Below are 72089 nucleotides of genomic sequence, written 5' to 3'. Positions count from 1 at the left end.
AAGTTTCTTCTTTTTCATAAATGCAATAATTTGTTTATGAAGAAGGCGCTCACCTATCTTAGATAAAGTAATTTTAACCAAATTTGGGCAGTAAATAATTGCCACTATTGGATCTTCTTTAATGTAAATTGTAACTATGTATGGTTTGTTCAAAAAGTCGGGGGAAAAAGTTTTTATTGTACTGAGTTTTATTGTACAACTAAAAAAAGTAGTTGTTCAGTAATGGCAATTTTTTCCATTTTATTTGCCCAGGCAGGCCATTTCATTGAATTGGCCGATTCGTTTTTTGTTTTGATCATTATCTGTTTGATTGTACAATACTTCTTTGTGACTGACAAGAAGTCATTTCTTTCAGAGCCATGGGTCAAGATTTTTTTCCTTTATGTGCAAAAACAAAGTTGAGTCTATCCGTGATTTTTTTCTATCTGTTTCTGTCCATTCTTCTTTTCCAATTTTTTAGTGTTTACAAAATTGTGAGTGCTCTTAACAAATTTATTTTTTCAGTTTTGTTTTTTTCCACTCATTAAATCTTTCATGCTAACACAACGTATTTTTTAGTTTAAAGGTCGGCAAAAACCGGAAAGTTTTTTTCAGCCCGTGTTTGCAGGTTTATACTAGGGCAGTCAAAACAAGATATGTCCTAGCAAAAAATTTTATTCGAAAATACGTTTTGTGCAACAATAGGTCAATGTATCCTTTTTGATAATTTGAAGATTTGATAAATATGTTACGTCAATTGGTCTGTGTCAAAATTTGGGAACGAAGATTTACTGTGAGCGGTTTGATAATGAGATTTAATATAATGACCAATTTGAAAGATATTCCGCCAAATATGATTGTCATTCACATTGAAAAAAGTGAGATTGTGGGAAAAGCAATTTCAGCTAATGGCCGGATAGTACGCTAAATGATAAACTTGTAAAACCATTGATTAAAAGATTAATTTTTGTTACTTGGATGCTTTTCTTCCAGAAAAACAAATCAGTCTAAAACGAATTTTTTTAATTGAAACCAATTTTAACTTGAAATGCAATTACTTGTCACCTTTATACTCCACACATTTAATTTAGCAAAAATGTTCTGAATCAAAAAGCCGCCTGCAAATGTGCAGACATGACTAAAAATTTAAAGCAAAATGAACCTGGGATACACATACATATTCTGACCAGTTAGACGACTTACAATCTCATGATATAACCACGGAAATCCGTTTAGTCAATCTTGAATTTTTTATTTCCACCATTGAAAATGGGCAGAATCTTTATACTCGGTTGTGCTTTTAATTTTTTTTGCTTACCACGCAAAATCAGGCACTACAAAAAATCATCGGACTAAGTTGAGTTATATATCAAATAAAAGCCCATTCGGTCGTGATTCGATTGATTTTTAAGAATGTCGAAAAAGTTTCGAGGTCGAGAAAACTTTGAAAACTTTGATTTTTGTTCTAATTTGGAGCGAGTAACGCAATTGAGTAACGTTCGTTATATGTAACACTTGATAGAAATTGGTCAATTGAGCTGAAACCACTCGATTTTCCTGGAAAAAAAACTAGTTATGGAAGCTTCCTCTAGCGTTTTCTTGGCAATTAAAGTTTTATAGAAAAAAAAATTGAACATTTTGAGCAAATAAAATTAAATTTTTTGATTGTTTTTTAATTTTTTTTGTTTGTTATTCTTGTTTTAAAGACAACTTTTATTGATTATGTCTAATTCATTCATTTTTTACTTGCATCTTTCATCACTCATCTTTTAATTTTAGAATTTATGAAAATGGTTGGAACATTTTGTGCTACTTGCACAGCAACCGGCTATCCTTCTTTTATGCTGCATGATTACATCATGTATGATATGATGATATGATTAAAATTAATCAGTGCAAAAAAGGCAGAGTAGGCCGAAGCTTAGCTATTTTATTGGGAACATTACTTAGTGGCACAATTTTATCAAAATAATCTATAGACAAAAAAACACTACAAAAGTTTGATCTGTTTTTTTATTAATTTATTATCATTTTCTGATACTTAAACTACCAACAAACACTAAACACGGAACGCAGCTACATTGAAACTAACCCCTCTCTTTAATTCTGGTTGCCAACTTTTTCCAAAGGTTACCCATTTGGTATAACTTATGACACCTATTTTTCGCTGAACAACCTCAATTTTTTTCTAAAGGCACCTTTGTCGCGAATAAGACTAAACTTGAGGGGGGAGAGCGCCAAAAAAGCGTAATTTTTTGGCCAATATTTTCCAAAAAGTGCCTAAAACGCCTTTTTTGGCCTGTTTTTTTAGAAAAATTGCCAGCGGAGCAGAAACTTTTTCAGAAGAATAGGGTATGTATTTTATTTTGGGAGAGCTCGGAAAATCAATTTGGTCAAACTAAAAAAAAAATCGGCAAAACTTTCAAAATTTTTCGAAAAGCCGGCTCCCCTAGAAAAATTTCTGCGCACGCGCCTTTCTATCGCATACGTCTAATTTCTCTTTAAAACCTGATTTTTTGTCATTGAACAAAATTTACAAACAACAACTAACAATATGAAATTTTCAAAGAATTCAAAAAAGTTAGGCATACAGCAGAAACAAACTTTTTTAATGCAAATGATTGCCGAAAAAAAAAGCAAAAAAGTATGTATACGAGGCGAAAGCAAGCTGTTTGATTATTCAGTTTATGATGTAAATAAACACAAAGTTACAAAGTTTTTTCATAAAACACAAAAAAAAACAATAAAATTGTGTATAACTTCATTTTTTCTAAAAATTTAGCAAGCATCTTCTGTTTGTAATATAGATCAGAACATTACGTACAGGATCTGTATTGTGTAAGTTTACCAAAAAAATGATTGAGTAAGACTGTCAAAGGGCTTGATAATCTTGTACTTAAAACCAGAGGCGTATACTTGAGCGATTGTGAGCTGTGCGTAAATTTTCGATGAAAGTTTGATGACGTTCCTTTTTGATATTTTTGATTCCTTAATGAAATTTTGCTTATAATTTTCTACTCAAAATAACGTATTGGAGGCTCTTTTCTATTCCAACAGAAACAGTAAATTTGTTCTTAAGTTTGCACGCGCTTTGCGGTTGCCTTTTACAAGTTATTTTTAAAAATATCGCCAATTTTTTAAAAGTTGCAGACTGTTTTTCTATCAAATAATTTGAAAATGGCAACTACAAACAGACATTTAGCCTTACGTTGTTACAAAATAGAATAAATAGCGTGGATTTTTGAACAAAAATTATGACTTAATACTTTTTCTTTTGCAATTATTGCTGCGGTCGCAAGATTCTGTAAGTTTGACTGCACGCTGCTCCTTCAATTAAATTATCAATTTGTAAGTGTCGATGCACTGTGTTCGGTTCGTTTGGTGAAAACGCTCCTGTAGTTCTCACGTTCTGCTGAAATGAGTAGTGGTTCACGTTCTGCGATACTGTCACAGTAGTTGTCATGGAACTCTTCTGGGTTCCCAGCTGGGACCAACTTCTCCTTTTCCAAACTAGCCCACATTTCACAAATTCGAACGTAAAGCTTCAGAATATCATCAACGTTTCGAAGTCGGGAGACGTCATCCATGTATTTTTGTACGTTTGCGTTTGTGTCAACACTTAGAGGAACTGTCGACGTCTCAGGAACCCAGTCTGGGTTTTGAAGAAGTCTGAACACTGGAAACATATATAGTTGAGCTAATGCAATCCAGTTAAAAATTATAGTTTTTAGTGACAATCCAAAGGTTATATGGCCCAATTTCCCGCTATTCAGAAAAGCAGCGTTTATGAAAATCAGCGAATGAAGTGCGGTCAAAGTCACAATAAGGTGTCCAATTTTCTGACTGTCATTGAAAACATCAATTTTGACTTGTCGAGTTTTCCAGGAAAAGTACAGAGCTACTGCTAGCAAGCAATAGTCGAACGATACTTCAATCAAACTATAGGTTAATTGGTTGCCCATCTCACACAGATGCAAGTAATGGTTAGTTGTTGATGAAACTCTGATGATCTCCGAATTAGTTTCAACTAAAAACCATCCCAGTAGGCCGAAAAGTATTAACGATAGAAGTGAGATAAGCAGAACTGATGCAATTAACCATTTATCACTTAGATTTATAGGTGCAGATCTTATTTCAAGCGTACAATTGAACAGTTTATGAACCCTGAACTGTTTGGCAATTAGTGCTCCAGTTATTAAAACAAAGTTCAGTTTTAAAGCAAGAAAAAAAGACCAACATCCTAAAGTTTGATCTCGATGACCATCGGACAGATATGTTTCGTCCAATGTTCTGTTATAACCAAAAAGCACAATAATAGCCGAAAAACCTATAAAACTTCCAAATGCGCAGAGAATGTTCAAATTTGGGGAAAGTGACGTCACGCTCTGCTTTTTCCGATAATAGATCGTAACTGCAACAAAAAACAGGCAGACTAGTACTCCTAAAGATGCCGAAGATGTGGCAATGATTTCAAGGGGCTCAAATTTAATCTTAGTGTACTCATCCGAAACCGAAATGGGAACTTGATCGTCTATGAAGTGAATTTTGCTCGGATCAATTTGGTCACTTTGGGAGTTAAGCACTTGCTGTGTTCTGACCGAGCCATTTTCTAACTGCAAAATCTCAATATAAAAAGTAGAATTGGGGAGGGTATTATTGTCAATATGCATTTGTCCATAAACTTGACCATGGTCATCTTTTTTGACACTCTGCAGAAACGTCGCTATTTTAGACCTCAAGTCAATAATATCTAACTCGTTTTTCAAATCAAAGTTTCGGACAGCGCCAACTGCTGCGGCTTGAAGAGCCCATAAAGCTTCAAATACCAAACCGGAATTGCATATTGTATCATCTGAAATTTCTTGGATATCCCCCAAATAAAAATGTAAGAGTTCAAGAAAATCTTGTTTTGAGATGTTGAGTTTTGCAAAATCTGGCGATTCACAAGGAGAAATAAAGAATACATTGTTCTTACAACTCACATGAGACCAATTTTTTGAGGAAGCCAGAATTTGGTTTTGGTTTTTTATAGTTCCAAAAACTGCCCATGGTGTGTCAGTGGTATGTTTTTTGAACAGTTTCTCTATAAAGTTTCCATTTTCACTTGAGCTTGCTTCCAAGATAACAACAAATATCCTAAAATCGATATCTTTTTCCGCTAATATTAAACTCATACTCTCTGCTAAGTCTGTAGTCACATTTTCTGGCAACAATATTAGATCGGTCATATTTTTAGAATTAGGTCGATTGTTTGATGATGCGACAATTTGTTTTGCTAGCAACATTTCATCATTGGAGACACTTTCTTGAGCTATAACTGCTATTTTGCGCCAGTTGTACAGCTCAAAAAACTGTAAATAAATTCTTGCCATTGCTTCTGAGTTCTCATTACCATTATCGCAGTTTCGAAAATCGCAAAACCTATCAAACGAAATCACTGGTAGTTTTCGATCTAAGCAAGTTTGCACCAAATAATGGTGATTTTCGTCGAGAGGCCCACTTATAACGCCAACAAAATTATACGTGGGATCTTGTAAAACTCTAAGCAAAATCGTGGATGTTTTAGAGTTGGCAGTATCCAAAATGAATATTTCTGAAAACTTGGCGTTTTCAGAAGAATAGACGGTTTCAGCGAAGCGGTCAGCAATGCAGGCTCCAAGTTTTACTGGCAATTTTTTCTTTTCCGAGTTTGTGATAACAAGAACATCCATTTTTATACTAGGTTGTTCTATTTTTTCGGACTCTGGTCTGCTTTTGCATTTGATTTTCTCAAAGCCATTGATAGCAGTCGCAAATTTTGAAACTAACAAGAAGAAAATAGCTAATCTGAAAAATTTCGGAGTTTTGGGCATTGTATGGCAACTCAAAAATATATATGGTAGATATGCGCAGTTTGAACATAAAACCGACTTTGCAAAAATGTAAATTTTGAGGTTTGATATTATTCGTAGATAAATAAACAAACAGACAATGGCTCCTCGTGCCACAAAAGATGGATCGACATCGGTTGAATTGTTCAAAGTTGAAACCAAATGGTTTCCCATGGTGAACTTCAATCACGTATGAGGGTGCGGGCTACCATACTTTAGAACAGGTGATACTGGAGTCAATATTATCTTCAGAATACACTTCTCGATTAGTATAAGGGACTTCCTAGCCCCATTAGTGTAGGCAAACATCATTATCGAATGCCAAGTCTAAGTTCAGGAGGTCCAACAATTCTAATGATTAATTACAGTAATGATGGCATGAGTTGTCTAATTAAAGGGTATACAAGGTGTGCAACTCTGATACAAGAAAAAAGATTTTGTTTTCAGTATCCCGATCTAATCATTACTGGTTCATGCTCAGCTTAAACTCCATCATGAGGCCACTCGCCACGAGGTTCTATGGATAAGAATCGATTATCATGGATTTATATGGTCTTTCTCCATAAAGTTCTAAGAAAAGTTGATTATAATGGATTAATAATCGATTATTAATCAAACAAAGTTAACCAGTTTAATCAAATATAATCAATTATGATGGATTATAAAGGGTTGTATTAGATGATAATTTTTTAAAAGCAAGAGCTAGATTTTCCAAAACATTTCATTATATTTTCAAAACCTGAACTTTGAAATGGTTAAATTGATATTTACATTTGGCAGCGAAAAATCGTTGTATTGTTTTCGTATGTTTTTCAAATTGTGTTGTACCCCAACCCAAAGTTATGCCAAAATAGTGTCTTTATTATGATTTGAAAGAGCTCGTAAAATCAATTTGGTCGACTTAAAGTGTCTAGTGTCTAGGGAAGGGGTTAGGCGTGGGGAATGTAAGAGGGGAGGAGGAAATGAAGAGAATAGGACGGAATTGCTCATTTTGGGTAGTAAAAAGGAAAAGGAACGTGCTAAAAGTCATGGATATTGTTTTACAAAAATTGGTTCATTGTGAGTAGGTCTAGAAGTTTTGTAAGCGTTGAGTAATGCAGAAAAGCTATTTACACTGATTCAAATGGATTGAAGTAGATAACAAGGCTGCTCGTATATCAGAACAAGGCCAATCTGGCAAGTTTCAAACCCCCAGAGTTTTACAAAAAATAATCGGATTTAAAATATCTTTTTACATTTGAACTCAAGAAGTCGATATGGTATAGAAAAAAATTTGTTGAAAACTATGATTTCGATCGGAAAATAAAAGATTAAATTGAAATATAACCGATTGCTTCGTTCAAAAGCGTAACTAAAATAAATTGTAAAGGCACCATTTTCAAATACAAATATCGATTATTTTCATGGAGCATCAGTGCGGGAAAATACTTTTCTACGAGAAACCAATTGACTGTTTCCCTCAAATGTTAAGTTTTTATATAGCAAATACTACGATGACATTCAGCATAAACTATTTATAATAGGACTGGGATAAAGAAAAGGAACATTTTTTCTAGACCCAGAGTATTTGTTTCGCCAATGTCACGAAGTGACAGGAAGTAACTATGGTGTAGATTGGCATGCTTCATCTCACTAAATCACTTCCAGCAGTGACTGCATATTTAAAAAATTATTAAAATATTGTCTTAGTTGCGACAATAGTTGGTCGGATTTTCTTATGTGAGAAAGTTAGACCTATGTAACTGATGGCGCCAAATTAGTTCCAAATCAGTTTAATAGGGTTTTTTTAGCTATAATTACATCTCTTTTATACAATTTTTGCCTAATTTACAAGTTTTTGTACTGAAACACAGCAATGGTAAATATATTGAATGAAAAAATCCAAATTTTGAAAATCGAAGGCAAATTTTGTGCAGCCTGCTCAGCAACCGGCCATCAAATGCATTTTTGAGTATCCCATTGTTTCATACGCTTCAAGCTTTGTTTTTTCAGTCCTGAAGCTTAAATTATAACACATTTTTTCGTTTTTTGTCTAGCTTGATGGTTTTTCAATTGGCATGTTAACTTGTTTATCAAAACTCTATCAAGCTAATTCAAAAAACAAAACTTGTTAGGAATTTCATTTCAAGACCCAAAACACAAAGAAACATTAATAAACTATTCTAATTCTATGGTTCTATATGTACAATGTATGTACATAAGCTTAAAAGGATAAAACGGTAAAAAAGAAGAAGTTAAATTAAAAACATTAAAAGGACAACTGAACTTTCGTTCATATCGAGCAATGGTCGTAACTAAGATTTTTAACAGGTATTAATTAAAATACCGAAGGTCATTTTAAGATACAAAAAACAAATCACAACATTTCCCACTGGGAAAAGAAATGAAACTGCAAACTAACTACATAACTCTATATACACCCTTTTTCCCCCTCCGAAAATGGAAAAATTTTACAAACTGCACCCAGAAGGTAAATATACAGAAGCAAAATAGGATCCACAATTGAAAGAGAATGTACAAATGTATAGGGTGACTATACAGAATTACAAAGTTTACAGTATACAGTAACTAACTAAACAAAATTAATCCACAACATGTACATTAACATGTACAATTGTATCTACAGGTAAAATTAAAAAGTCCGGCGGTAAGATATGGATTAAAGAATTGTTTTGTTCAGTTTAAATTGATATGTAGATTAATTGAATTGATCGTCAAACTCATCCAATTTAGCCATCACTTCCGAATCTATAGTCAATGAGATCTCGCTATAGTTGTCCACCTCGAGCGTGGGGTCCTTCGTGATCGGGTAAGTTGTATTTGAGTCCGAAGAATTCTCGTGAAGATGAGTCTTCATAGTAGAGGGAGTTCCTTGAAGACCAGGACAACGTCGTTTCCGCAACGAGAATCTGTCTGGGAGGCGCCTCCGCTAGTGGAGTAAAAAAATCGGATGGAGAGGTGACCGTGAAAGTAGTCCTATGGGAGTCCGGTGCCGGAGAGAATACAGAAGGTGACACCCCTAGGTCGTCTTTCTCTAGCACCATGTCTATAAATCTGCGATTTCCGTAAGACTGTGGGGGGCCTACATTTCTGCGTGGTCTAGAATTTCGGGGCTTTAGGGTCGCGCTGTTCATCTGTTCCGGAATACTGTCTACCAGTATTGGGTTGTCTTGTGATCCTTCTGTCGTGGTCGCGTCGTGGATGACAACAATCTCCCGGGGGTCGTTTTTCGCTGGTCTTTCTGAGCTCTGTTGTGGGGATTCGACAGGACCTGTAATACTTAAGCCCTGATTAGACTCGGTATGAGGGTTTTGAGGTACGTTATTATTGGTCACATCGTCAAAATAATCCTCGATTATCCCGTCCCACGAATCTAGATTTAAGGAAGAAGATGAACCTGAAGAAAATCTTGGAGAGTCTTGAGTGGCTGTGCTCACGGTCGGTGCACTAGTCCCTACTCTGATGTTAGCCGTTCTTGAGGTGCCTTGACCCGAGTGTCCAGCGGGTGTCGATACAGCCTTCTTCGGTGGGGAGAGTTTCCTTCTCCCAGCTAAACTCGAATCAATGTGAAGATTATGCCCAATGGGTGTCTGATTCATTGTTATCTTTTTGGGCCCAGGGAGTATTTTTCCTTTTATAGCCAGATCCGATTTACGTAAAACGTGACCGTTGTCAAGAGTAACGGTGTGCCCTGTAGAATCGATAACATCCTTCTTAACCAGATCAAAATATGGGTCCCTATTTTTCCTGTTAGATACCTTTCTATATAAGTTACGTCCCATTACTGCTTTTCTTTTTGCCAGAGGTTCTGAAGTTTGAATAGTGACGTCCGGGGTTGTATGTAGGTTGAAAGTCTTAGATAATGGCATGTTTTCTTCTGGATCCGACGTGCTGTCCTTTTCCTCGTCCAGATAACCATCTTCTGCCCCGTCGTGGAGTTCCCAGTTCGTGGCCCGATCTTTGGACCTTATAGCCTTCCCCTTATCTGAATGGTCAATATTGGACATAAGATTTTTCCACCTAGTGTTCGCTACTCTATTAAAATGCTTTTCAAAAGGTGTACAGCCAATCGCAGATTGCTTTGAGATTCTCAAATTCCAGATGATTTTCTCGATCGATTCGTTTAGAGACGGCTTGGGTAATTCGAAGGACATTGCCAGTAATTTCGATTTAATTGTGTACACTAATCTTTCCACTAGCCCATTGGATCTGTGGTCTCCGACTGTGCAGTAAACAATTTCCATATTAAATTTATTAGAAATTGAAATCATGTGATAAGAAATTTATTGAAATCATGTGATAAGAAGCATGACCCATGGTCGACTCTAATTTTCCTTGGGAATCCGTGTAGGTGACAGTAATCGTTTAAAAACGAAATTATAATTCTTGTAGAGGTGTTGTTAACGATCTTGGCCGAAGGAAACTTTGTGTAACGGTCGATGCAAAGAAGGATGTATTTATTGTTACCCCAGCACGCGTCCAACGGTCCCGCAAAGTCCAAGTTAATTTCTTTGTTCGCGAATGTCAACGTCGGGAGTTTCGAAATATTCTTGGAGCCTAGTAACACTTTAATGTTCTTACCAGCTTTTAGACATTGGCTACATGTTCTCCCGTGATAGTAAATTTCCCGGTAGATGTGCGGCCACCACAAATATTCGGCGAGAGATTTCATCCCAAACTGTCCTGGATGAGTCTCATGTAGCATCGAATTAAAAGTTCCCCTGATGGTAGCTGGGATGACTAATTTATTCTCTAAGAAGAGTAGCTCATCCTTCACGTGAAGATCTTTGGCATAGTTCTTCATGTAAGTCCCGTGTATGCCCATAGGTCGATTCCTCTTTATCGTCTCTATAAAATCCCACAGCATCTTGTCTTCTCTGGTCATGACCTGACGCAATTTCTTCGAACAGTGGTTTTCCGGGCGAATTGGAGAATTTGGTAACTTCAAGTCGGCCTTGTATCTTCTTACGAGGTCTGCGTGGTCGGGTTGAAGTCGGTCGTCTCTGAATTTGAGGGCGATATTAGGTTCTTTCGGGATGATCAAGAGAGGTTCGTTCACTTTGTCCATTGGGAGATGTGATTGTTTCTTGCTAGATGGTATGAAGTGTCTGTTTAGTAATAAAAAATGTAGAAGGACTTTATCCGTAAAGGTAATACTTTTAAAATTAAATTTCGAATCATCGACAGGTTGCAATTTGTAGTGCAATTTTCTCTGCCCGAGAGTGTTGATTGTGGCAAATTTTTATCGACTGACCGATACAAGATATGATAGCAGCAATAATCTTGAGATTAAGTAAAGCGAAAGAGCTATTCAACCGATTCTGACCAATCACGTCGCTTGAATATTCGTTTCCCGACGGGATTGTGTTATCTCGCGTATTAGTATTTACAGCGACCGTTGGTCTATCTACAGAATTTACAGTAACTATTTTAGAATATTGTTTAGTTAATAAGATAATCTGAATTTTGTCGATTGAAGCGACTACAAATTCGTCGTCATAATGGGAAATTGGAAAGGCTTTGCCCGAAAGAAATCTAGATAAAAGGTCTGTAAAGCCCATGTCCTTTCCTGTTAAATGTGAAATTTTAAAATTGAATGGTAAAAGTCTGTTTACCCAACGGGTCAATCGACTATGCATCGTTTTGTTTCCATGATTTGCCGAAAGTGCTGATAGTAATGCTTTGTGGTCTGTTACTATTTGAAATTCCGTTCCGTACAGGTAGTTTCTGAAAATTTCTGTAGCCCATACGATTCCCAGCAACTATAATTAGTTGGTAGAATATTTCATTTCATGGTTAATTAAAAATCTGGATGCAAACGCGATTGTTTTCCACTGGTCGTCCTGTAATTGTTCTAGGGTTGCCCCTAGTCCGTTATGTGAAGCGTCCGTTTTCAGTCTTGTCCTCTATTTTATATCGAAATGGCTGTTTTCTGTAATATTTACAATTTCCGCTCTTAACTTCTCAAACACTATTAAATGGTTAGTATCCCATTTGTATACCGATTTTTGTTTAGTAGAGGTCGAATAGGGGAGCTTAAAGTCGATAAGTTAGGAACGAATTTTACGTATTGGTTTATCGAGCCGAAAAATGAACGTAGTTCAGAAATATTCTTCGGTGTTAGAAAATTTTTTATTGCGTCGGTTTTACCGACCAACGGTCGTACACCATCGCCTGAGATCTTGAAGCCAAGCCGTTCGATGCCAGATTTAAAAAATGCGCATTTCCCCCATTTAACTGCCATGTTGTTCTTATCTAATAATGATAAAATTTTATACACTATTGATTTGTGTTCTTCCAGGGATCCACGCGAGGCTACCAAAATATCGTCTATGTAACAATTCGTGAAAGGGATATTTTTCAACAGTGAGTCCATGATCCGTTGGAATTCATTGGACAATTCATTACCAATCCGTAAAATCCCGTAAAAATTGATACGTTCCGGTATTTTCACCGCTTACTATGCTAAAATTGCACTGTTTACTTGTTTGATCGCATAGTTTAAGTTGGCTATAGGCGTTTTTCAGGTCTAGATTACTAAACCAAACTCGCCCGTTGGATTTTTCTGAAATTTGGAGCGCCACGTTATCAATAAGTTCATGGATGTTCGGCGTTTGATACTTATTTTTAAAAATTTGATCATTTAATAGCTTAGAGTCTAGTGCCAGTTTTTTTGAAATATCCTTTTTCCGAGTGATTACAATTGGACTGATAAAACAATCTTCGTCGCATTTTTCTAATTTTATCATGTGGCCTTCTGTTTCCATTCTTTTTAATTCTTCGTTCACTCCCGCGAGTAAATGGAGTGGAACTCTTCTCCCTCTTCTCCCTTTGGGCTGTATTGGTTTAAACGGTGAGTGAAAATGAGTTACCTTTCGATCGTTAGGTATTTTCCCCACTCTAGTGAATAGATTTTTGAACTCGTTAAAAATTTTGTCAGATAAATAAGGTAAGTTTTTGTACTCACTCTCGAGTGTGGGTTGATTGACCATGCAGATTGGTTGGGGGCATTTCCTCTGTGTTATTTCTATCCCCAGTTTGGGTAAACTGTCGTTCCCCAAGATGTTTCGCTCGTGTCCGGCGGTTATGAAGAACGGGGTTTCTTCGCTGATCAACCCATTGGACTGTGTTCTGACAATTATTTTTCCCAAAATATTGATCGTACCGTTGGTGAATCCGCAGTATAGGTCTTTTAATCTTTTCTCTACTGGGTGTATCTTGAGGTTCGGGTATCTTAGTTTAATTTTGTGTAGTACATTCTGTTTTAAAAAACTTACAGGGCTTGCTGAATCTACAGATATGTTCATATTTACAATCATATACCAGCCGATGCCTAGGTTGAAGAGTTTGTTTGTTTCGAGACCGTTTTTGTCGTAAATAGTTCTGACGCTCAACACCAAGAAATCGTCATCGTCACTCTGTCCGTACTCGTTCCACGCATTTATAACGTCGCACGATTCTTTTTCTTCCATCCAGGAGTTTTCCGGAGGTGTGTATGTACAATTCTCGGTATTTACATAATTATCTGATACAGTATTTACAGTTGGTCTCTTATTGCGTGATTTACATAATTTGGCGAAGTGTCCCTTATAATTACAATTTTTACAGGTTATGTCCTTCGCTGGGCAAACGTTTGAGTGCCCTTTCGTAAATGTATTCCCGCATTTCATGCACGAGTTACTCCTTTCGATGTTTAAACTTGGTTCCTTTTTGATATGATTGTGGTTGCTAAAAGATTTAAAAGTTGTCCCGTTGGTTTGTTAAATGCTGCGTCTAGTAGAGTCCAGAACTCAGAGAACAATATTTTAGAATCTTGACTCTCGGGTTCTTTTGTGTAAAAACTCATTTTCCTTCGCTCCCTAGGGCTAGAAATAAAATTGATCGCAGTTTCTTGTCCGCCTCCGTTCGTCTCATTCCATTAAATTTCCTCTTTTCTTCGTTGATCCGCTTCTCTTCAGTGGATTCATACTGTTTCATTGCGTTTTTGTTCCTGCTCTCTCTGTTGGCTTTTTCCGCGTCCGACTCGCTGCCTGTTGCTAGTTCCAAGATTGGAATTTGCGTCTCCGGTATCTCTGGTCCATGTAGGCTCTCTAATTCCAGATTTTCTTTCGCAATGATCGCCAATTGGAATTGGTCGCTCCATTGGGTCCAGGCATGCGGTTGTTCTAGAGTATGGTTTGGCCAAAAGGGGGGAATTCCACGCACGTTCGAATAATTTGACTGTGCCATAATAAACTATTCTAATTCTATGGTTCTATATGTACAATGTATGTACATAAGTTTAAAAGGATAAAACGGTAAAAAAGAAGTAGTTGAATTAAGAACGTTAAAAGGACAACTGAACTTTCGTTCATATCGACCAATGGTCGTAACTAAGATCTTTAACAGGTATTAATTAAAATACCGAAGGTCATTTTAAGATACTAAAAACAAATCACAACAATTATTGTGCAGCAAAGTTTATTTCAAGACGCAAAACGCAAAAAAATAAAGCTTGAAAAATATGAAACAGCGGGATACTCAAAATGGCCTTTGATGTCCACAGACTCTTTTTTTCTTATTTCTGCAAAAAAAACTGTTGGAATGATATCTAAAGAAAGTTACGAAGTAAAAGTAGAAACAAAAAATCACATTTTTTATCTGCATTTTTGTGTTTATGCTGCGTTTATAATATAAAATTAAAAATAATAAAAGTGCGCTACAACTAAATGTGATGTTTTTTTGTAATTTTTCCTTTGTAACTACCATTTCATTTTACTTTAACAGATGCTCGTACAAATCCTAGCCATGTACTTCTTGCTTTCATTCAATGTTCTACTAAAAAATCATATACGAAATGTCGATAAACAGATAAGTAACTGAAACTTATTCATGTTCAAATACAAGTAGCAGCTCTTAGTCACAAACTGTAAAATCAAGGGAAAAAATGGAATTCGTAGAAGAAAATGACAAATTTGAACAAGAATACTGTGTAATCCAATGAAAACATGAGGATTCTCCAAAGATTATAAGCCCATTCGTATTCAAATTTTACAAACAATAAAATTTTTGTCTGATTACTATGTTGGCTAGTTGTTCCGACCATTTGAAAAATCTGGAGCAACTTTGTATTCGGGTGAGTCTTATCTTTTTTTTTGTTTTTGTTTTCGACGCAAAGTCAAGTATCACATTCAATCATTGGAGAGAGTGCAGTGATATATCATTTTAAAGCCCTTTCAGTCGTGATTCGATAAAAAAAAACAAAAAAATCTCAGGTCGAGAAAAACCGGTTTGAAATTGTCTAATTTGTCTAATTTCGAGTGAGCGAGCATGCTTTCATTACTTTTAGTCTTAATTGCTTAAACGCTTACAATTGCTTAGTCTAAGCGGTGAAAATTTGATTTCACTAAACTTAACTTAGTTTTTTTTGAGTATTTAAGCGCCTTTTAGGAAAGAAAAACCTCAACAATTCAAAAAACAGCAAAAAAACTGAAAGTGTTTTTTAAATATTTTTTTGTGTTTTTTTGTTTTTCTATTCATTTATCTGCTTAAATTGTTTCCCAAATTGCTTACTTCAATGTGACTGTCGAATAAACCTGAGATATAGTTTTTTGGTCAGATCCTTGTATGACACCACACAGAAAAAACTACCGTGTAGATTTCAGGGATTGCTTCTCTAGGTCCGTTCTTACACTCTAACTTAATGGCACCGCAAAGTGGTCCCTTTGGTAATGAGTTCAGCGGGGCGAGCGAGATTCACTACTATCCACAACCCCGAAAGGGTTAAGTTCGTGGCAACTATTCTGTATTGTACTCTGTTACTTGCCCCCTCTTTAAGCTGCTCTTGAGGCTGTCTCGCTTGCTCTCGCCGATCGCAAGAATTTCCAGTAGTATTTAAATTGAGAAAAATATTGGTCTAACAAGAGAAGGCTCTAGGCGGCCCGAATAAAATCTAGTAATCTAATCAAAAGGAAAGGGTCCGCGATCAATCAACACAACTGCAATTCTCTTTTCTCTAGAGAATCTTTATTAACGAATTACTCACAGTAATTCCGCTCAATCACTCAGTCCGACCTACTAAAATTAATAGTGTCCTTAAGGATCACTATTCCTTTGAGGCACTTTGACTGATCTCTTTACTTCGCAATTCTTGATTCTCTAACTATTGAGAACCCAACTAATCTCACGACTAGTTATCTCTGTTCTCTAACTAACTGAAAATCAACTACTCTTCTATTTAGAAACAACTGTTCTCTAACTAACTGAGAACGAACCTTTCGCTCTCACAACACAATTGTTCTGACTAAGGGTAGGCTACTTGCTATTCTCTATCATATTTGTCAATTTGAGTTTTAGTTATAGTTAGAGTTATGTCGTCCCTACAAGTCCTCACATTTACTTTGGTACCCATTTCGCAAAGTCTTAACTGAATTCTTCCTCTGACGACACTAGTCTTAAATTCCAAGTTAGTTATAGGCATCTCTAACTAAGTTGTGCAAATATCACGTCCAATTTCACCTCCAAACCGAGTTATGTTTAATTAACCAATATTCCCAAGTTTTTTATTTAATTATCCCATTAACGTTCCAACCTCCCAGGGGTAGGGGAAGACCCTTTTCGTGGGTCGCTAACTCATTCTTAGCATCTAAAATTCTGATCTATACTCTAATCCAATCCCGACCTTCTAGCTATAAGGGGAGCGTTATTCGCTTATTAGGGGTCAAACCGTGCCGAAAAAAAAACATCTCCAGAGAGCTAAAGAAATATCTCGTCCATTCATGCTATTAAGGAGACCTACCTCCCATGCTATGCTCCTATTACTCCCAATTCCCTCTGGGACTTCTTTTCTTTTACCCTGATTGATATTCTATTAATAGCTCATTCGCCAAGCTAACTTGAACTCAATTTTTGCCAAGTTTACTTTAATTGATTCCACTAATTCAATCACTCAATGTATCAGTGATAACTATTTCAGCTTTTCATTTATTTCCCAAAAAGTAGGTTCCCTCTCAAATATTAGTAAGGCGACCGAATCTGATTCCCAAGGGTTAGGAACGACTGAAGACGCCACTTTCCGATGTTAATCCCGAGGTTTTCTATACAAATTTGGTTCTAAACGCCCAAAGGTCAATTTGAGGTCACCCAGGGGTCACCCGGAGTCATTCTTCCACATTCAGGTTTAGAACCCCATAAGGGTCCTACCTACCAAGTTTTATCCATATTACTTCCAGAGTTATCTCATTTCGAGGGTCCATTATCACTTTTCCCGGGAAAAGGCTATTAACACCGGAAGGAGTTGCTGGAGGGGTTTTAATCACTGGGGGTCTTTTTTCGGGAATGAGTTGTAGTATCTGATGCCGCCATAAAATCGGTGTGCCCTCGCTCAATATTTTGCGTAAACTGCCTATTTCCGGTTTAAGAGGTGGTTTTCCAAAGTGCTAATAACTTTCGGTTCAGCCGCTGTATTTGGCTCAAATTATGATACATGATGTATCTGGTCACTACGTATAATGTCTCAAAGTTATAGCTCCCTGCGTTCAGTGGGGTCCGAGAAACGACTACCCGAATTCATAGGGCACAAGGCCTATTTGCATAGGGCACAAGCCGGATAAAGAGGTCCAGGGGGTCCGGGGTTCTAAACCTAAGCTTCCCTCAACTAGGTCTATAACATACGATATTTTTGTTCCATTCCAACCGCTACTTACAGTGTTTTGATAAGGCTATTTGCCTTCCGGGAACCGTTTTCACTTGGGGCTGGGGGGTCCGAGGGGTATCGATTTTTGCATGCCCGGGTCAAATAATCTCTAGTATCCGACCTATGAGTTTCATAAAGCTAGCCACTGTAGTTCCCATTGGGTGGGGGGTCCACCGATCTTACTCCACCTGCATTTTCCGTCTTAGGAGAGACTATATCTTTGGAGATTCGAATATTTTTGGACTTCACTGTTTGTTTACTTCTCTACTCATCTTATAGACTCGTCGATACCGAGCTACGTACTACTCATTAACCTTCACTACACAGCATGCATTTCTCAAGGTAAACTCCCAAGGGAAATATGAGTTTGTTGAAATGTGTTAGGATCACCGATCCTTCATACCATAATTTGAAAAAAAAACTTTTTGGTTCATTTTTTAAGACTACGGTCACGTGCACAAGGCTACGTGCACAGTAATCGGCTATCCTTGTTTTTTTTCCAATTTAATAGACAAGTGATGCTAAGATTTTATTTTAATTCTTAGTTACAAAAATCCTTTTTAAGGTCAAAGTGTACTGCTACGTTTCTTTATTATTGTTGCAAGCTGTTTGCTCGTTCTAAAAGAGACAGTAAATATGTGCCAAAACTATCATAGTTGTGTTTTTCTCTTGAATGTCTTTTTACCTAGACTTTGCGAACGAGCAATAACAAAGGTAGTTATGACATTTTTGTCTGTTATAGCTAAAAATAAAGTTCTTCAGTCAAAAACATGTGGATTTTTAAACATTGTTGCTAATGGGAAGTGGGGAGTGGCAGTGAACTGGCTTCCTTCCGCCTTTCAGTCAAAAGTTTTGCGGCTTGAGGACCAGTAGAAGCTGTGATTGTTGCTGAAGGTTAAATACCATAGCATGGCTCAGAAAAACAGCCAAAATACTACTTGCAGTTTATAACCAGAGGCCCAACAGCAAATCTCATTCAAAACTAAAAAGAAATGTTGCTCCCATCCCATGTAGATGAATGACCTTTTCCAAAAACGTAACAAAACTGATCAGGCTACTTTACAAAGTGGAAAAAGTTATCACTGTTCTAGATATCTTTACCCTTGTGACGAGCCACAGTATTGCAATCGGGTACTAGACTTTTTTCCCCCTAAACAACTTGGTTCATAATGAATTCAAATTTCTGACTACTGTCTCCTGCCCAATTAGCCTTGAGGTAAAAAATACGCCTGAGGCGGCAAATTTCCAGTGTTCAATTCTCACCAGGACCTGTTTTTTTTTCAAACGGCAAATACTCCGGTTCAAAAAAATACGGCCTAATATTTGTCTGCCTGTTTTGCCGACTTAGTTGCCAGATCTGAGACTAGTTTATTTTTGCTGTAAGAAAATTTTACTGTAGTTGCTTTAAGTGTTTTAGTTTCTTGCTACAAATCTGGCCAAATTGAAGTTTTTACATTGGTTGTAATGTTTGCCAACTCGTTTTGTTAAAATTTTGTTTTCTTAGAGTGTCTTGCTGTTTTAATCCTAGAATTGTTGTATCGCAAGTGGTGCGAAGCTCAGCTTCGCCTCTGTATAATAATTTGTTTCAGGTATCTTAATAATGGCTCGTCATAATCAAATGGATAAAAAACAAACTTCAGCTCCAACATGATTTTATAAATTTTTTCTAATATTAGAATTAAACAATTTCCAGATAATTCTAAATGATTTGCGAATGGTTACTGACTGTTAAACTGAACTAACAAAAATTAAATTGCCTTATATTGTTCTGGCAATCGGGGTTAATTATGTATTTTGTCTCAGCGGCCAAAACGATTGTCTGATGAACATACGATCCGAATTTCGAACCCCTCCACGTATTTAGAAATTTATGCTTTATTTCCTTTTTATTCAATGTTTCATTAAATTTTTTTGGCCAATTCGATTTTCGTACCGCTTCGTAAGATTTGTTCCCAGCGCTAAATTGCATTCTATCGTCTGGACATTTTTTTGCTCTTGCGATTAGCAAGCGTTATCAGATCGGAATGTAGACTTTTTATTTTCGGGTGAACAACTAGTTTAACAAAATCAATTGTCTGCTTAACAATTGTCGGCCTTGTTTCCGCTTCATAAGTTTTGTTCAGTTGCTAAATTGAAATCCAAATGTCATGGTTGGCATGTTTGCTGAAAAATTCTCTTAAATAAAACAAGTATTATGAAAGTGTATGATAGTGGGCTTAGTTTTTGAGACTCCTTGGTAAATAAATCAACTTTGTGCGAACATTTCAATATTTCTTGAAAACTGTTCTACCGATTTTTGAACAAAATATGTCAACTGAAAGGTTACCTACTCTCTTTGTATTTTTTACTCTAATCCTCTATTCCTCTGTCTACAGTCTTCAAAAAATGGGAAGAATATATGACTCATATACATATGGTCCTCGGAATAGTTAAATTATTGATTTTTTGACTGGTTGTAAATAATTGTTTTGATTTTTTATAATCATGATTTTGGAGTCAATCAAGTTTTGGAAAGCATCCGTGCATTAGCGGTCAGTCACTCTACTGCAAACTTTATTCTACACAAGGTTTTACCACCCTCGACACAGAAAGTTATCGATTCAACATCGATTGCAGGTTGCGTGAACATCTTCTGCATAAGCGGCTGTGCTTACGCTTTTTTTTAAAAAAAAAAACAATGATTCTCGGAATGTCAAAGTTTAGACTTGTTGGCCGTTTTTTGGAATTATCGCGATAATTATCCTGCCCAATCTGATATCATAGCTTAAATCGAAATAATAGGTTTTTGAAAACCTAGCTATGAAGTTTTTTAGTCGGCCGCACCCAAATTGTTCTGGAAAAAATATGGCTTCAAACGAATCACAGGTTTGAAACTTTGACTCGATTTTGAAAAACTTTTGATCTCACTCAAAAACTATTTTTCAATAATCAGGATAAGTGTTCAATCATAAACTCTAATTGGGAATATTTTCTACTTTTTTCATCACGACATGTTTTTTTGCAGAAAAAAGCGAAAGTTTTCGGAAAGTCAAAACTTTGAGTCTTTGATCGTTTTTCAGAAAAATTTTGTATATTTTTAAGAAACTATCTATCAATTTGAGGTTAAACGCTCAATTAAAAGAACCGTTTATGAGAATTTTTCCTGCAGAAGCGGTGAATAGTTGTTATTTTGAAAGAGATAATTTAGCTCTAATGGAAAATTTCAACATTTTAAATGTTAACACTTTTCTCGAGACACATTTAAAGTTATGGGCGTTGTTCAACTTTTAATGTTACGTATCCCCTCTCGTATTACAATAACAATTTCAAAAAAAAATTCGGTCCTTGGTTATATTTCATCGAAATTTACAAAGTTTTCGTTTCCTATAATGTTTTAGGAATTTTCTTTTAACTTATTTCTTAATTTATTTTTGTGTTGTATCGAAAAAATTGCGAAGCTCCGCTTCGCCTCTGTATTAATGTTGCAAGACAACAAGTTTCTTTTCGTCGGTCAAAAACAAATATCTCAAGTAGAAATCAAGTAGTTATTTACTTTCAATGCAAGAAAATTCAAATTTGCGCTCTCTGAGTTTTGACAAAATTCTCAACGTTTTTTTAAGAATCATCAGCAATACCATCAAAAATCAATTGCATTATATCCAAGAAGTACATGATGAAACGCGCTACCAGAGTAAAAAAAAAACAATGATGTTGAGCTTTATACCTCAAAAGATACTATTATGCTTCGGAATCTGCTGTTATCGTCGAATAAAAATTTTACTTCGGATTTTATCAATTTTCTGGGTGTACAAATTATGTCTGCTGAACTGGTTCTTTGTCCTGAGCTGAACCCTATCCACAAGCCTGATGAGTCGTCTCCAGTAACAGTTAATTTCATCCAGTTTCGTATAAGTTGCGAAATACTAGAAATGGAAAACTATTTTTTCTTGAAGATCGTCTTATTAATGTTGATAGGAAATTGATATTTTTAATAGCAATTAGAAATTAACTGAAACCGTTCACGTATAACATTCAGCCACATAATTTGATTAACGGACCCAATGGTGTTGTTACACATAGCATTAGTAATAAAAAGCTTTTGACGAATTGATAAAATGAAATAAAGCTGTTAGAACGAATGGCAAAAAAGACATCAATACTCAGCAATTATTCAATGCTCAATCTGCTGTTTTGCAGAACATGAGTGTCATGCTACTTCACGAGTTGCAGTGGTGGACACGTGATAAAGTATCGAAAACTCCTCCCAATGTGAACATTGATATAAATTTCTTGATCAGCTAGTTCCAATGGGTGACAATGAACGAGCTAATCTGAACTTTATTTGGGGTCTTGTTCAGGATGTGCTAGCAAAATCTGAATTGACCGAGATATCTGATAACTAGATGAAGCAAGCGTAAGTTAATTGTATCAAGCTTTTGATTTTTGTTCCTACATGCAGATAATTATTGGTCTCCCACAATGATAAGCCAACCATCTTGTTGCTTCACCAATTAAACTTTTGACATTCGGGAAACATGGCTCACTGATAACAATCCAATCGATATGTCTACTATTTCAGGTTATAAAAAAAATTGAAACATTCAATCGGCAGGGGCGAAAATGAGGGGTTTGATGATGTTATTGAATAGTTTATTTAGGAGAGTAATATTATACAGACAATTAAACAATAAACTGCATGTACAAATCAAACCCACCAAGGATCATGCAAAAAGCTATGCAGCTTATCGAGGCATGTCCCTGAAAAAACCTATGACAGAAGTTGCGAGATAATATCCGACTTGATGATTCAAAAAAATAAATCTAGAAGATCTCCATTATCTTTAAGAAACAATGAAAACAACTTTGAAATACCCATTTAGTTGATTCTCAGTTAATTGGTTAAGGTTATCTGGTATCAGTTCGTTTGATTTCAAAAAAATTATAACATTTAAGAGACACATTTTTCCATGAAAGTTGCATTATTTGTGTTCTAGTTTTCATGCTTGGTAAAGTTTTTGCCACAGAGGCACGAGTAACCCGACGATTATTCAGAGATTCCAAATTAAAAGTTTTAAGGGGAGTTTTACCTCTAAGTTGATTAAAAGTTTCTTTGAATATTTGTCTGAAATATAAGTCAAAAACGGTGTCAATCTCAAACGAATGTAGAATATATGAGGCATGCTCAAGTTTTCTCTTGAAACAAATAGTTTTAAAAGTACGTTTTTGCATCACAAATATTTTTTCTAATAGGCTTTTTGATGTTGCACCAAATGCAATTAAACCGTAGGAAATGAGTGGCTTTGCATAGCAGTTATAAATGATGTTGGTGCGGCAAGAGAAAAAATTTAAAACTCGAAATATTCAGATGGGCTGAAATATAGTAGCTGTATCACTGTTTGACGGAGATATGAATTTAACAAGGCCCATGCGTAAAATAAAGAACACCTGCTTTAAAAATCGATCAATTTCTTTAAAGTTTGGATAATATGCTCAGCTTTTTTAAACAATTAGGAGACAATTTTCAATTGGTTGGGGATTTTGATCATGATTGCTTTCTAGAAACCAATTGCAGAAAGTTTTATACGAGACTAGCTTTTTTTGGTCAGGAGTAGTGAAACAAAAGAGAAACTTAGCATAGTGTGTCCTGAAAAGACCATTATATCTCATCACAAGAATTGGTCAAGGTCGAAACCTTGAATTTTTCAATCAGTGATCATTACGCTTTGATGGCAGTTTGAAAACCCACTAGAGGAGAAAATTAGTTTTAGGATTTCAACCCCCCCCTAAAAAAGTTTGACTGTTTGCTGATTACTTTTTTTCTGGATTTAAAACAGCGGAATTTTTCCTCACAAAACAATTTTTCCTCACTGATACTTTTGATAAAAAAATTATTTTGTTGAAAGCAATTGTTAAAATGTTTGACCGATCCACCGAAATGAAACTCAGGAAAAAAGAACCAATTAAAAAAGATTTAGATTGATAAAAATATGAAAAACATGAGCAAAAACAGAAAAAAAAAACATTATAAACTGATTAAATTTCCTTCGGTTCAAGAAAACACAGCATTCGTGACAGCCAGAAACAATGTGAGGTGGGCAAAACTATTGCAAGATGTTTCACACTTTAAATAGTTTTTTTTGAAAAATCCTTAGAATCGGTTGCTGATGCAAGCCCAAATAAATCGGGCATTTTTTTCCACAAACCTGAGAAATCAATGGCTTCTAATTTCCGTAAAATTGAACAAAAATCGAAAAATGAAATTATTTTTTTGGGCTGTGCCGTCAATGGTGTGATTGAACAGGAAGTTTAAAAAACTACTAAATTGTTGGACAGTTTGAAGTCATGTTGAGGTGATGGTTTGAGCAATGAATTGAGAAAACTTTGTAGGCCATTCATCCAATTCTACTAGATATCAGTTTTTATTCCGTCGGCTTGTAAAATTGCTTAATTGATTGATCTTCTTAAATCTGGTAATAGGGACGAGCCGGATACTTACCTCGATTAGTTTATGAATCCGCGTCAGTAATTTTTTGAAAAGTTCATTAGCAATTGAATTATCAATTTCATGACTCATCATAACTTTTTATTACCGGAACAATTTTTCAAGGTTTTTGCTGAAATCATACATCACCAGTGCATTGTTTGAATATCAGAATTTTTAAGAGAGAAATTGAATGGGAAAAGAAAGGCATGTCTATTTTTAATGATTTAAAAAAAGCCTTCGATACTGTCGATCATTCTTTTTTATGCAAATAACTTGAACACGTGGAGATCTAGTAACATTATATTTGCTGAGGAGCTATCTCTCCAATCGATTGCAAAAAGTTGAAATGATTGACGGCAAGTGCGAGACTAAATGAACTAACTAGCGTGTGAACAGGGATCAGTTGTAGGACCAATTTTTGTTATTCACACTAATGACATAACGAAATTTGTTATGCAAAAATCGACGTTCAGAAAAAGCTTAGGCGATATTAAAGCTGTGGGTAAAAGGTATGCGCAAAATAAACTAATGATGAGCTCAACGTCATCAAAGCTGATTCAGTTTGGTAAAAAGACCTAAATAAAAATTCTGTTGCACTTAGTGGTGATGTTCTAGATTAAAATATCTCTTCAATTTTTTCAATAATTGTTTGAATATCTACAAGACCAAAGTTCGAGACCAAAATAACTGACTAGGGTGTGAACAGGGATCAGTTGTAGGGCAAATTTTCGTGATTTACACTAATGGCATGACATAAATTTTTACGCAAAACTCGACGTCCAGAGAAAATTTAGGGCATTTTACAGCTATGGATAAAAGATATGCGCAAAATAAACTAATGATCGGCTCAACGTAATCAAAACTGATGCAGTTTGGTAAAAAGACCTAAGGGAAGCTCTATTGCTTTTGAAGGTGATGTTCTAGAATAAACTATCTCTTTAATTATTTAAATAAATCTGTAAACATCTCCGTTTTTGATAGACAAAGACTTCGATGTTAGGACATTTTGCCCTAGATGTTAGGACAATGTGCAAAAAGTAGGAAAAATCAATGGAATAAGGTACCAGGCCCGATGTGTTTTTTAAAGGAAAAATAGTGTAAAGTTATATAAAACCTTATGCATCGCCATTTCTCTCAAACGGTCTGATTGCATATGGTGTCATATCAAAAAAAATAGAATTTTTTTGGCTAAAAAAATGTTACGAACCTTTTTTTTCAGAAAACTGATCATAATATTAACGTTTTTTATGAACACAAAATGATACTCTTTTTCAAACTTTCCTTTGTCAGAAATTTGAAGAAATGTTTCACCAACTGCGAAAAAATTCTCAGAATTATTTCTTAGATCTGAATTCATTAGCTTGTCGTTGCTCAACAAAGTCAAAGATCGAACTCTTTTTCCCGGTAAAACTAGCATGTTCGCAAATATGGCTAACGCTGTTTTTGTTACGCTAACTAAATGTTATAGTACTGCGCAGAAAAACAGTTTTATCCCAAATAAACTTAAGGAAAATCTCCGATATTGAGTTTCGGAAATTTTAAAGTGGTACATTTAAGAGACTTTTGAAACTCTTTGAGCTGTTGTTTTCTTAATAATCAAAGGTGTTTCACAAATCCTTCCTCATTTAAAGGGAACCAGTGTGGGGTGCTACTAGATAGGCAAGTCTGCCTGTACAGTGTCCGTGGCGCAGTAAATTTATTACTTATTTGTAATTTGTAGCTCCAATTTTTCTCTAAACGTCGAAAAAAGAACAAGTTTGAAGTTTTCGCTCTTTGAAAAAAAAATGTTTCACTCTTCATACTGATGTTTTTGAGATATCTTTTTTATCGCTCGTCCTTCTTACAAAAGATGGAAATTTTTGGGTCTTTTGCACTAAACTGCCCAAAATTAGTGTTTCATCTTAAGTTGAACTGATATTAAAATAATTGAATCGAATTTGCTAACTAACAGCTCAAGATTGAAAAAAAATTGAATTATTGCCTTTTAGTGCAAAGACCCAAATTCGTCACTAGGTAAGAGTTGGCATATTCCTAACTGTTAAATTATTTTGTAATAGGGGTGGCAACTAGTTACATACTTAAGGGGAAAGTATTTGAAGAGATCACTTTGAGATGCTAAAACTTTTGTATTATTTATTAATAAGGCAGCTGATGTTTTTTGTTTTTGCAAAATCAAACCCACAGGAACTTACTGTGCTTCTTGCACAGCAATCGGTCATCTCAAATTGGGAGATTCGCATAAGTAATTTGTAGTTTATTACTAGTGTTTTCAAGTTAACAGACATTTCGGACAGCCACTTCATATAGATTTTATTAGATTCACTTGAATGAATTGTCTTAAGCTTAGCATGTAGGATTTATGTATTGACTTATGCAAAATTTCTGTGCCAAAATTACTGACCTACAATTTTCTACTGTAGCACAAATTTTGTCAGATAATGAATAGAAACTTTTTATATGAAGCTTAAGCTTTTAGACAAACTAACTCTTATTTGCAAAACATATAAGCCCTGAAACGAGCGTTTATTAAACATCAAACTCAGTAGTTGGTATTTTTAACTCATTTGTTTTTTTTTTATTTCAGACTATTTAGTAGAATCATGCGAAAAATGGTCGTGATGATTAGGATAATTTCTTAAACAATTTATCTGCGGTAAACGCTATCAAACTGCTAAAATATGCAAACGCGCTGCTGTTACTTACAACTGTTTATCTAAAAAGCCTATTTAGACAAGGTAAACAGGGTGATAACGAGAAAAGAACGCATATGATAGTTTTTTTGCTCTTTAATTGGTTGATTGACTTTGAGCCAGTGGCGGATTTACGAGAGGCGCGAGCGAAAAAAGATTCGACCCCCGATCATCCTAAGGGTCGCATAATTTAATTTTTAATGCGCTAAACTTGCTTGAAATCATGTTTTCCTCTTTTTCAGCCATGAGACTTGAAAATTCTTCTCAAATCAATTGAATCTCAAATCAATTGGAAAATGAATTAGCTGTTAGCTTCGTTTTTGCTTTTAGCTTTGCTATGTTAGCTTTGCTCAAACTAGAACTTTAATCAAAACTTTATGAAACTTGGAATTATCTGCTCTAACCATGATAAAAGAGCGACTTTAACTGGAGAAAATTCAGAGAAAAAAAGGTTACCAATGCATCTGTGGCAGCTGTTCTTATCGTTTCGACCACTGAAAATGGGTAGAAACATTGCTTTCCCGGGTGTACCAAAAATGCAATGCTAATCAGGTAATTTTCGTACATGGAAAAACGCTAATCATAGACTTTTCCTGAAAGTACAAAAAATTGAATGAAAGTTCTGTGCTTAGCGGTTTTTCAAACGTGGCGATTGTATGACTAGCATTTTTCCATGAACTAAAAAGTGTTTTTGTTGAATTTTAGTGTCTCAAAATTTTTTGGTTGTGTTTGTAACCGAAGACAAATGACGAAGACCATGGTGTGACTGAAAACTGTAAAATTTTGCGGACCTTTTTTTAGGTCGACCAATTTGCTTTTCCGAGCTCTCCTAAAATAGAGTCAGGACACTATACTGTCAAAAGTCTTCGGCGCCGCGTTTTTGAGCATTTTTGGAAAACTTTGACCACAAAAAATTGCGTTTTTTCGGCGCGCGCTTCCCCTCAAACTTAGTTATATTGGCGCCATAGGCGCTCTTAGAAAAATGTTGAGGTTGGTCAGCCAAAATTGGAAGTCGTAAAGTTATACCAAAGGGCAACCAAAATTGAGGGAAGGGAAATAGTGGTCGCTCCCCGCCCTTCCCCTCGACACACTACCGCCCAAAGCATACAAAACAATGTATCACAAAACCAAACAGGATTTTCAAGCAATATTGGAGAAATTTAGTTCAAAAAACGGAAAAATCAATTTTTGTGCATCCAAGACTAAGTTATGCACAACCAAAAAAATTAAATTTTGCATGCAAAAAAAAAGAAAAATGTTTGTTTGACTACAAAACATGTTTTGCGCTCAAAAAATTCAAGAAATTGTCCGAGCAGTTTTGAAACTACTTTTGGAGTGATTATTAAAAACTGCTAGTCCTACAAATTTTGTATGATTAACATTTTTATGCGAAAAAATTTTTTGATCCTGACAATACACCAATTTTTATGCCAAAGCAAGAAAAAGTCTATTAAAATTTGGTTACACCAGAAAAACAAAGTTGTATGCAAATTGTATTTTTAGTATTTTTTATTGACTTTGTTTATAAATTTGTATGGTTAGCGTTTTTGTTTTATTTGGGGTATACTCGTGTTAGGGTTTATTTCAGTTGTTTTCTCCTTCTTCCATGCAATATTAATTATTTTTAATTAGTCATCCGAAGGGGTCGAGTGATATGTCAATTTTAAGCGGTTCCTACGACTTCAAAAAAGTTTCAAAAATTGTTCTAGAGTTTCATTTTTTATTTTTTATGCTTTTTTGAAAACAGCTTCTGGCGATTAAGCCTAATTCGTTGATTGTTCCCGACCATTGAACGGGGGGGGGGGACTTTGTATTAGGCTGTGTTTCATTTTTTTTCCTTTTCTTTTTCTTTTTTTTTCACGCAAAATCAGGCATCACAAATAACCATCGGACTGGGCTTTGCGATATATCATATTAAATGTGATAACTTGCACACTAGCCGGCTATCCTGGTTTTATACCTGTTTGTATACTTTTTTCATCTCATCAAGCACAAAAAAACGACGCTAATGTGGTGGTAACATTCTGTGCAACCTACCCAGCAATCGGCTTTGCTTGTTTCGTTTGTTTTGATTGCTCAACAAAACACGTCTTTTTTAATCAAAATCTTCCAAAAAGGCCTAAAGTTTTACAAAACTTCGTCAGCCACACAGAAAGTTTTGACTAATTGAGATCTTTTTAGTGTTTATGGGAGAGCTCAGAAAATCAATTTATGGACCTAAAAAGAACGTCGATAAAACTTTCAAACTTTGTTGAAAACCCGCCTCCCCCTTCAGGAAAATCATACATCGGCGCCTGATTTCAGTGTTTCATTGTACACAGTTAACGATTATTAGTTATCTACAATTTAAATTCAAAATTTTGTATTCACAGAGTATTGACTAATGTTTTTAGGCTAGTGGTTCTGGCAAGCACGAGAGGTCAAGCATCCTAGGAGAGCTGAACTCATTGCTAGAGTTAATGTACTGCGGAAAAGACTCCTGCGACATGAGTGACTCATTCAACTGAAGCGGTTGCATCGGAGACATTTTCTCCTGTTGGAAAATCTGGACATGATGTTGTTGGCCCATTTCATTATTCACTCCACCCATCTGGTTTAAAAATCTAGCTGGATTTCCCTGGAAAACTACGGCTCTGTTTGCTAACCCATGACCGCTCAATTCTAGTTCCTCTTCAGAAAGTTGGCCGCCCTTCATAATTCGCTCGTGAGAGTCTCTTAACCAATCAGAATTGTTGGACAAACTAAGAGATGTTTGTGAGCATTGCATCCAACTCGAGTTGTTACTGGCGCTCAAATCCAAGTCATTTGGCTCCGTTTTAACTACGCTCCTAGGAACTTCTTGCAACAAGAGGTTTCTCGGCGATGGACTCCAGTTTAGAGGAGGTTCTATTTTGGATCCACGGACCGCTAGGTTTCTATAGCTTTGGTTATGTTGCTCAGTTGCAGGGCTACCATTGAAACAGTAATCAGCTTGAGCCATGGTAAATTGCTGCTGTGGTTGGCTTTGTTGTTGTTGTTGTTGTTGTTGATAAAACTGGTTTTCTTGATGCTGCTGCATTTGTAGTTGTTGACGACGTATTTGCTGTTGTTGTTGCTGAAGATTTTGTTGTTGTTTTTGTTGGCATGTGACTGGGTTGTTGTCTTGGTTGTTGTTATCGAATAAAAACCCGTTCAGTGCGTCGAAGTCCGTGTTGTCGGTGAGGTTGTTGCTCTGAGGTGGAGATATGTCAAAGAATAAGTCGTCTATTTGAGACAGAATGTCGTCTTCGGTTAAGTTCATCAGCAGACAGTCTTGTTCGGTGACTAACGTTTCCTCCTAAAAAAGTTGAACACATTTTTAGTTAAGTTTTTCTTCCGACAAGCTTGCTTAGCAACATTTTTGCGGTTTTATTCACGCATATTCAATCAGCAATTGAAAAATTTAGGTATGTGATATATATATGTATTTATGTTTTTATTTTGTCCCCACCTGTTGCTGAAAGTTCAGAGGATTATTTTCCATCGACGAATCTGGCATGTTAAAAGTAGACAACATGCTATCTCCTTGTTTCAAAGTCTGGGGGTAGTTAGGCAAGGGTCCGTTCAAAAGTGGAGGCAACGAACACGAACTGCCATTGCTCATGTCGCCCTGTGAGTTTTGATTGGGTGAGTTATATGGAAAATTTTGCGCGCAGATTGGTACATAGTTTTCTGGATTTTCTTGCTTCATGGATATCGGCTTATTGGCAGATTCGGCTACTTGGTTGCTTCCCGACTTATTTTGCAGACCTTGGACATATTCATTCAAAGCTAGAACCGTTTGGTTGACCGAATCTTGTGCTGAGAGAGAAGATTTTGTATTCAGAGTTTGGTTATGAAGAGATTTTTGATGTAGTTTGCTTGGCGACTGTTGTTTAGGCTGTTTATCTTGTTGATTCCTTGCTGAATTGTGCTGCAGAGTTTGCTGTTTTTGCTGTGATTGTTTTTGCTGCTGTTGTGTTGTATGAACAATTAGTTGCTGCTGTTGTTGTTGCGGATGTAGCTGGTGTTGTTGGTTCTGATGATGATGAAATTGTTGTTGAGTTTGTTGTTGACTCATTTGGTGTTGAACCATACCAGTTCCGTTTATTCCATTCATCATGGTCTGATTGTTGATATTCGACATATGGACATTCGTTATACCTCCAGTGCCGTTGTTCACAACAACTCCGTTATTTAGCAATTGTTTTGTCACAAATCTTCGGTTACTTTGAGGTGTGTTCTGGACTGAAGTTGAGCCCTGGTTCGAGTAGTTCTGGACACTGACCATTGTTGGACTCTGATGATGATTCATTGACATCATAGGGGGTCCGGAGGAGTTGGATCTCCTGGCCATTCCACTATGTTGTTCCTGGACAAACTGTTTTCGTTTACTTCTAGCGGGTGCACTCTGGCTACTAATATTGTTACTACTATTGTTTCCGTTGTTGGTGCTGGCATTGGTGTTTGCTCCTATTTGTATGATAGAATGAGCGTCTATCATTCCATTTGGCGCAAACCTGAAACATTTACCAAATCAAATCGTTATTTTGAGTTTTTACTTTCGATACCGATTTATGCTCATAACTTTTGCGTCGATAATGACGGACTATGATATGGCAAATTACTTTGACATATACAATTTTGAACAATTACACTTTGAACAATTACCCGGGCTGAATATCTACTCATGTAGTTTTAATTTATGAAAATTTTCTAATTTGACAATTTCATACAAGTTCATACGTACAGAAACGTGTATGAGTCCTCTATGACAAGCATGAAAATGGTATGACAGGCAGTTTTTTTAGGAGAATCGTAAACTGGATACTGTTCCTTTTTGCTATTGATTTCAACAGTCCTGATTGTAAGTTCCAATAAAATTAACTTTATTTCCACATTTTCACATTTTCAACGAGTCTTCTTCCTGACTTTTAAATGTTATATTAAATTTTAATGGTGCCGCGACGTTTTTAACAAAGACATTTCAGCGATTTTCAAATTGAGACATTTAAGCCAGAGAAAGTTCAGCCAATTTAGGAATAAAGCAGAAGTTTTCTTCGAAAATAAAAAATAGACATAATCTCGGCAAGTAGCGACCGCATGCTCCTCTTCGCTCCGCTGCGCTTCAATTCGACACGAATAGTATTGGGCGCGTGAATCTGCGTTTACCGCTATTTTAGATTGATTTATAGGTCTGCAATTGAAGTTGTCTCAAAAGTCTCAATGTTAAATGACTGAAAGCCTGAAATACTTTAACTGATAAGTCCAAACAAAAAAAAACCAAATCGTCTCTAGCTGAAGTGCCTGAACGCCACCATTATTTAAAAAAGCTTTAAGCAAAATGCGTTTACTTTCACCGAGCTGATGGCAAAAAACGTTAGAAAAAAATAATAATAATGTAGCAACTAAAATCAATTGCCAATAACTTCTAAGACTTGTTGAAGCTAAGTTGTTTTTGTTGAAATGTACAATCAATTATGTTGAAACTAAATGCAAACCTAAATTAATAAAACCCAAATTTCAATTATTTAACTCCTAAAGAACAAATTTTGCTCATACAGTCGCGGACCAAGAAGCTTTGATTATTATTTTTCAACCGATGTATTAATTGATTGAAAATTTCCTTCAATCTATTGTTGTTTTTGCTAAAAATGGTTAAGGTTCAACTTTGACTCAAATTTATTGAAATGGATCTAACATACATTTACCCATTTATAAGAAGAAACTTGAAAATGTTTTATTGTATTTTGTGACAAAATTTGTCGAACAATTCATAAATATAGTTCTTAAATTTCACAAATCTGAGTTTGTTTGTTTTTAGCTGGACAATTGGTTTTTGGTTGAGCGAAACTTATATGAGGTAAGGCCAATATCCGTTGCTTTTCAATGAATAACTAAATTAAAGAGCTTATTAGGGCTCTCCGGCAACCATATCAGCTCTCTGGCTCAACAACATCTATTTTTCATCCTTTTGAATCAATTCATTCATCATTTTGAAAGACTTCATATATCATATTTCAACCAGGGCGGATTTAGATGGGGGGGGGGGGGGTTTGGTGGGGCGGACGTTTTTCTTTCCTTCATGGATTCGACCCCCTGCACTATGCACTATTTTGAGGTATCCATATTTGTCGAAGGACCCTAAAAAATTTCTGAAGGCGCCTTTGGTGGGAGCGGCGCCGAGAAAGCGCGATTTTTTGGTCAACGTTTTCCAAAAAGTGCCTAAAAACGCCTTTATGCCTGTTTTTCAAATATTCGTCTGCGGCGCAAAAAAAATTGACCAAAACCGGGTCTTTTTAATGCTTTGGGAGAGCTCGGAAAATCCAGTTCGGTCGACCTAAAAAAAAGTCGACAAAACTTTTGAAATTTTTTTGAAAATCCGCCCCCTTCCATCTAGAAAATCCTAGAACCGCCCTGGAAGACTCAACAAAACGAAAAGTTTTTGTTCAATTTACTGGTCGGAACTTATTTTTCCCGTGATTTTAAATACGTTCAAATCTATAAAAAACAGTCATCTTGCAAATCATTTACCAAAAAAATGAGTTAACTGATAGAAAATGAAAGACTCAAAGCAATTTTCTCCTTTAATCAATCAACGACTCACCTTGGTTTTTTCAGATTGCCATTGTGAGCCGAAGTGGGCTGCTGGAGCGCCCTCTTCTTCTTGAACATGGAGTCCACCTCGTGCTGGTGGGTGGGGGATATGCGCCAGATGGAGTTGCCACTGCTCAACTCCTCCTGGAAGCTGCCGAACACTCCACTGCTCTGACTGCCTGTGGCCACTTTCTGGAAGCACTTGTTGCTTGTCAAGGCGTGGTACACGTTGTTCTAGGACACACAATAGTTGGAGCACTTTTAAAACATTTTATGTTGCAAGACAAATCAAACCAAGATAATGCAGTCTGGGAGTTTAAAAATACACCAAATATTACAAGAAACTCAATTTTCGAGGTCCTTCAAAAAACTATAAAGACACAAATTTGTCATTTAATATTATTAAAAACATTTTGAGGCTGGTGTCCACCTTCGCTTCCCTCCCGCTCTAAAACTGCTACTGCCAGTCTTACTCCTGACTACAACCATGACAAACTGAAGCAGTGAAGAACAAGTATTGCTCGTGCATGTCAACCAACCTGCCAGGCGGGGTCCGAATGCTTGTAGTAACTGAAGTTATCCGCAATCCAACTCAGCAAATGGTTTAAAGTGATCTTCCCGTCTATCGAAGCCCCCCTCGCCTTCATAGCCATACAGATTAGAGTAGTGTAGGAAAAAGGAGGTTTGATCAGGTGGTTGTACTTGTATTTAGACACATCTGGGTCGTCTAGCAGTTGGGCGGCGTCTGACCCCTTTGCATTGGTACTTAGTTGAGAAGAGAAGTTTTGAAGAGTCGAATTTAAGAGTAAGTGGTGGTTGCCGGTGTTGTTCATTGGATAAGGGATGAAATCGCTACCTATAGAATTAAATCAACATAAACTTTTGATTATTTCTACATTTGATGACTTCATTTTTTAATTCATTTTTTCTTCATATAGCTCATTTTATCCTGAATTTGTGTTGGAGTTTGATTAGGTGATTTCTCAGTGTTGGATTGATATTTGTAGAATATCAACCCAACGCCGAACCTGATATTTGAACCCGACAAAAAACTTATTAGTCGTGGTTCTATTTGTTCACTCATTGGACCTTAGAAAAAGTAAGACTTGACTTACCTTGCTCTGTGGAACCAGCTCTCGACAAAACCGCGGGAACAAATGTGCCCGAGCTTGCTCCGTTCCTATTGGCCAATCCCACTGTCCTATTCAGACCCATATTGGCAGTCAGACCCAAATTCCCATTCACTATCGTCGTCACTTCCCTCTTGGCCGGAATAGTGGTGATTGAAATCTTTTTAGACATCGTTTTCTGAGAGAGCGGTCTTGAAGTTACAGCATTATCATTGATCGAGACAATTTTTGAGCTTTGCTTAATGTTTTTTGTAGGCGAAATAGTGACGAAATTTTGCGCATTGTTCAAAGCAGCCGCGACATTAATTAAGTTTTTGTTTCTATTGGGAGGCGCTCGTGTCGCAGTTTTTGCTATACTTTTCATCGGAATCGTCAACTTGGTGCAGTTAGCTGTAGGAGGCGAATGCACCTGCTTGACAGCAGTTGAAGTTCGATCCTCGCTCAGTTCTTTTTTATCTTCACAGCTGCCGTCTTTTTTCACCTCACTGGTTTGGTCTAATTGAAATCCACCTTGCATAGAGTGCAGCCAATTTAAACTCGTGAGTGAGTCATCCAACTCGTCTTCCTCTTGCTCGTCCACAAAACCTGATTGGCTAGCGGAAGCGCGATAAGCAGCGGTTGGTGACTGAGCATCCACTATTTTGTCAGTTCCATGCACGTCGATTAAAAAGTCGTCCGGGTTTTCTGTGCCAAGTTTACTCGAGCTTGTTGTCTGTTCGCATGCCCTCGAAGATGTCATTTCGGCAAAGCGGTTATTTAAAATCTTATTTTTTCTCAAAGTTTCATAATTTCTTGGATGTTTCCTGGACGAAAGTATTCAATGACTTGTTTGTGTAGATTCAGACAAAAGTCCAAAATCAGTGAAGTCAGCTGAGTTTGAGTGAAGTGAAGGCAGATGGTTATTTTGTTGTTCTTGGTTAGATTTTTGATTTTAATTTTCGTCTTCGCCAAACGAAACTGTCAGTGAAGTGCTTCACTTGGTCTAGTGATCAGACCTCCTTGTATGGTTGTAAAGTCTCATTAAGTTATGTACTTCATATAATGTTTTTTCTTGGTTCTAAAACCAAAGTTATAACATGGAGTTAAATAAAGTTGTATATTGTAACAAAAACGATAGTTTTTATCCAGTTGAATGCCAAAACTTGAAATCTCTTTTTTCGTGTTTTATACTTATGAAGAGTTCTGTATTGCTTTAAACGAAGAGAATGTACTTTAAATCATGAATATATACCATGTTTAAAGTTTGCTTTTGTTTTTGTAGCAAAAACAGTACCAAGTACACACCATTTTGATTCTGCGATGAAAAATCGTATCTTTTAAAGCTAGTTTTGAATGAGTCTGATAATTTAATTGAGTAAATTAAACTTACATGTTAGAGATAAGTTGCAACTCAAATAATAATTTCAAGATTTTTTCGTCTATTGAATACTTTTTTCTATACGTCTGGAGCGTGAAAATGTTAATAATAATCTGGCCATATTATCTTTCCGTTAATGTAGCGCAAAATATGATGGTATATATAATTAAAAACTACGAGTGATCAGAACAATAATCTAGAGGAACATCATCTTGAAAAAGACAATTAATGTTTAATGATTTTTGAAAGCTCCGAATCGGATGATTTTTGATACTATAATTATCCTATTCGTATTTCATAGAACATATTCGTAGGACATATGATACAATAAAGATTGCGGAAGCATTTTAATATCAATGTCTATTACCATGTAATTGAACGGTAAATATATTATACCGAGTTTCACGGTATAAAGCGGTTATTATGCAGTCTGTAACGATGGATAAACGCAGTGTTCACCTGGATTACATGCTTTAAAATGCTTCAATTTTTCATACCATCTTTCTTTCTAAATGCAATCAATTTGTATAAAAGTGAAAAAAAAAGAACAGGTGTTTGGAAAAGGCTGCACGCTGAAGCTTGCAGCTCAACCGTAATCATAAGCAGAGAATATTGGATTATAAATACAAGGAAAGGAATTGTCATTTGCAATTTATGACCTTACTAATAACCGGATAATTTCATAGCAGTGAACTTCAATTTCTGCACAAAAAAAAAACAATTCATCATGTGATCAAACGTTCTAGAAAACACTGTTTCAAAAGCACAAAACAGATCAAATCTTCAAACTGGTCTGTGTGAAACGTCATCCTTTCCACTAGTGAAGAACCTGATTTATTGAGCATGGTTTTTTCTCAAGACAGGTGTCGCAAATAATCATTTTTGGCGGCATTTTACATCCTATTTAAAAGACTTCAATGAAAGCCCTGTGCAAAGTTATCAACTTGGACATCAAGTTTTTTATAATAAATTTTCACCAGTGATACTTTTTTCTCAAAATATGGGGGCTTAAATCAATCATGGAGCTACGAGTTTCTTAAGGAATGGACGTGGGATTTCAAAAAAGTTGTTAAAAAATTTGTAATTCAATTTTTCTAGGATAACCACTTTGGTTGAGCTCTTCTAAAGCACATATTTTGAAAACAATTTCTGGGCAGCATGCAAAATATTTTCAGAAAAAAACGTTTCAAAAAATTCTTCTGAACATTTTTGTTCATGCATTTTTTGGCACGACGCACTTCTCTTTCAATTTAATATTTCCGACGTCGAGCGCGTCCATGTAATAGATTCAATTTAAGTTAATCGACCAGAAAAGATGTCATGACCAGAAAAGAGGTCAGAAAACACCCCCCCCTCTCTCTCTCTCTCTCTCTCTCTCTCTCTCTCTCTCTTAGCTTTAATATTGCCAAATACGTTCTTTTTCTAAGCGATATAAAATAAAATTGAAAAAATTTTTTTTATACTTTTGATTGATTTTCGTTAAAACACCTTTCGCGTTTATCGTTAAATGTTGAACGTTGCAATGTTTCAACGTTACAACGTTTCAACGTTTGATGTTCAACCGTTGCGTGTAAGTTTTTGGCGTTTCATTTTTTCAACGTACCTGATTGTATCTTTTAACAAACGTAACTTTGACTTCAATAGGCCTGTTTCCTGCACTTAGTTTTAACACTCCTAGCATTATATTTAAAAAAAAGTCTCAATTTCAACAAACCGAAATAAATTTCAAGCCCTTCTCTGTAACATATAGAGCGAGATACACTCGTGAACAAAATTAAACGTAGTTTTAAGTATTTTAACTGACCCCTACAAATTTATCAAAGTTTGATTTCTTAATTCAAAAAAAATTGCGTGTTGAAAATAAAAATCAGTGAAGTATTTTATTGAAATTAAAGTTAAATTTGTTGAAAAATTATTCAGGTATGTAATAATTAAAAGAGAAAAAGGTAAAAATTGTTGCAGTATACTGGCATATCTCAGGTGCTGGCTCTACTGTGATTTCGAAATTTTTAGAAAACGATTTTTTGTTTGCAAATTCAAGTCCAAAAACTCAAGCAAATTAAATTCAAATTCTTTGAAGCCGTCATGTTTTATATAATGTCAGAATAATTTACATACAGTTTAAGATATTTATACTAATCACAACACTATACTCAGATACATCAACATCAAGTTTGTGGAAAAAAACGTATTACTTGTTTCCCGATGCTTGCCTCAACATGTTGGATACTAACTTTCCAAAAAATAAAAAAGAGTTTTTAAAAACTTCAATGAAAGCCCTGTGCAAAATTATCAACTTGGACATCAAGTTTTTTATAATGATTTTTCACCAGCGATGTTTTTTGTCAAAACATGGGGGCTTAAATCAATCATGGAGCTACGAGTTTCTTAAGGAATGGACGTGGGATTTCAAAAAAGTTGTTAAAAAATTTGTAATTCAATTTTTCTAGGATAACCACTTTGGTTGAGCTCTTCTAAAGCACATATTTTGAAAACAATTTCTGGGAAGCATGCAAAATTATTTCAGAAAAAAACGTTTCAAAGAATTCTTCTGAACGTTTTTGTTCATGCGTTTTTTGGCACGACACACTTCTCTTTCAATTTAATATTGCCGACGTCGAGCGCGTCCATGTATTAGATTCAATTTAAGTTAATCGACAAGAAAAGATGTCATGACCAGAAAAGAGGTCAGAAAACACCCCCCTCTCTCTCTCTCTCTTAGCTTTAATATTGCCAAATACAATCTTTTTCTAAGCGATCCAAAATTAAATTAAAAATACTTTTTTGATACTTTTGATTGATTTTCGTTAAAACACCTTTTGCGTTTATCGTTAAATTTTGAGCGTTGCGTGTAAGTTTTTGGCGTTTCATTTTTTCAACCTACCTGATTGTATTTTTTAACAAACGTATTTTTGACTTCAATAGGCCTGTTTCCTGCACTTAGTTTCAACACTCCTAGCATTATATTTCAAAAAAAAGTCTCAATTTCAACAAACCGAAATAAATTTCAAGCCCTTTTCTGTAACATATAGAGCGAGATACACTCATGAACAAAATTAAACGTAGTTTTAAGTATTTTAACTGACCCCTACAAATTTATCACAGTTTGATTTCTTAATACAAAAAAAAAATTGCGTGTTGAAAATAAAAATCAGTGAAGTATTTTATTGAAATTAAAGTTAAATTTGTTGAAAAATTTCAGGAATGTAATAATTAAAAGAGAAAAAGGTAAAAATTGTTGCAGTATACTGGCATATCTCAGGTGCTGGCTCTACTGTGATTTCGAAATTTTTAGAAAACGATTTTTTGTTTGCAAATTCAAGTCCACAAAATCAAGCAAATTATATTCAAATTCTTTGAAGCCGTCATGTTTTCTGAACTGTCAGAACAATTTACATACATTTTAAGATATTTATACTAATCACAACACTATACTCAGATACATCAACATCAAGTTTGTGGGAAAAAAATGAATTACTTATTTCCCGATGCTTGCCTCAACATGTTGGATACTAACTTTCCAAAAAACAAAAAAGAGTTTTTAAAAACGTCTTTGTTTTTAGAATTTGCATGCTTTATACAGAGCTTTTGTTTTGTTTTAAGTCCATTAAGTCTTAAGTAGAAAAACTGTCCCTTTTTTGTACTTTTTTTTGACAAATGTGAAAAGTGAAAAACGCTTTTTTGAAAAAATCATTGCGGAAGATATTTGTATACCAACAAAAAAGAGAACTTGTTTGAAGTTCTTACTTTTATCTGGTGATTTTGAAATAGCTTTTTAGCTCTTTTGTTTTTTTATTTTTGTTTTTGTGCAAAAACATTGGATTCCCGTTCCCACTCCAAAGTATAGATCATTTAATCATTTAAAGCAATTTTTTGGTATATATTTTGATACTGTAGAGCTGATTCGTTTTTGTTCAACAATCAATGATACATTCCCTTCTCATTGATAGGGGACCGATCGTTTAGAAGAACAATCTTCTAGCATAAAAAGTGAAAAACGTGTCTTTTACCAGACCAACGTACAAAAGTGATAGATGATTGACTGACAGACCCAAAAAGATGCTCAGTCTGGGGCGAAGCTTCCTCAATTAGTTCAATTATCTCATGATTTGTCAACAAAACTATCAACTTCAAAAACACAACCGTCTAAATTATCGGCACAAAAAAGATTTACGCGCACAATAATACTCGTGTTGAATTGAAGCGCAGCGGAGCAAGCGGTCGCCAAACTCTAATGCCGCGTGTTGCTGAAGCAACTTTCAGAGAGAAAAGAATCCATCCATGATTCGTTTCAGTTTTCAGCTCCAGCAGTCCATGCAAAACTCTACGAAAAAATTTTATTGGAATCTTCATTTGCTTATTCCAATCTTCAGCAACCAGGAAACGTTATACAAACATCAACTTCAAAGGAGAATAATTTCCATCTAACTCATCAAAAAAATTTAGAGCAGTATACATCTCCCCCTACTGTCATACAAGCGAATCGGAACCCGTTTGCTCAAAGTCACTCGGTTGAACAGTTTCAAAGAACTTTGGATTTGAACAACCAGGTAGTGGATAGTCATGGGGATAATAAAAAGCACCAGGTAGTGGATAGTCATGGATATGATAAAAATCAATTAAACACTCTACATGCACATCATTGTCATGAACAGGTTTTCAACAACCCGATATCAACACACTGCGAACAGAATAGAGATGCGCTTAGAGAAAATCATTCATGGTACCTCATTCATTCTAACTACAACCAAACTCCACCGCATCTGCTAGTGCAAAGTCATCCATGCAACCAGATAATCGACACCGTATACGAAGCGAAACAAACAATATACAGCCACAACATAATATTGATCAGGTTGTAAATTACCCAATTTCATCAAACAGTGAACAGAATAGAGATGCTTTTAGGGAAAACTATTCCTTATATAACAATAATGCTAACTAGAACCAAACGCGGCCCATTCCAACGGTTCAGAACCATATATACAACCAAATAAGGGATACTCATGTTGGTAACAGCTACCAAACAAACAATATACATGCACAACATCATCTTGATCAGGCTATAAATAACCCGACTTCATCAAACAGTCAATAAAATAGAGATCCATTTGGAGAAAATAATTCAAAATGTTTCAATTATCAGAACTACAACCAAGCTCAACCCATTCCAACAATGCACAGCTGTGAAACTTACGCAAGTTTTTTACCCGGACATGAAAAAAAAGACTATAAGTTTTCTGTTAAACTTTCTCCAATTAAGCTACCAAACTACGACGGAGACCCGATGGCTTACCACGACTGGATAAACATGTTCCAGGCTACAGTTGACAGGAATCATACAATGAGTGACACTCACCGGATGACTTATCTACAGGATTCGGTGTCAGGAAAAGCAAAAGCACTCATCAAAGGGTACTCATGTAACCCTGCTTTTTACAAAGCCGCACTGAGGGACCTTCAAAATCATTTTGGCGACTCAAACTATATTGTAAAGGTTTTCATTCAGCAAATTGAAACTTGGCCGTCCTCAACTAGTAACAATCGTTCAGTTGTTTCATTTGCATCCTTTCTACAGCTTTACTCAAATTTATCAAAACTAAAGTTCCTGACAAATTACTTATGAAATGGACCGAATACGTTGTCCGTGAAAATTTTCAAAACAACAACGTACAATTGTTTCAGGAGTGGCTTGAAATACAAGCTAAAGTATTGGAAAGATTACAAGGGGAGCACTCGTTTCTGGGGACGTCAGCGGTCAAAGATCAGGAACTTAAGACACAAAATCAAACGTTTTTGGGAAGTAAGCAAAGCGCTAAAATGGGGTCTGACATCAATACGACAACCAAATTGCAATATCCTTCCAAAAAATGCTTCAATTAATCGCAGGAACATTTTTTGGCTCATTGCCCCCGCTGCCGGATTTTAGCACCAGTTGAGAAATATAATTTGGTAAAACAGCATGAGCTCTGCACAAATTGCTTAAGTTCTCGTCATTCAAGAAATAATTGCACTTAAGAGAGACGATGTCAGCTATGAAGAGGGTTCCATCATACTTCACTTCATGATCCATCTCGAGTTACAAGCAAAAACAGTGCATCATATGCAGCAATCGTCTCAGGAAAAAAACGAAGATGATAAGGAATTTACAACCACAACCTCTAGCAGATACGGCCAGTCGCATAGGATTGACAAAATCACATACCATCAACAAAAACAAGCGGACAGTGAAATTCATTTTTATAAAAAATGGAGGGTTTACTGCTTCAGAGAAAGCAACATTTGAACGGTTACCCAACATTTGGTTCGAACAATTACAGCTGATCCCAGTGTCGTTCGTCAATAGTGGTAAAGTTTGTGACACTTACGCTCTCATTGACCCTGGCAGCCAATTTACTTTTATGCTTGATCAAATTGCAGACTTCTTGGAAATCTCATCATCAGAAACAGCAAACATGTCTTCACAATTTATAAATATCAACCATGAGATGCCGGTTGCAAAACTAGACAACATCGTTAATTTAGCACCGTACAAACAAACGGGACAAACGTTTTTATTTCGTAATGTTTATAAAACGCCATTTTTGAATATACCTCCTGCAGATGTTGCTCATCTCAATGGAATCTGTCAGGGTTTCAAAGGTTGTAGACACATAAAATTTCCCAATATTGCTGGCGGAAGAATTGCAGCGCTACTTGGCATTAGTAAGTTCTCTTATACGTATCCCATTCAAGTAATTGAAGGAAATGATTGCCGACCACACGGAATACAAACTCGACTGGGCTCGACAATTGCAGGAGAATATCACCAAACAATTGCTCCCACACGATTGAATAAAGTGCGCAACAGACAAACTTTGGGATTTGTATTCCACGCTACAAGAAAGTCAAATGAATCTGTTGAGCAACCATTGGACTAATTGGTTCAGCAATTCTGGAAAATTGAAGAAACAGGACTAAAAACAACAGAAAAGGAGTTTTATACCGAAAACAATTTGGCGGCAATTCGAATCCTTGAAAACAAAATACATCACACGGGAGAAAAGTATGAAAATGGTTTACCGTGGAAGAATTAGACTCAATTGCAGAATAACTACTACATAGCCCGAAATCAACTAAAATCATTTGATCGCCGACTTGCTAAAAACAACGATCTACGAAATTTATACGAAGCAACCCTCGTAAATGATCTCGAAAAGAAACACGTGCGACCGGTAGAACTGAAAAGAGTAAAACCCTCGCGAATTTGGTATTTACCACATCACCCAGTACAAAACCCAAATAAACCAACAAAAATCAGAAGGGTAGCCCACGCCGCATTTTTTTTCAAAGGCCAATCACTTAACAACAATCTCCTCACAGGTCCAGATCTACTTGCAAATTTAACAGGGATTCTGCTGCGCTTCCGCAAACATTCTATTGGTCTTCTTGCCGATTTTGAAGGGATGTTTATGCAAATAAATATTCGTGAAGAAGATAGGCCAGCCTTGCGTTTTCTCTGGAGCTATAACGGAAAAGTTCGTCAGTATGAATACACGCGGTTAATATTTGGAGCCACATGTTCCCCATTCTGCGCTATTTATGCATTACAAAAACGCGCTTTGGACAACAAAGACTCGTTTCCTCTGGCTTATGATGCAATTCTAGACAGTTTTATTTGGATGACTACATTGCCTCAGTACCGACGTTAGGTGAAGCACAATGCGTTTCAAGAGAAACCAGGGAGTCTTTATAACAAGGTGGTTTTCGTCTCACCAAGTTCTTATCTAACAACAAGCTCGCCCTGCAACATATTCCTTGCGAAGACCACGACGAGATAAAAACTTCAATTCGTGTTCTTGGACAAAACTGAAAAAATTGACAGTGATGAGTTTTTTGTTGATCCCCTTCAAAACTTTCCAACTCTGGCTGATAATTATACTCAACAGAAACTCTTCAGCTTGTTGTGGTCTATTTTCGACCCTCTAGGAATTTTTAGCACCAGTAAAAATTCGTTTGAAGGCTCTACTGCAGCCAGCAGATTTGGAGGCTAAGTTTGAAATGGGATAATCAGATAGGCTAGTGACCATCAACACAAGCTACAGAAATTCCTGGATTTTTTTCTCAGGATGGAAAGAATAACTTTGCCAAGGATTTTGTTTCCAAAGCAATAAATCGTGGAGTTTGGAAATACACGCATTTATTGACGCTTCACTCATCGGTATGGCCGCAGTCCTCTTCTTGCGAATGCTTAATTTAGACGAAACAGTCCTTGAATGTAAGTTTTTGATTGGCAAAAGAAAGGTTGCGCCTATTAAACAACTGAGTGTACCAAAACTTGAATTAGAAGCTGCAACAATTGGAGCACGTCTTTTGTCATTTGTGTCCAAAGAATTTCATCTCAACAGAACAGCTGTTTTACATGTCTGGACAGGCAGTCAGGTAGTACTCGATTGGATAAAATCAACGAAACAGCAAAAAATATTTGTGGCAAATCGACTGACTGAAATCTCAACAATGGATCATCAACTACAATGGCATCACATTCCAACTACTCTGAGTCCTGCAGATCACTTGGAATCCTAAAAACAACGATCTACGAAATTTATACGAAGCAACCCTCGTAAATGATCTCGAAAAGAAACTCGAAAAGAAACACTGAAGAAACAAAAGAAATGACCAAGCATAAAAAATTGTCTCTAAATGAGCCAATTTTCGACATTAGACCATTATTAACATCGAATCTAATTTTGAAACTTTTATTTGCAGCTAGTTTGCCATTTATTGCCTGCAGGAAAATTTCAATGATGAAATCCCTGAAACCTTTCTTTTCGACAGCATTTACATTTTTGAAAAAACTTATTAATGTCAAGAAGTTGACCAAATGAATACAAAAGATATAAAAATTTGTCAAAATATTTTATTCACATGGCTTCAATAACTACTTTTATCGGATATTTGTTCTTCAAATAAGTTTTATCCCTTTTCAGGCCTGCTTAATTTCATTCAACAGTATCCTGCTTAATGAGTGGTACTACTTTTTGGGAAACCTTTTGTTGTTTGTTAAAATCATCAGTGGTTTCTAATTAAACGGTGAGAAATTTTTAATTCACGAGAAATTGTTCGAAATTTTCTCTGGTACCCTAAACTCAGGTACCACACAAAAATTATCGAAAGGAGCCAATGCCACCTGTTAGATTAAAGCCCTGTATGTTGTGATTGGAACTGTTGTGTGAGTGAGGCAGTAGTTAAAAACCTTGTTTTACTCCAGAAAAAATAGTCTTGAAAGCTCTATTTAGCGCTTCCTTGGCAATAAAAGTATTCAAAGAATCAAAAATCATTCTGCAAAAAAAGTCAGAAAGTTTCTCAGATATTTATTTTTTTTGTTTGGTTATCTTTTTACGAAGACAGCTGCTCTGGATTATGCCCAATTTATGAAGTTTCTACATGTTTGTATAGTATCACTTGACGCACAAAAAAATCGACAATAATTTTTTAAAAGCTTTTTTGTGTGTGTATTTTCTATGAATGTGGTCGGAAAATAATATTTTGAGCTACTAGCGCAGCAACCGGTTATTTTTGTTATTCCGACTTTCGATACGAAAGTAACGGAATATTTGTGCTCGGGTGGATTTTTTTTCTCTTCAGACAAATTTCGACTTTTTAACTAGCCATTTTTGACGGAATTTTTTTTTTATCATTCGAAAGGTATTGTTGTCCTGAGCTTAAATTTGAAAAGATATTTTACCTGTAATCTTTTTTCGTAAAGTTATGAGGGTTTAAAGATTGCCATTTTGACCAATTTGGGACAATTAACGCGCGATATAATTCGCGCTATTAACGCGTAAGCGGAGAGTTAATCCGTCTTAGAAATCGTTCCAAATTGGTTGAAAGAAACTTATTTGCCATAATTGATTTGTTACAAGGAGCTAAATCTATCCTTTTGTACTTAATATGGCGTGTGGGGGGATGATTTTTATTTAAAAAAATTAAATTTTTAGAAAAAAATTTCATTTTGTTTTATTTCATTTAATTTCTTAAATGTTATTACTGCTCCATAAACATTAAAAGGCGGTCGGAACATTCAGGGCTTCACCCTGATACGAGCAGTCTTGTTATGAATTGATATTTGTTTGCTCTTATATGCTTACGCAAGTTTCCCTAAATAAAGTTATGATAGTTATATTGACGATGGAAAAAGTATCAAGCCTTAAACCAGCAATATGAGAAGTCGACGTCTACGTTTAATTAAGGCATAATTCTTAATATACGATTTTCGAATTAACAATTTGTCTAATGAAGCCTAAAAGGAACTATTTTTACGTGGGTAAGAGTATATGTGAGTTTCTGGTGAGTTGAATGTTTTCATAGGAGGATACTGAACAAAGTAGTTGTTTTTGCTTTGATTGTTGTCATTTAGTTCTGGCATTTCGTGTTCTGCTTCAATTTCATCTTCAATGAAACTGTAGTAGTTCGGCTCCGCTTGGCGAGATTCCACTGATTCTCGAATTTGAGCGTCGGGTTCTTTTGTCTCCATTCGCACGCTGTTTTGAGACTCAACTTCGGGTTCAGTTTGCCTGAATACAGATGAACAATTATCAGAACAGAAAAAGAAAATTAAACAAGAAATTGGAGAAAAAACTTTAAATAAAGTTATATGAGATAATCGATTGTAAAATTCAGCTTTTGTTTTGATATTTTTACACTGATTATGTTATTGTTATACATCATTTCGTCATTTCTCCCTTACAGATAAAAAAAACTCACTCTGTGAAAAACTGGGTGCCAATCTCCATATAAATTGAATCTTCAGTACTGCCAATGAGATAACTATCCCTCTGATTATGTAACAGAGGTCGACTGGTGCTGATTGTTGCGTAAGAATTGACAGACCGCCTCAAGGTCGAATATCTCACAACATTCTCGGCCACTTTCACTTGGTCAATTGCAGTTTTGTTGAACTTTCGTTTAGTTTTCTTTTTTCTGTAGTAGCTGAATAAGAGAAAAATCATGCCGAGTAAAAGAATCACGAGTGATACGAATAGTAGTTTGTATGAGGTTAGATCCTCATCTTGAACCAGCATTTCAGCGCCTGAATCTAAAATGAAACATTTTGTTTCGCAAATTTGAAATATCAGATCAAAGTTTGCTATGAGCTCAGAACCGAACTTTTATCATTTTATTTCATTAAATCCTCTTAAAATTTCAGGCACTGCAAAAGTTCTTAAGTGAATACATTACAAAACTATAAGTCTAGTTTTTACAGCATGTTTTTTCAGGGCTTAGAACTTCAAGTATATAACCCAAAGTTTTTTTTCCGACAGAACTTTGTAGCCGTAAGTGTCCGTAAAATGTGAAGCTGTTTTTTAAATACAATTATCCAACGTATTTGCATATCTGAACCTGTCGACGTGGTTGCTTTCTCGAATGCAGTGTCATCGACATCCACAATCTGTCTGATTTCGAACTCGGTTGCCCTGCTGGTCAGGATGTTTCCCTCGCACTCAAATTGGGCGATAAGTTTGAGGGAGTCATTGTACTTCATTCGGCCCAAGGTGTCCTAAAAAAGATGCACATTCGCAAGTTGGAGATCCACTGCGCATGTGAGATGCTCTTAATAACATGAATGTAGCCTGTATAAGTCTGAGGTAAAGGGGCAACATTAATTCCGAGAAAACACTTTGGACATGCTTACTAGAAGTATAGTCACCTCATTGCTCGCTTTTAAAAGTAATCTTATCAGTTTTTTTCAGTGGCTGATAATGAACTGATGATGACTTTATAAACGCCTCATTTGGTGTATGTGTGTCTGTCAAATCCAGAGACAAGTCTTAAAGCCTGTCAAATATGAATATACGAATGCAACTACCACATTTTTATGGAATCCATAACCTAATACCTTGTAACGCAAATGTTGTCGGCACTTAAGTGTCGTGGAATCGAAATTGTAAGTGATTTACACAAATTCTTAGTGACAACCTCAAAACGACTGTCTCTAAATCTGCATCTGATCTGAAAAAACTTTCCTACCCTCACAAGGTTTCCAATTTATTCTTCTGCGAAAGACGGATCTATGGTTTTTCTACAAAAATGGGTTTGCGAAGCATTTCGTAAGTTTTGTCAAGCGATTTCTTAGGTCAACAAATATCGATCTCTGCAGGCAAGATATGACTTTCTAAGTTATTTTTCTCCGACGCGTTAACTTTTCAAGAAATTTGGAATAACGTGCCTAAAGTTTTTTGAATATACTAAAAAAAAGATGCGATTTTTCCAGGCCGTGGGCAAAAGACGAAAGGGTCTTGAGAGGTTTGAATAAACACAGGGAGGAATAGAGACGGCCCAATAAACCCGCCTGGTTCCAGCGAACAAGTTCCCGCGAATCCCTAAGTGACACTTTCTTACCAATCTATATATCACGTGGTCTCCTTTCACAGCCAAATTTATCGGATATGCTTGCTGGATTGAGCCTGGCTGGGAAGACTGTCCAGCTCTGTATAATGCCACTATCCAATCAGAAGGGATGATTTCACGGCTGTGTTTCCAGAAAATGTATTCTCCATCAAAGGCAAAATCATACGCCTCTGCTGGTTCTAAAAATAAAAGGCTCTCGAGTTTTTTTTGCCTTCGTTTCCCTTAAATTTGGTTGCCCCTAAATGAAATCCAATACCGGGAGGATCCTGATCCGCATATTTTTTGAAATCGACCACTTGTTTTTCAAATTGACTCAGTTAAAAAAAATACGCTGGAATACTAGCGTTGAATTTTTGAAGATGTACTGGATATCCCGATAAGACTTTTAATAATCAAAAAATGTTTCTCATGGATCCACTGATGTTTTTAATAACAGACACAAAACCTGTGCAGACGTTGAGGCTCCCGAGCAATCTGAAATGTGAGTTTGGACATTCTGCTTCTCGGTACGAAATGTTGAGCTGGAAACTAGAACTGCCCACGAGATTTCTGAATTCGTTTTTGGTGCCTGCGAGAACTAACTTGGAAACAGCTTTTTCCGTGGGTGCAATTTCTGGCCAAAATATCATCATTTACATTTACTTGGTTTAAATCATCAAATTACTTTTTTCTAAAAACGAAAACTTTGTGGGACATTGCTTAAGCTCATTTTGAAAACCTTGCCACTAAATGATGTTATTTTCCTTGAAGCAGCTGTATTGAAGCCTGGTACTGGAATTTGGCAAATCTGGGAGGATAGTCTTTGGATACTTGATTTGCATCTGTGTCGAAATCGAACACAACAGAGTCGGGAAAGTAGTATGTCTGGTGTGCTGAGATCAACTTGGGCTGGTATTTTATGGCGTCCGCTGAAACACAATATGCAGTTTAAGATTGCGAATTCAGATCTTTTATTCAGGCAGAAAACGAGTTCAGTGTGATTGTGAAAAATACTTTAAAGCTCCCGCATCCAAGTTTAGGCGTAAGTAATCAATTATAACGGATTATTATGATGATTTTTTGACAATTATAATTACCAAAACTAGGTTTTTAAAGGATTTATAATGGATTATAATCAAAATCGATTATAATTGTATCGAAAAATAGCCGAATAAATAATCGATTATAATCGACTATAATGGATTATAATTAATTATAATTTGATTTTAAAAAGAGAGATTATAATCGATTATTAATTGATTAAAATCGAATGTTTCTCAATTTTAGTAAGACTGGTACTAAAATGGTAATATAATCGATTATTAACGCTTGAAATTGGATGCGGGTTGGATTTATTAAATGAAACTCGGCAAACTGAAAAAACGCAAATTTTCCAAAGGGTAAATATTTTTCAGATGTATTTATCAGAAAACGACGATTTAAAAAGGTACTATGGGAACGTTCAGTACCCATATCCAGTACCCGTATACCGAATGGCTGGGTAAATTAGTCGTATATGTATCAATATATAATGCGGCTACTGTTTACCTGCGATCTGTCTGCTCAAGTTCAGCTTGATGTCTGAGGGTGTGAACTCAGTGGAGAAGAAGTTCAAGAAAGAGCATCCCGAATGTGCACAGAAGACCAGCTCACGTGACTTCTCATTCAAGTAGATCATCTTCGATTCCTGAAATAAAGTTTGTTCATGGCAATATTTAGTGTGTAAGTAATGAAAGATTGAAAGAAAGTAAGAAAAAAAGGAAAGAACGATCAAAAAGAGAGAAAGAAAGAAAGAAAGAAAGAAAGAAAGAAAGAAGGAAAGAATTTATTTATCCGGCGAGAACTAATTCATTTCAAATATTCAGCATAACATAACAAGGAAAGAGAGGAAGAACAAATTTTATCTATTTCAAATCAGATCATCAGATCATATGTTTTCTCATTTCTGCGCTTTATCAAAATTGCAAATTTTTATAACTTAACTCAGGTTTAGGGTTTTTATAAGCTCAGTTGATTAAAACTTTTGGACCGAGTGAACGTTCATGAGCGGATCTAGGTGGGCAGGGGGTGGACACTCCCCTCTCCAGGGATTTGACCCGCTCACCAACCAAAGGGTTCCTCCCTCTCCACTTTGCTATTATTTTATATCCATTTTAGCCCGGAAAACTCTTACGGCATCTTTGGCCCCAATATATACTAAATTTTTAGTGGAGTGCGCGCCAAAAAATACGCGATTTGTTTTTGCCAAAATTTTTCAAAAAAATGTCCAAAAAAATGGCTCATCCATCTATAAAAATCCTGCTCACTCGTTTTACTCGTTCTAAATCGACCAAAATTTGAAAAACTCAAATCAGTTATTGAAAACACCGGGACAGTTTTTGCAAACTGTTTAATTTCGTTGGAATTACGCTTTAATATGATGTATCAATGAAGATTATTTAAATCTACCTATTTTTGCGTGGAAAGCAAAAAAGAAAAAAACTAAAACACAAATCCGAATACAAGGTTCTCCCCATTTTCAATGCTTGGAATAAAAACAAATAAAGCAAGGATAGCACAGAATATTCCGACCATATTCAATGAAAATCTGAAATAAAAAGTTTGTTCTGTTTTCTTCAAAGTAAGCAAAATCGACAACTTTTTTTAAAAAAATGATTATCAAACAAAAGAATGAAAAAAAAATTGTTTCTTATTTTTTTGTACAATAGTTTTAATTTTTTTGAAAACCTTAATTGGCAAACAAGCGCTGACAAAAACATCCAAAATATTTTTCTTGATATTAACTTGAAATTTTGTGAGCCGAAAAACATAAAACAAAATGTTTTTTTTTTCTATATAACGAAAAACACTCAATCGCGTTACTTGCTCGTAGTTGAACTAAGAATCAAAAGATTTAAACCAATTTTTCTCAACACTGAGACAAATTTTTAAAAATTTTTGAAAATATTTCGAATTACGACTGAAAGGGCTTTATTTGGCATATCATTCGATTATTTTTGATGATTTGTGGTACCTGATTTTGCGTGGCAAACAAAAAAGAAAGAAAAAAGAAAAAAAACTAACACACATCCGAATACAAAGTTCCTCCCCATTTTCAATGGTCGGAACAAAAATTTACCAAATCGGTCATGGTAGGATAGGTTTGTTAACTACCATCAACTAACCGAATGCACAAATAGCCCTTTAGCTGCGTCCCCTCCGTGTACCTCAGAAAACTCCTCTCGACTTCTTTTGGATGCAACCAGCTGGGTTGTATTGACATCGAAGGACACTATCTTCATATTTATTGAATCTACCGCATACAGCTTATCTGGTGAAAACAGGAACATACTCTCCAGTTTGGAGTTCCCTTCGAAAATGTCTTTGGTGCAAGTCAGCTCAGGAACGTGAGATGTTGTCAACTTCCCAGTTTTATCATGCTCGTTCCAAGAACTCCAAAGTAACTCGCTGCAAATAAAATAGTCATTGAACTTTTTGACACTATCTTTCCAGTTTATGCACTGAACTTAATTGTTCCGACCTATCTCGAAAGAGTGGTAAGAAACTCGAAAGAGTTCGGTGTATTTTTTCAGCCAATTTTAGTACCTCAAATTATGCTCATCAGTCGTGAGTTGGGTTATTAACTTTAAAAAGTTTTAGATTTTTTCCTCACTGCTACGAAATTTCAACGTGCTATGAAATACCACAAATAGCCAAAACCTAGGCTATACTTGAAAGTTTTTTGGCTGCCGATAAATATCTCAATGTAATTCAACAAGGTCAACCCAAACATTGAATGAGATGATTTCAAAACTTCAACTCAAGTGTTTTCTGTTTATATTTGAACTCAAGTGTTTTCTGTTTATATTTAGCCAGTGGTTACAAGCTGTTAATAAAAACTCTTCTTTCTATTCGTAAAACAAATGATGTGAAGCTCTGGATTATCTTTTATTCAGGCAGAAAACGAGTTCAGTGTGATTGTGAAAAATACTTTAAAGCTCCCGCATCCAAGTTTAGGCGTAAGTAATCAATTATAACGGATTATTATGATGATTTTTTGACAATTATAATTACCAAAACTAGGTTTTTAAAGGATTTATAATGGATTATAATCAAAATCGATTATAATTGTATCGAAAAATAGCCGAATAAATAATCGATTATAATCGACTATAATGGATTATAATTAATTATAATTTGATTTTAAAAAGAGAGATTATAATCGATTATTAATTGATTAAAATCGAATGTTTCTCAATTTTAGTAAGACTGGTACTAAAATGGTAATATAATCGATTATTAACGCTTGAAATTGGATGCGGGTTGGATTTATTAAATGAAACTCGGCAAACTGAAAAAACGCAAATTTTCCAAAGGGTAAATATTTTTCAGATGTATTTATCAGAAAACGACGATTTAAAAAGGTACTATGGGAACGTTCAGTACCCATATCCAGTACCCGTATACCGAATGGCTGGGTAAATTAGTCGTATATGTATCAATATATAATGCGGCTACTGTTTACCTGCGATCTGTCTGCTCAAGTTCAGCTTGATGTCTGAGGGTGTGAACTCAGTGGAGAAGAAGTTCAAGAAAGAGCATCCCGAATGTGCACAGAAGACCAGCTCACGTGACTTCTCATTCAAGTAGATCATCTTCGATTCCTGAAATAAAGTTTGTTCATGGCAATATTTAGTGTGTAAGTAATGAAAGATTGAAAGAAAGTAAGAAAAAAAGGAAAGAACGATCAAAAAGAGAGAAAGAAAGAAAGAAAGAAAGAAAGAAAGAAAGAAGGAAAGAATTTATTTATCCGGCGAGAACTAATTCATTTCAAATATTCAGCATAACATAACAAGGAAAGAGAGGAAGAACAAATTTTATCTATTTCAAATCAGATCATCAGATCATATGTTTTCTCATTTCTGCGCTTTATCAAAATTGCAAATTTTTATAACTTAACTCAGGTTTAGGGTTTTTATAAGCTCAGTTGATTAAAACTTTTGGACCGAGTGAACGTTCATGAGCGGATCTAGGTGGGCAGGGGGTGGACACTCCCCTCTCCAGGGATTTGACCCGCTCACCAACCAAAGGGTTCCTCCCTCTCCACTTTGCTATTATTTTATATCCATTTTAGCCCGGAAAACTCTTACGGCATCTTTGGCCCCAATATATACTAAATTTTTAGTGGAGTGCGCGCCAAAAAATACGCGATTTGTTTTTGCCAAAATTTTTCAAAAAAATGTCCAAAAAAATGGCTCATCCATCTATAAAAATCCTGCTCACTCGTTTTACTCGTTCTAAATCGACCAAAATTTGAAAAACTCAAATCAGTTATTGAAAACACCGGGACAGTTTTTGCAAACTGTTTAATTTCGTTGGAATTACGCTTTAATATGATGTATCAATGAAGATTATTTAAATCTACCTATTTTTGCGTGGAAAGCAAAAAAGAAAAAAACTAAAACACAAATCCGAATACAAGGTTCTCCCCATTTTCAATGCTTGGAATAAAAACAAATAAAGCAAGGATAGCACAGAATATTCCGACCATATTCAATGAAAATCTGAAATAAAAAGTTTGTTCTGTTTTCTTCAAAGTAAGCAAAATCGACAACTTTTTTTAAAAAAATGATTATCAAACAAAAGAATGAAAAAAAAATTGTTTCTTATTTTTTTGTACAATAGTTTTAATTTTTTTGAAAACCTTAATTGGCAAACAAGCGCTGACAAAAACATCCAAAATATTTTTCTTGATATTAACTTGAAATTTTGTGAGCCGAAAAACATAAAACAAAATGTTTTTTTTTTCTATATAACGAAAAACACTCAATCGCGTTACTTGCTCGTAGTTGAACTAAGAATCAAAAGATTTAAACCAATTTTTCTCAACACTGAGACAAATTTTTAAAAATTTTTGAAAATATTTCGAATTACGACTGAAAGGGCTTTATTTGGCATATCATTCGATTATTTTTGATGATTTGTGGTACCTGATTTTGCGTGGCAAACAAAAAAGAAAGAAAAAAGAAAAAAAACTAACACACATCCGAATACAAAGTTCCTCCCCATTTTCAATGGTCGGAACAAAAATTTACCAAATCGGTCATGGTAGGATAGGTTTGTTAACTACCATCAACTAACCGAATGCACAAATAGCCCTTTAGCTGCGTCCCCTCCGTGTACCTCAGAAAACTCCTCTCGACTTCTTTTGGATGCAACCAGCTGGGTTGTATTGACATCGAAGGACACTATCTTCATATTTATTGAATCTACCGCATACAGCTTATCTGGTGAAAACAGGAACATACTCTCCAGTTTGGAGTTCCCTTCGAAAATGTCTTTGGTGCAAGTCAGCTCAGGAACGTGAGATGTTGTCAACTTCCCAGTTTTATCATGCTCGTTCCAAGAACTCCAAAGTAACTCGCTGCAAATAAAATAGTCATTGAACTTTTTGACACTATCTTTCCAGTTTATGCACTGAACTTAATTGTTCCGACCTATCTCGAAAGAGTGGTAAGAAACTCGAAAGAGTTCGGTGTATTTTTTCAGCCAATTTTAGTACCTCAAATTATGCTCATCAGTCGTGAGTTGGGTTATTAACTTTAAAAAGTTTTAGATTTTTTCCTCACTGCTACGAAATTTCAACGTGCTATGAAATACCACAAATAGCCAAAACCTAGGCTATACTTGAAAGTTTTTTGGCTGCCGATAAATATCTCAATGTAATTCAACAAGGTCAACCCAAACATTGAATGAGATGATTTCAAAACTTCAACTCAAGTGTTTTCTGTTTATATTTGAACTCAAGTGTTTTCTGTTTATATTTAGCCAGTGGTTACAAGCTGTTAATAAAAACTCTTCTTTCTATTCGTAAAACAAATGATGTGAAGCTCTGGATTATCTTGGAAAATGTTCAAGTTTTAACTAACCTCTTTTTGACATTAAACTCCATCGACAAGACCTTGAAATGCGGCATTATTTTCCTGAGAGAGATCAGAGATGTTCCGTCCTTCCTGGCCCTCCAAATGAAATCAATCGTGGCGAAGTATAAGAAGTCGTTGGTGTCGTCGTATACGAGACTGTGGGCCACGCGGTCCCTAACTATCTCCTTTTGCACTTTTATTGGTTGGTCCAATGCCCAATCAGATTCAATGTCCAGTCTAAACAGTTATATTTGATAAATAATGACCAAAGTTGCAGGGAATTATTCTCCAGTTTTTTTCCTGATTACGCTACACATAGAGTAAACGTTTTAAGATAACACATGATACGAACTAGTTTCAATTGTTTTTGAAGTATTAAACAACTTAGAATGACTCAAGATTTATTTTATTTCTTTTTGTTCTGACCACTTCGCTAAGGGGGAAGGAACTATGGGTGAAGTTTTTCTCCATTTGGAGTTTCCCAAAGAGTGTGGTACCTCATTTTTTTTCGTTGCGACTATTGAAAATGGGGAGGAATTTTGTTTTCGGGTGTATTTAAGTTGTTTTTTCATTTTTTTCAAATTTTTGTTTTCCTTAAATACGAGAAATAATCATCAAAAACGTTCGAATGATATACCAAATTAAAGCCCTTTCAGTCCTAATTCAAACTATTGTGAAAAGTTTCGAAAAATTAAAATTTTCTCAGTGTTGAGAAAACCGGTTTGAAACTTTTGATTTTTGGTCAAATTTTGAGCTAATAAAGTGAGCGTGCAGGCGTACAATAGCTTATTCATACTTAATTTAAGCCGAAAAAATAATTTTACTTAATGAAGTGTCTTTTTGGAGTTTTTCTAGCGCCATTATGGGAATCAAAAGCTTCGATATTTCAAACAATTTCTGCAAAAAAAATTTTTTTTGACGTTTTCAACTTTATTACAATTTTTTCTCGTTTTTTAGTTAATTTGTTCATAAAAACTGTTTTCCAAAGAACCTATATGTTTATGACGGTCACTTTTGCCTAATTGTTGTTTTTTTGCTTAGATTATTTATCACAACACGCAGAAAAAAAAAGAGAATAGTTTGAAAGACAAAAATAAATTGTAATGAAACTTTAAATTCATCTCAAACTTGGGATCAGATTTTGACATTTCATTTGCAAAATAAATCCTGCTGATTTGTGAAATAGATAAACCCATTTATCCACGAGGGAAAAGACCAACATACGAGCTGTACAGCTCATCACGGAGAGCCGCAGTTGTGCCCCTGTTAAGAACTACATGCATATTTTTTTTTTTTTTGGGCTGGGTATTGTTGCCTCACCACCGCTTAAATTCATCATTATAGTTACGCTTTCTGCGAATCGCAGAAGAGCTGTCAAAAGATCTTAAGATCTTTTCCTACGGATTGCCAATTTATTATGATCATGTCTCAAATTGAATTTTGCTAGTAATATCACATTGTTTGCCAAGACGCTTTCACATTGATTTTTGAAATCACCTAATTGATTCTTTTGAAATCACGTAAATGTTTCTTTTGTTTGTGCATAGACATGCAATAAAAAACATTCTTCGATACACTAATCAACCAAATAAAATCAAAATTTCGAAAAAAAAATGTCTTTGTCAGCACGTGCTTATTTTGAAAAACTGTTTTTTCTTTCAACTGAACGATGGGCAGTTATGAAAAGTCTGTGACATGATTAAACAAAGAATTTTTTGAGCTGCTAAAACCTGTTTTTGATAGACTTCTCATAAAGCAGTTGGCCTACAACTATTTAATCAGGATTGTAAAGTCACGGAAAAAAAACACTTTCAGCCAAACTGATAATCTTATTAAAAGCGATAAATGCTGTGCAAATAGCACAGAATAATTTGGCCGCATTAATGAAAAAAAAATGGTTTTTAAATGGTTTTTTTTCTTGATGTGAAAAGAGGATTTGAACAAATGCCTATAACTGAGGCATTTTTGAAAGTCGTAATAAATAAGTTATATTCTACATCAGTTATCCTTCAAAAAATCAAAAACATCTGAAGAAGCCGCTAAAGTATTTCCGAAACGAATATAAAAAGAGTAAAAATAACTTTTCAGGGCCTTCTGGATTGATCAACCTGCAAAAAAATTCTCTTATCTTAGAGCTTCTATTAAAATGTGAATTTTACCGATCTTACAATTTGCGTTAAATAGAAACTTTTTCAACAAAAACAACAAAATTTTTTGAAAAAAGAGCCAGAAACAGTTTGAATGTGTTTTTATAGCGCTGCTACAGATAAAAAAAATATAATGGAAATATTTCTTGGTTTTTTTTCAAAATTGTGTTTTTAAAGTTTTCAGATTGTGATAAAAATATATGCATTCCAAACCTTTTAATTATACCTTATTAGCGGTTCAAAATTGTTTTCTAGACAAAAAAAAATCGTTTGTATGTAGGATTCAGATGTATGTTGACAAATTTCAAAATTAATAGGAATCAGCAAAAAAAAACTAGCTCTTTAAGGTTAGTGGCTCTTTCGGTCAACTCATGTCGCGACTTGCTAAAATCCACATATGAGTTTGGGTTTTTGTTATTATACTCTGCGACCGTGCAGAAACTTGCTACTGGCTAATACAGGAAAATTTAGCTAGTTTTGTCTATAAATGAAAAATAGTTTTGAAAACTGTTTGCGAAAAAAATTTTTCTTTTACTTTTCAATTTTATTTTAAGAAAAAGATCCTATCTTGTACAGTTGTTAGCCTATTTTTAAAGTTTTCTAAGAAGCTGTAAGATTCTCTTAAGAAAGTTTTTATTATAGGGACTTTTGGTCATTCGGTCAAACTGGTTGACTCGAGTGATAAAACTTGGGCTATTGTAGGCATTGAATAAAAGACCTACTCAAAAAAGAACAAAATATTTAGTCTTTTTAAATGTTTTTAATCATGTTTAAACAGTATAATCGGACAAAATAATGCTTAATTGAACTGAAAAAAAAAAACGTTTTAAAACTGCAGTCGCGATGATTTACCAAAGCCAAAATATTCTATGGATCGTTTATCAATTGTTTAGTCTCAAAATGGCCTTCGAAAATTCTCATGTTGAAGTGCAGTGATTTAATTTTCATCGGTTTTTATAGTTCGAAACTAATGAAAATGCGCTGGTAATAGTTAACAGTTAATAAACGTTTTTTGGAAATGCTTTCTTGACGTTTTTCTGTTAAACTTTTGACATAATTTGGTTCGTGTGCCTCCCTTTATTAACTATATTGGAGTTCAATGGGTTAATTTTTTTTAAATTAATTCATTAAGTTTAAATTATAAATTCGTCAATTTTTTGCTCTATGCATGCGTTGTGAAGGGGTAAAAATCACTGAGGAAGCAGCCATTGCTCTAAAAATTTAGATTGCGATTTAGAACTTTTAGCTATAGGTCCAACAGAAAAGAACTAAAATAAAGAAATTAACTTTCCTCAAAATTTTGTTCTCTCCGGTGTCGCTCACAAACACCTGATTACCAATTTGGTAATTAACAGCCAGGCAGCATATGTTCCCATTTTTACCACTGATAGATGTTCGGATATCGAATATGGTTCGCTGGCGAGTCGGCACAATACTCCACTCATAGATTTTTCTCTCATCCGAAGCATACCATGTCCGAGTTGAAGATAGAAGTTCAAAAGTCAAACTGAATGTAACCTAAAATGAATTTGAAAACCAAATAAATATTGTTTTACACTCAACTATATATTTTTTTAAACAAGGGAATGATAACTTACGCAAAAAATACAACCAAAATCAAACAATAATTTCATTTGTGTAGCTACGTTCGAATTTGTTTCAAAATGATTTGTTGTATGATGCGCGATGCATAATGCAGATTTAACCGTACACCAGCAACCTAGATAAGCTATTCGATTGGCAGAATGAAGAAGAACCAGCGCGTGTGCGTTTGAGATTGGATGATAGATGGAGGATATAAGAGTTGGTTATGATAGTAGAGCCATGAATTTGGGTATATGTGTTTTAGAGATGAACAAATTGGCTTATCTCAAATCTCACGTTCTTCAACTGAGTTTTTGAGGCAGGCCATTTGAATTGGTCTTTGCCTAGATATTGACTCCAAGTGGCTCTTTTTTGTTGCTCTTACTTGAAATGGACAAAAATAATACTTAATGCTGAATAGTTTCTTCATTCTCTTGGCCATAATCAAAACCAACATACAGAGCAAGACGATGTTGAAAAAAATACGATCAGGCAGATAGCAAAATATTGTTTCACAGTTTATTCTTATGTGATGAAAAGGTTAAGAAATGACTTTCTTAAACGAAAAACCGTAGACAGAGACGAAGCTGAGCATCGCACCACTTGCAATGCAAAATGGACGACCATCGTAATAATCAAGACAAATTTAACTTATTTCTAAAAAATATATTTTTTACGCTATTTATATCATACGTTCGACAAAACCGCAAATGGTGTTCCGCAACACTTGCAATACTGTACAAACGGACGGAGCATCGCAAAGTAGCCAACAGAAGCAACTCGATCGAAAAAGTTTTTCTGGAAAAAAACGTAAATCCACTCTAAGACACTCAATTCAATTTTTTTTACAAACAGCCCGCGACGAATTTTAGAATCAGTAAATACCATATCAATATCAGCTTGATTTTTTCGAAGTATAAAATTTTACACTTAGTTGTAAAAAGATCAATTATCTGCTGAAAAACTTCTGATTTCACCTGAATTGCTATAAAACACAATTAGTGTGATAAAATAGTTATTGTTTTTCTTGTGATGAGCATATCCATACGTCAATTTTTAAAGTTTATAAAACAAAATTTGAAGAACGGAAAATTGTGTATTGCCATATCTCAGTTGGAAGATTCTCTTAGATTACTTACATTATGATAACTTCTGCTTTTACTTTCCGTGTATCCATTAATACAAAATCCCGAACTTTTAATCTTCAGTGGCTTTTCGCACCAGAAAAGTGAACAGTAGCAATTTAGCTTTTTTATATATTTTGTCTTTTATTGTACCAGCCAACCGTTTTCTTGGTAAAAATTGATAATTTTTGTACCAGGCAACCGTTGGACCAGCCAACCGTTGGACCAGCCAACCGTTTTCTTGGTAATTTTTCAGAAAATAGTGCTTCAGAGCAGAAAAATTGTGATTGAAAAAAATTAGTTTATCTGCGGCTCAAAACCCTTCATGATCGATTTTGCCGTTCACGACCGCTTTTGCGTCAAAATCGTGTTTTTGAAATGAACATGTTGTAAATTCGTTAAAATTTTTGAAACAATGTTGACAGTCGAAAACCTCCTGAAAAGTTCCATCAACGTTTCACCTTTTATGGTGTGATAGATATACTTTATAATCTCTCTTTATTAGTTTTGTTTTAGCTGTTTTTGCATATCAGTATCGTAACCCAGGCTTAATGTAGAGGTTTTTCTCGTGGAGTGGCGGTGAAGTGGTTACGTAACAGCCTCTTAATCAAAAGGTCGGATCTTCGAGATCCTTGAATGAGGATGAAGCAACAATACCCAGTCCAAAAAACATATAGAAAAAAAAATTAGATGTTAACCAGAGGCACAACAGCGGTTCTCCGTGAAAAACTGAACAGATCATATGCTGGTTTTTCCCTTTTGGGTAAATCAATTTAAGAAAGGTAGACTAAAAAGAAAGACCAGACCGATAATTAGCTATTCGATGTTTATTTGAGGAAACTAGTGTCTACCAGAATTGACAGCAAAAAATTAATCCTTATTTTATAGCACACAACATTAAAACTTTAGCCAATCAGAACTAAACTCTTTTTTATTTTTTTATTGTTTAAAATCAATTAAACAAACGTTGAGCCAAAAAAATAGACTACAAAGAAGTCTCTCAGCAAGTACGCAATCTAAGAATAGCTAATTTGAATCGATAACAAAACTTATTTTTTCATTTTTTTACACTAATCTTGCATTGTGATTTGTTTAGTACGTTTGAACCCAGAGTTTGACGGTGCGTGCCCACAAAAATGGTTTCGTCACAAAACTCAGACTATTTTTATTTGCTAAGCTAGAGTGCTGTTTTTCGTCATTTACTGGCTAACCAAGAAAATTGTTTATAAATAGCCGAGAAAAATTTTTGGCCGCATAATGTCGACGGCACCAAAAAAATGACATTACCGCTATTTATTGCCATTTTAAAAAAATTGCAAAATATACAAGGAAAACGAAAATATGACTGTCTACTAAAATACGACCCGATAACTGTTGGGACCAAATTTACATCCTCTTCCCGCCACGAAAAAATGGTTGCGGGTATGTAAATTTAATTCTGAGTTTGGGATGGAAAATGGAGGATCTTAACTTGGTCTATCGGGACTGAGAATCTTAATTTGGTCTATTTTGGGGCGGGGTATTTTTATTTTGAGTATTTTAATTCATTTGGAAGTTATGATGGACAAGAGCCTCCATATGAAATATAAAATAGAAGTTTTGAATAAAAAAACAACAATTGGTTTTTACTTTTGCGATAAGCTCGGGTGTTGCAACCGGGTACAAGAAGTTTTTTCCATGTAAGACTTTGATCACAAAATTTCGCACAAGAAAATGTTGCAGGTCTTTGACTAGCTTTGCCATAAATCTAAATTGAATCAACCTTCTGGCGCATCTGGCGTGAGGATAACATGGATGCTTTAAACGACAGTTGCTTAAGGCTCGAATCCGGTTGGGACTTTTTTTGTACATTTGAAACCTTCAGCTTTTTCGGTTTATCATACATCTGTTTCTTTGTTTCTTTGTCGGCTTACATCTCTTAGCATGGAAGTTTTTTAAAGGTTCAGCTTTATTCCAAAGCCCAAATGGTGAGGCTAATTGAGTAATAACATTTGTTTTGGAGTTTTTGTTGCCTTTTTTGAAAATGTTTTGATATTTATTTTTCGATTAAAGCATTTTAGAAAATTTTTTTGAAAATTTATGCTTCGACAATTATTTTTTAAGCAAGAGATTATTGAACTCTCAATTGGCAAGGGTTATCAATTTGAAGTAGAGCGTTTTTCATGTGAGCAGTTTGCCTAACAGAATAACTGAAATGTTTCAAATAATTTCGGAAGTCTTTTTCTATGAATGCTTTTCAACACACCTGTTATCCATACGGATATCATAGTAAAACATTCCATACAAACAATGTACAATCAGGTGCTAAAACTACCAGTTGGTAATGTTTACATATTATAAACCTAAATGATTACATAATACATATAGAAGTCTGGAATTAAATAAGTATCTATCTATACCTAACAACATATGTAATAGTTATTATGAAACGCTGTATCTCAAATGCTTCGAGGTCAGCGTCGTCCAGACTTAAACATAGACCGATGAATTTAAGTTACCATCGTAGTCTTTTCTATTTCTCATTTCATAGTCAGCGATTAGCATAGACTTGACAACTTAATTATACCTCACCTAACGGCTGAGGGTATAACATGGCGCAGCCAGCAGTCACAAAAAATCCATTGGGGATTACACCATTTTGGCAAAAAGCGTCCGCGGAACCACCAATAGAGTGGGACAAATGGAACCAGCAACTGTTTCTTGGCATCATCGCCAAAGATGGAATGAATTTGAACAAGCTTCTACATAACCCCCCAGCTGTTCGAAAACCCCAGGAACCAGGATACGAGCTCCCCATAGACGGAGAAACAGACAAACAAATACGCGATCGAAACCTTCGAAACCAAGAGAAACGTGTAACATGGGAGAACCAATGCCAACACTTGGATAATCTTGGCCCCACAGTCGACGGCATACCATGGGAGGAAGCCGATATCAAATGCAGAAGTTACATATACTTGTGTTTGGGGACGGAGGGCCAAAGACGAGTAACACAATTTTATCCAAATCTCAGAATTCAGGATACCTCAACCAGAGAGTTTTGGAAACTCCTTAAGCAACTATTTGTTAAAGAACGCAACGTAACCTTCGATCGTTACGAAGCGTTCACACGCAAACAGGGAAAAACGGAATCTCTGGAAGAATTCCACTGCGGACTTACGGAACTGGTGGTAAAAGGAAACTTTAAATGCACGGCATGCAACGATGTTAGTCTCGAATCCGAGATCGTCAGAGACCTATTTATAGCACACATGTCAAACGACGAAGTTCAAAAAGACCTTCTGGCCGAAACAAAAACTCCCGAACAAGCTTTGGACTACGCAATAAAACGCGAAAGAGGCCTCGAGAACCAGCTCTATATTAGAAAACAGGGAACGACAAATAATCATCCCGGAATGTCAAATATTAAATCTGAACCGGTAAATTTCGTTCAAAAGCGGGGCGGATTTAAAGCGCATCAGCGAGGTGGTCGCAGTAGAGGAGGACAAACGTCCAGAAACTATCCCGAGAAAACTGGACAAAAGAAAGACTGTTTCAAATGCGGAAATGCATTTTCAGGAAATCACTTAGCACAATGTCCGGCACGTGACAAAATCTGCAACAAGTGCACTAAAAGGGGCCATTTCGCTAGACTTTGCAGATCAAGTGAGGTTAATGCAATCCAGGAAGACAACCAAGAACAACAAGAACTTCAAGATACTGATATGACAGCATACGTAAATTACCTACAAGCGGGTGACGTCATACCAGGGTGGGAGTTAATCCATCCGGACGATACATCGACAAACTGGATAAATTTTGAACCAAGACGGGCAGAAGAACTATTGGACACAGATCTCAAAGGACACCTGATAAGGGTCCGCTCGGAGAAAAACAACATCGTTTTTATTGCCGACACAGGATCACCAACGTCGTTCGTAAACGAAAAAACAGCCAACCTTCTGGCCACAACAGTAAAATCAGCAGTAAGAACAAGAATGCGAGAGGATGACGACGCTAATAGAATGGTATGCTACAATGGCTACAAAATCCCATCTCTTGGCAGACTGACCGCCCCAATCGAATCAGGAGGTTGGAAAATCCACACAGCGTCCTTCATTGTGGTGGACGACAGGCGAGCGAACATTTTGGGGCGGAATCTTCTCCCGCAAATTGGCATCCAGCTACACCAAGAAAGAAAACCAGCTGGTAAGTCAGTATGTCAAGTTAATAGTATTGAAAATTCAGACACACAAATTGTAACGTGGGTCAGAAGTACGTATCCGGGATTGTGTACACGAATTGGACGTTCAAAAAACCATATGGTCCATACACAATTTTTATCGGATTTCAAAGCCTTACAACAACGGGGGCGTCGAATTCCAATTCATATACAAGAAAAGGTGGAACACGAAATTAGATCATTAATCGATCAAGGTCACATCACTCGACTTGAAAAATGTAACGACAACCAATTCATAAGCCCTATCTTCATTACTGTTAAAAAGGATGGATCCATTAAATTAGCCATGGACTCAAAACAAATAAACAAATCGATCCACAAAAATAAGTACCAGATGCCAAATATTGACGTTCTGTTAGACAATATAGCACAATCGGCACAAGAGGGTACAAATAAGCCAGGAACGACGTATTTCTCAACAATAGATCTACGATACGCGTACAGTCAACTACCACTAGACGAAACAACCCGTACGCAGTGTAACTTCAGCATAATTGGAGGAAAAGCAACGGGAACATATCAGTTCCAGACCGGTTTCTACGGGCTAACTGATATGCCCGCAGAATTTCAGAAAGCCATTGATCTGACACTCAACAACGAGAAGGACACCTTCGCGTTCCTAGATGATATTTTGATAATATCCCATGGCACGAAAGAGAAGCATATTGAAAAATTAACAAAAGTTCTGAACAAACTAGATACGGAAAACATGGCTATTTCAATCGATAAGTGTAAATTTGGTTGTAGGGAAGTAGAATGGTTGGGACTTACCATAAACGAACACGGCACCATACCTATCTATAAGAAAACGGACGCAATTATAAACCTACCTCATCCAAAAACATTCAAACAATTGAAAAGTTTCATGGGTTCAGTTCATCACCTCAACAAATTCATCCCAAACTTAGCTCAACTATGCAATCCCCTTAGACCACTGCTATCAACAGCAAATAAATTTAATTTCCAGTGGAATGAAGAAAACGGGAAAGCTTTCAAAAATGTATTAAATGCCGTAAAGAACATAACAGAAAACAGACATTTTGTAACGGACCGAGACACCCGAATTATCTGTGACGCCAGCCGCGAAGGTATAGGCGCGGCCCTGGAACAAAACACACCGGATGGTTGGGCCACAATTGCGTATGCATCACGATTCCTAAATTCATGCGAACAAAAATACTCGGTAAACGAACTCGAACTTCTAGCCGCAGTATGGGCCATTGAGCACTTCAAGTACTACCTATACGGCAGACGCTTTACTTTAATAACGGACCATCAAGCATTAGTTGGTGCATTAAAAAGTAATAGGGGCAATAAAACCTATCAAAGTAGGTTAACCAGATGGATTGATCGACTCATTCCATTCGATTTTGACATACACCACCTAGCTGGTAGTAAAATGGGTCTCATTGACTACATCTCACGACACCCGGTCGGAAAACCTCAACCCCCCGCGTACTGGGATGAAAATTTCGTAGTAGCACTAATCGATGACCTCGTAAAATGCGTAGAATTCCAAGATAGCAGTAGTATTAACGCCGCTTGGAATAACGTCAAAACGGCTAATTATCCAGGCACCAAAAAGCTCGACCGGAACGAGAACTTCGCACGTTCAAATTCGATTCAAACACAAACTGCATTCACTCTGCGTAGTCAATTGCTCAAATCAAGTCGATTTCAAATTAACTCAATTTCAAACAGTTCAAACCTAGAAAAACAAAACAACATGAGTAGACAATTACAACAAGGCATGACTTTACCACCCTTTCGCCGCATAACAAGGAAAGCACATACCGCAGCCCAAACCCAACTCACTTTCTCTCCCCTCAATTACGCATCGTTTAATGCACTTCTATCTAAACCCCCACCACCAGAACTTACATTCAGTGACGTGACACATCAGGTCATACCCTCTACAAACAGCTTCACATTCAACAGAATTGAATCCAAGAAAGCGGATGCCATTTGCCAGACACTGGAAAAAGATCAATCCCCTGACACAGACCATCAAACCCAAACCGACAACAACCAGTCATCAAAACAGGACACCCCAATGTTCCGAAAGAATTTACGAAAGGTGATGGACGTAAGCTTCCTAGCAGCCGCTACCAAACGAGATAGAAATTTATCACCACTCTTAACAATGGTTAAGCAACAAAAGTGGGACTCCATCAAAAGCTGCTACGGCCCTTATTTTTACAATGTAAGGCATCGCCTATCAGTCAGGGACAACATTCTTCTCTACGACGACGGCGTCGTCATACCGAAACAACTGAGGCCTACACTGATGGATGCTTTACACCTCACACATCCAGGACAAGGGGGAATGCTAGAAGCAGCGAAGCATGTGTGGTATCCGTTCCTTCACAGAGACATCGTCTCAACGGCACAAAACTGTAAAAGCTTTCGGGAAAAGGGTAAGAACTTTAAGGTTATCTCGGGTAAACAACACTTCACAACATTGGACGCGGTGGTAGAACCAAATGAGGAAATCCAATTAGATTTCGCAGGACCCTTACCGGACGAAAACGATAAGGATGTTTATATATTGGTGGGTGTCGATCGCTTCTCACGCTTTCCGTACGCAAAAGTTGTTACCAATAATAAAGCGGATACAATCATCCGTTTTATGCAAAATCACATAGTCAACCAAGGTGTACCCCGTGCTATCAGATGTGACCAAGCACAAGGTTTCAGAGCCAAAAAGTTCCTTATATATTGTAAATCTCACAATATAAAACTGATTTTCGCACCGGTGGACGACCATAGAGCGATAGGCATGGTCGAAAGACTCATACGAACATTAAAATCACGACTAGCGATAATGAAAATTGACAAAACAAATCGTCCATATAAGTTAGCATCGGACGTAGCTGAATTAATAAAAACCCTCCGTATTACACCTAACTCTTCTACAAAAGTTACACCGTTTGAATCTCACTACGGTAGAAAAGCTAATACTCCCATAAGTAACCTCAGCACATCGCCTAAATTGTCAAACCTTTCGTGGGAAAATACTAAATTATCATGTTTAGACGAAAAAGTACTCGCAAAACCAGCGTTGTCGGCGGAATCAATGTGGAACAGGGATTTAAACAGCGAGGATGAACTAGACCTGAAATACAAAATGAAGCCCACACCCGAGCACCAATACGTGCCAGAACCAACATTCAACCCGGCCCCACCAGCACAAACTGTCGCGGATAAAAGTGCTACCGAAGCTAATCGACACACACAATCACACTCAGGAAAACGTAGAGCACAGAACCAGCCGGACGCAGACGCACACACGGAGGCAGTAACATTAGACAGCAGCGATGAGGAATTCGACAGGAGGCTACTTCAAAAATTCCCAATAGGTGCGCACCTACCTTTGACAAATAAGCCTTATGAAGCCAGATCACTTCAGGAAACCTTTCTAAAAGAAAGATCGAATGATTTTGATAAACTAAGGACTCGTAACCCCATAAGATTATTAACATCACAAGAAAAAGAAAAATTACGAAGAGCCCCATTAATATTTCTAAAGGATCGTTTTAAAGGTCCAGCACATACCATTAATCCTAAAACAGGACTACGCCTCGAACAAATTGCTAGAAAAACGGGGACAATTGCCAGAAAAACAAAAAATCCGGGAACATTTGGGGCGCAGTTCAAAATCATCGAAAACGGCGCAATAATTAATTACTCTCCACACACTGCGTGGATACGGGAAGATGGGAAACAACCTAGGGTAATTAGGCATGACGGTCTTGCATTCATACCAGATCCAAGGGTCTATGGAAAATGTAGACCAGCGGCACTAAAGGATTTTGTCGCGTATAAACACCTACCAAGAGCTAAACCGCGTATTTTAGAGACAAAGACACCTAGCACAGGGGCACATGGAGGAACATCAGGAAATTCAGCGAAAAGCCCTAGAAAGCCACCACCAAAATCAACACAGGAGATAATTCAGCAGACATTGAATCGACGAGCCCTAGGTCCACAGAAACTATTGGCTACATTTACACCAACACAGCAAGGGAATGCCCGGGACAGAAGCAAATCGATCACGCAACGCCTCCCGGCAAAGGCAGTACCTCACAGAACGGTTAGCCCGAAGAAGAAAGCAAGAATCGACCCTGCAACCATCCAATTCGACTGTGATACATCGATTTCACTCTCATCGGATAACGAGCTCGACCATAAATCTCCATCTCCAAGTAAACAACCTGCAGCAAAACGAATTGACTTAAAGGCCACACCAGAAACCAAATCACCGGAAATACGGAGATCAACCAGATCACGAAAAAGCACGCTGGCCGGAAAATTCGGAAATGCCATCCCAATTGGAAACATCTCAACAAACACTGAAGCCCCACTCACAGTAGCAACCATCGAACACGCAAATACGGAGGATATTACACCGACGAAACTTAGCACCTCTAATCTGAATGACAAAAATGACGAAAACCAAATCACAAAATACAATGAGGACACGACACACCAAACAGCATCGTTGGCGTCATCAGATGATATAGTGTGTACAGAAGTCCACATGAGTAGCGATACGCCCGAAAACACTCGAAATATGACTAAGACCAATACAATTGCAAGAACCACAAGCTCGCGGTATATTCTAGACAAGCCGCAGATCACTGAAGACTCTTTCAGTAAAGATTTTGAAGAAGCAATGAATTTCTTACAATCGATTAGTCCTATTCGAGGAAATTCAATGACGTTCCAGAGAGAGAAAGAAGACGAAAAACAAACTTCCCCACAACAGAGATCATCTGACATACCTAAAACCGATAAACAACAATCGGCGGAAACGCGAGGACAAGCCAAAGATAATTCGCAGGAGGACGATCTAAATCAAGCTTAAATTGAGAACTCAATTTCTTAAAAGGAGGGAAGTGTTATCCATACGGATATCATAGTAAAACATTCCATACAAACAATGTACAATCAGGTGCTAAAACTACCAGTTGGTAATGTTTACATATTATAAACCTAAATGATTACATAATACATATAGAAGTCTGGAATTAAATAAGTATCTATCTATACCTAACAACATATGTAATAGTTATTATGAAACGCTGTATCTCAAATGCTTCGAGGTCAGCGTCGTCCAGACTTAAACATAGACCGATGAATTTAAGTTACCATCGTAGTCTTTTCTATTTCTCATTTCATAGTCAGCGATTAGCATAGACTTGACAACTTAATTATACCTCACCTAACGGCTGAGGGTATAACAACACCTTTCGAGCATAACTGTTTTTTAAATAATCCTCCTATTGGATGTTTTTAAATTATTAATTCCGGTTAAGTATGAATTCAAGAAGGGTTTTTTCTTTTTTGTTATTAACTTTTTGTTTACTTTGCCTAGCAGTTTTCGGTTTTTGTTTGACCCAATTAGTGGCCTGAAATTGCGTAATTTGATGAGAAAAATAAGTTTTCTATTCTTGTGAGTTTTTGAGGGAGTACTCAATTTAAAAAAAAAAAACTTTTGAAAACAAAACTTTCTTAGAGCAAAATTTCTGATGCAAAGCTTACATTCAATCGTCCTATTTGGCATGCTCTTACCTTTGAAAAATCAATTAAAAAAAGAGACAAAGACATAAAATATTTGCTGGATCTTGCGTTCTTGGACATTTTCTTTTTCGACTTAACTGTTTTCGTCTAAATTTATGTCGGCAAGTTTGTGTTGCTATGTGTTTAATAAATTGGATAAAATTAACTTTTACAGATTTCAGTTTTATGATCTGAGCTTTTGACGGATGATTGCAAGCTAATTAGAAGAAAATGTTGATGTCATTGCATAACTTCTGAAGTCATTAATCGTCAACTTTTACGCATCATTAAAACGGAGTCTGTAACGTTCTACAGGTGGACAAAACTAAACGCAAATTTACATTTTCACTCTGTAAAACTTCTAAATGAATGTTGTTCAAAACTATTTTTCAAATAAAGCATAATTCAGTACCAAGGAATTATTTTTTATGATTATTTTTTTTTTCAATCGTATGAATTTTCAACTTAATATTTTTTATTTGTCTAAGTAATTACAATTATGATTTTTTTAAGAAATGAGTGTCGCCAATCCACCCTTTCTTTGCGAATTGTTAGTTATCCTAATAGGGTGATAATCTTAGGGTTATCGAAAACAGAAAACAGAGCTGCTTCGACGTCGTCATTAAGCCGCGTCTCTATAAATGCAACTACCAATTGTTGTAGTTGTTGCCGCGAGTTGTTGTTCGCCATACCTACCAGTTCATCAATTTTTTAGTTCATTGATTTCATAGTCTGCAAAATAAGGTTTGGTAGATCTTATATTCGTTTGAGAGTGGTTTTAATTGCTGTTGCTTGAAATTTTTGATTTTGCCATTTTTATAATTTGTGTTTGGTTTTTTCTTTTCACTAAGATGTGATGTATTTATTAAGATGTTAAGTCATCACGAAAATTTGATTTGATTGGAGAAACACAATAAAGAGCAGAGTCGTTGAAAAAATGATTAAATATAAATATCCGGTTATTTATTTGTCAAACAGAAGCATAAAGAAAGAGACACGGAGTAAAGCGAAGAAGAAAGTTGCAGCATCAACGTCTTGAATGTTTCAAGTTTTCTTTTGTTTTTCGTATTCAAGTCGCACAAAATATGCTAAATAATGGACGGATCTATTCTTGTTTAACGCTGAAAATGCAGTTCGCTCATAGTCAACGTTATATTGACGATTTTTTGGAGGAACTTGAGATAAAAGTCTTCGTTTCCCCAACAAAACTCTTCAGCACTGTTATAAATCAGCTACCGAAGGGTGCTGTTTTTAATTTCGGTTTGAATTATCAATGCTGACCAAATTTCAGCAAAAAAAACATATAAATTCTTCGCTCTAAATCATAATTTAGACATTGCTATGAAATAACATGTCGCTTCTTTAAAAATACAAGTCTGTTTCCTGCTTCCGTACAGTTTGTTTCCGTGCCAAATTTGAAAAAATTGTGCATTTTTGAAACACTAGTAAAATTTCTGAAACACTAGTGCATTATATCAAACAAAAGTGTTCGATTTGGAACACTAGCGCAATTCATAAAAAAATGTTCTTTTTGAAGCATTAGCGCAAAGTTTGAAACAATAGTGCACCGTCTTTCCAAGAACATTAAATAATGAATTAAAACAAAAGTCTTTCGAAGGCGTGATAAAAAATCAAATTTTCGATTTCGTGTTTTTCACCTGGTCTTCATACCAGATCCGCAACAGTTTAAAATGAATCTCAAAAATTGTTCAACTCTTGCGAAAATTCTAGCTGCAAAATGTTTTTGTTGCTACCTACTTCACAAACGCCCGTAAAAATTTCGGGATTGCTAACAATTTGAATAATCCTTAAATGTCACACTTTTAGGGACTTATTAGAGCAAACAACTCAGCTATCAGAAAAAAGTTCAAGAAATGGCATAATTTCTGAAGGTAACAATTCATAAACCGTTGAAATTTAGTCTGTTACGTTCTACAGTAGCAGACAAAATAAATGGAAAATTACGTTTTCAATCTGTTAAAAAATTAAAGTTTTATTCCTAAGTTGGCCTTTGATTTAGAAACTTTTCATTAACAGAGGATGATTTTAGAATCATTTTTCATTTCAATTGTTTAAATTTTCTCTTAAACGTTTTTCAGGTCTCTAAGCAATTACAATTTTGATATTTCAATTTTGACTGTGACCGGTTATTTAATTGTCAAACAGGAACAGACAGTGTGTGACGAAGCAGAAAATTGCAACACCACCACTTGGAACGTAAAATCAAAAATTATTTATAACTTTGTTTTGTTTTTGTATTCAAAGTTCAAACAAAATAGTCAAACAAAACAAAAAAAAACATGGAATTGCCGTTTTTCAGTATGGTCTTTCAGAGGCATAACATCTGAGATTGAGGCTAAAAAAATGCAAAACTTGACTCCTAGAAACCACTATTGATCTTTTTTCTGAAAACTCAGTTTTT

At 35.8% G+C, this 72089-nt stretch overlaps 3 protein-coding genes across 3 annotated transcripts; all 3 read right to left on the bottom strand.

Moving 5' to 3' along the window:
* Positions 1 to 29011: 29011 nt before the first annotated feature.
* On the bottom strand, positions 29012 to 36203 carry LOC134844375 (transcription factor mef2A-like). Its single transcript, XM_063861026.1, has 6 exons — positions 35770 to 36203; positions 34386 to 35457; positions 33810 to 34126; positions 33281 to 33504; positions 30146 to 31193; positions 29012 to 29992 (listed from the first exon to the last, which is right to left on the bottom strand). The coding sequence occupies exons 2-6, from the start codon at positions 35137 to 35139 to the stop codon at positions 29066 to 29068; spliced, it is 3270 nt and encodes a 1089-aa protein (XP_063717096.1). The 5' UTR covers positions 35140 to 35457; positions 35770 to 36203; the 3' UTR covers positions 29012 to 29065.
* A 9775-nt stretch (positions 36204 to 45978) lies between these two features.
* Positions 45979 to 48765, bottom strand: LOC134844503 (uncharacterized). Its single transcript, XM_063861210.1, has 5 exons — positions 48593 to 48765; positions 48139 to 48326; positions 47140 to 47296; positions 46504 to 46834; positions 45979 to 46313 (listed from the first exon to the last, which is right to left on the bottom strand). The coding sequence occupies exons 3-5, from the start codon at positions 47279 to 47281 to the stop codon at positions 46040 to 46042; spliced, it is 747 nt and encodes a 248-aa protein (XP_063717280.1). The 5' UTR covers positions 47282 to 47296; positions 48139 to 48326; positions 48593 to 48765; the 3' UTR covers positions 45979 to 46039.
* A 111-nt stretch (positions 48766 to 48876) lies between these two features.
* LOC134844824 (uncharacterized) lies at positions 48877 to 58901 on the bottom strand. Its single transcript, XM_063861639.1, has 8 exons — positions 58774 to 58901; positions 58469 to 58693; positions 55035 to 55267; positions 54247 to 54529; positions 52624 to 52769; positions 51291 to 51573; positions 49675 to 49813; positions 48877 to 49055 (listed from the first exon to the last, which is right to left on the bottom strand). The coding sequence occupies exons 1-8, from the start codon at positions 58807 to 58809 to the stop codon at positions 48883 to 48885; spliced, it is 1518 nt and encodes a 505-aa protein (XP_063717709.1). The 5' UTR covers positions 58810 to 58901; the 3' UTR covers positions 48877 to 48882.
* Between the last annotated feature and the right edge of the window lie 13188 nt (positions 58902 to 72089).

This window comes from Symsagittifera roscoffensis, chromosome 4 (genome assembly GCF_963678635.1).
Source record: "Symsagittifera roscoffensis chromosome 4, txSymRosc1.1, whole genome shotgun sequence".
NCBI lineage: Eukaryota > Metazoa > Xenacoelomorpha > Acoela > Convolutidae > Symsagittifera > Symsagittifera roscoffensis.
This window is presented reverse-complemented; position numbering and strand designations above follow the sequence as displayed.

Excerpts from the sequence above, each read along its gene's own strand:
- LOC134844503 (XM_063861210.1), bottom strand. The coding sequence starts at position 47,281 with ATGAAGTACAATGACTCCCTCAAACTTATCGCCCAATTTGAGTGCGAG. Across the intron at positions 46,835-47,139 it reads GAAAGCAACCACGTCGACAG|ATTCAGGCGCTGAAATGCTG; the intron begins GTTCAGATATGC and ends GTTTCATTTTAG. Across the intron at positions 46,314-46,503 it reads GGCACCCAGTTTTTCACAGA|GCAAACTGAACCCGAAGTTG; the intron begins GTGAGTTTTTTT and ends ATCTGTATTCAG.
- LOC134844824 (XM_063861639.1), bottom strand. The coding sequence starts at position 58,809 with ATGAAATTATTGTTTGATTTTGGTTGTATTTTTTGC. Across the intron at positions 54,530-55,034 it reads GAGTTTAATGTCAAAAAGAG|CGAGTTACTTTGGAGTTCTT; the intron begins GTTAGTTAAAAC and ends TTTTATTTGCAG. Across the intron at positions 49,056-49,674 it reads CTTGAGCAGACAGATCGCAG|CGGACGCCATAAAATACCAG; the intron begins GTAAACAGTAGC and ends ATTGTGTTTCAG.
- LOC134844375 (XM_063861026.1), bottom strand. The coding sequence starts at position 35,139 with ATGACATCTTCGAGGGCATGCGAACAGACAACAAGCTCGAGTAAACTT. Across the intron at positions 34,127-34,385 it reads AGCTGGTTCCACAGAGCAAG|GTAGCGATTTCATCCCTTAT; the intron begins GTAAGTCAAGTC and ends TTAATTCTATAG. Across the intron at positions 33,505-33,809 it reads ATTCGGACCCCGCCTGGCAG|AACAACGTGTACCACGCCTT; the intron begins GTTGGTTGACAT and ends TGTGTGTCCTAG.